This window comes from Struthio camelus, chromosome 3, assembly GCF_040807025.1.
Source record: "Struthio camelus isolate bStrCam1 chromosome 3, bStrCam1.hap1, whole genome shotgun sequence".
In the NCBI taxonomy this organism is placed as follows: domain Eukaryota; kingdom Metazoa; phylum Chordata; class Aves; order Struthioniformes; family Struthionidae; genus Struthio; species Struthio camelus.
Window position 1 is genome coordinate 25,739,127 of NC_090944.1, and position 72,089 is coordinate 25,811,215.

General features: G+C 39.9%; 1 long non-coding RNA gene across 1 annotated transcript; it reads left to right on the plus strand.

Annotated features, from left to right (window-relative positions):
- The first annotated feature begins 23,907 nt into the window (after positions 1-23,907).
- LOC138066690 (uncharacterized) lies at positions 23,908-42,726 on the plus strand. The gene is made up of 5 exons (XR_011140063.1): positions 23,908-24,367; positions 37,550-37,634; positions 39,651-39,726; positions 41,903-42,110; positions 42,561-42,726. It is a non-coding gene; the product is annotated as an uncharacterized lncRNA (long non-coding RNA).
- Positions 42,727-72,089: the final 29,363 nt, after the last annotated feature.

The following is a 72,089-nucleotide window of genomic DNA, read 5'->3' on the forward strand; positions in this document are numbered from 1 at the left end:
CTGAAATTAAGCTGAATAACTTAATTTCTAGCTTCTGACGGATCGTCCTTGTATATCGCAAAAAGGGCAAAGCAGAAGGGAGGGAGGAAAGATTAAAAAGAGTAATGCCAGTTACTTGGAGATGTCATTGTTTGTCTGTATTTCGGAAGAAAAGGACACCATTTGGCGGCATGGGGTGCCACCGGGTTGGTTCCAGCTAAGGATCATTGTGTGAATTGAGCTGTAAGGAGAGCTGCCCATTGACCAACATTGATTGCTGTCACCGACAGGTGCTAATGTTCAGAGGGCAGATCACAGCTGTTTGCACAGGGTTCCCATTATCCTTTGTTGGGTATTGATTCTCCCTGTGGGATGTTTTCTTCCTAGCTGTGTTAATTTTCAGAGTACATATTTGTATTGGCCTGTGCTGAGAAGGATAGTCAGAGGTGCCTTGGCTACATTTAATGGCCTTGTCCCCTCTGCCTTCGCCTCCGAGTCCCTGGAGTCTGCAGAGACCACGCCTTCTGGGATGCAAGTTTCCTCTAATTATGGTCCACATTAAAGGACAGGGTATATGAAGAATATCACTACCACTCTTGCAATTGCTGCAAGTGCACTCAAAAATTAATCAGAAAGTACACAATAAGGTTTTTGTTTTGGTGTGGATTTCATTTTGGACCTTTTCTTAGCCTGAAGACTTAGTTGCCTATTTGTAGAGCTCACACAAGTGTAGCATGGGATGGATGGGAAAGTAATTCATGAGGTTGCCAGAGCTGTTGTTTTCCTTCTATGCTATTTTGGTGCTGCATAGAATTGATTAACTGATGGACCTCGGGTGCCATCAAGCCAGAACGGTAGTATTATACATACATTTTGCATTGGTATAAATATCTTTCAGGGCTCAGTGAATATCTGGATTTGTCCATTGGTATGTGTCTGCACAGTGCCTAGAGCTGTGCTGGGATCTTGCAGGGTCTTCTGGTACTACATAAAGCTAATTATAAAAGTGATGTCTTAGCGTTCTATTTTAATAGGTCAAAGAAGCCTAAAAACAGAGTTTTTGCAGAGAAATGAGGTAGAGTTAGTGGTTAACCGCAAAAATATTCAGTCACTGAAGCTTTTACATAGTTTTGGTAAGTATAATTACCTTAGTGCAAATGCTACCTCTGCATATGAAGAAATGTTATTAATTTTGTCTCTGTTACATGGAAATGGAACGCCTAATTTACATTCACCGAACAAAGTATAACTTTGCACAGAAAAATGGATCCCAATTTTATAATCTTTCTTTAAGGCATCTTCATTTCTATGGTCTGAGTAGAAAGAAAAGGGTACCTCTGACGCTGGTTAGCCCTAGGGCTGAAATGGTTAGGTTGTGGTGTTTCTGTAATCAATGACACCCAAAAGATGGATGTAATTAGGTTCAGCTCCCTAGTTTACTTGACCAGGTAGTCATTTATAGTTCAATAGCCTTCAGCATGGGACCAACACTTCAATTAAATCCTCTGGAACCACACCCCAACATTTGTGATTTCCTTGCGGAGACAGGTATCATGACATCATTATAAAACGTAGCTCTTCTTCAAGTCCCAAAGTATCAAAGTGGCTACGTCACCCTGGAAGTATGGAGTCCCAAAAGTCATATTGCAATACAGGACATTTTCTTGTTTTCCTAGGGCATATTTCCTTTTACTATATGTTCATAGCTATGGGATGATGAAGTCTAAAGACACAAATGTCAGAGTGCCTTTTTTAACCCTGGCATGCTCACAGTGCACCTTCCAAAAATGAAGTCGGCGTGGGTGGACTAAAAAAGGGTGAGAAAATACAAAGAATAATATATATATCTAAATACATATGTTTGGCGAGAGAAACTAGGGGATTTCAGCAACATCTAAACAGATAACCAAAGACTGTGTTCTTCATTTCAGTTACTTTAGCTTTAATGCATAAGGGTTTCTGCTCATCTTGACCCTGAGGACTGCAATCGCCTCTGTGGCTGCTGGAGTGAGCAGCTTGTGCTGCAGCGCATGCAGTATGGAAAGAGCGGTTCTAATCCTCGCTTGTAGCACATCAGCTCATTTAGGCAGTCGTAGTGATGCAAGTGTGGACAAGGCTACAAGTCATCTCATTAACTGATAACTGCTGTATGGCGTTGGAGAGTGCACACTTAAGCTACTCCTGAAATGAAAAAAGTCGGCGGTTTAAGATCAGCTGGGACATCTAATTTAAAAAGTAAAAGAAAAAAAAGAAAATCCTAGCCCAAGACGGTGAATAGAGAGCGAGCCTGAGTCTGCTCTTGCTTAAGCCTGGATAACTCAAGAGAAACCATACAGAAATTAGCACAGTGAAGCAAGAGTAAAAGCAGTACAAACAAGGTCAGAATTTGTGCCCGAGAGAGATAGCATGTGTGAATTTTGTAGGAAGAAGGGGGCTGGGAAGGAAAATGTTGGTAGGGAATGGATAAAGACCAGGAATATTTAGTAACTAGCTATTGCAATGCTCTTGTACCTTCTTGGAATCAGGAACGTGAAAAATGTTCCTATTATTTGTAGACAGTAATGATATGTTGAACAGCCATTTTCTGTTGGAACATTCCCATTTTCTTCACTCGGTTTGTTTGTGGGCCTGATTCTTCTTCACACTGCAAGGGTACGTATCTGGTCCCACTCATTTGGCATTGCACTGAGGTAGGGAAAGCGAAAGGGAGAAATTCAGGCCCTATGTTTGGAAAGGAACCTCATGAGTTAAAAAAGAATTATGGGGGGGATTAGAAATGAAAAAATGAATTAAAGAGAAAAGACTTAAAAGAGGCAGGTAAAGCTGAGAGACAGAGCTTTATTGAAGGGGGTGGTGAGATAGTGTGCTGTGTAAGACAGGAGTTAGCTGAAAGAGAAGAAAATAATTAAAGTCAAATAGAAAGCTAATTAAAAAAATAAGAAGGAGAAAAGAATATATTAAAAATGAAAAAAGGAAATAGAGGGGAATATGAAATAAGAAAATGTAAGTACTGAGAGGTAGGAGATGAAGAAAAACATCGTTATCTAAAGCAATTGTACAAAATAAAAAAGCAGCACCATTTTTATAAAAGTCTTTACCTTTAGATTGACAGGCACCCTAAAAGATCTCCAAGAAAAGCAATTCAATTCAAATTTGACTCTAGTTAATTAAGACACCAAAGTAGATTACTGATTTGGGCACCAATTCAATGCAGTTGTAGTGGAGCTGTCAATCAGTACAACTGCAATCCAAATTAGATTTCAAGAAAAAAAAGAGAAGAAAAATAAAAAGCTTGATCTTGCTTCTATTAAAGTTATTAACAAAACTCTTATTGACTTCTGTGGGATAGGAAGAAGCTTTAGTAAAGAAGCAGCTGTTATCAAGACAGAGAGCAAAGGTTAAGGGGTTAAAATCAAAGAGATGATTTGCGCTACAAGTCACGTTATGAGGATGGGGAGTGACAACTTCTTTCGTCCCAGGTCCTGTTGGTTTCCGGTCTGTTTTGCCACACTGCCTCTATGTCTAAGTGGTCAGGTTAGGATGGAGCTGTATTTTGTCTCTCTTCTCTTTGAGTCAACCAGCATGGACAGGGTAGGAAGGAACAAATTAATTCTTTCCAGAGCTTGGCACACCCAGGAAAAGGGGTTAACAGTATTTCAGAGAAGTGATGCTGAACTACAGTATTCCCAGGGCTACTCTCAGGGCTACTCTGAAGATGGTGCAGCTTGCTCATCACTTGTTCCTTCGGTCTTTTCCCAAAGATGCCTTAATCCTTAATGAATAAAGGGACTGGGCCTTGCAAATCCCTAAGCGCACAAGCTATTATCCGTAAATTGAAACAGAAATATTCACCTACAAAACATGTCAGATATTGATGTCCATACTGGCTGCAGGAGTAACGAGTCTGGAAAGCAGCCTTTAGACAGGAGGATGGATGCTGCTCAGGGCTCAGGTTGTTGCAGGGGTTTGCTATGTGCAGGTCATGCCCTTCTGCACGTGCAGCAGTTCCACCCTGGGAATTAAGTTGCTCTTTTTCTACTGCCCAAAGGTGTTGTGAGAATAAACCTGTGACATTGTGGAATAAGGAGATAAAAGGTAATACAGGCCTGGCCAGAGCGATAAACAAGGCCATTCCAAGTCGTGGCACAGCCACACCATGAAGACTTGTAAGTGCCTTTGGAGCAAATCTTGTTCTTGGGCAAATGGCTGTGCCTCAAAACTTCCTACGTGTTACTCTCTAGCTGCAGCTGCAGTGCTTTGGTCTTTAGCCCCTGCTAGCCGGGGGAAGTGGGGACATGCTGGGTGCGTGGTACAGGTACAGAGGTGTGGGAGGCAGCATGCTGCTCTGCGGGGGAGGCACGAGTGTAATTCAGGGTGGTATACAGATTGATGAGTTTAACAGCCTTGGTTAATGACATCATTACCATACTACACAAACTCCCATGGAAATTAATGGTATTTCACGTAATAAAAATACTGTGCGTATAGTCAGCTATGTAGAACATTAATGTGCCTTCAAAAAGTCATAAAAACAGAAAATCAATTTCTTCTCTGTAGTTATATTTGAAGTGAGGTTTCATAATAGAAGCACCAGCACACCTAAAAATGGAAGTCCTCATCTTCTGTGGTTTTTAAGTTGTTTGTTCCCCTTGTTTTATAATCCCCTGTTAGAGATTTTAAAATAAGAATTCGTTCCTTTCTGTTTTACTTTTTTTAACCTGCCAAAATCGGTTTCCCCTTGGATTTCTCTAATACAACAGAAGACAATATAAGTCTATGGTATTTGTTTTCTTCCCTGTACACGTGTCTCTCAAGTGATGCTAGCAATAAAGTATTTTTGTTGTAGATTGAATTGGTAAAAAAAAAAAACAAATCACACACAACATGAAACATTTGTGCTCATCCAAAACAGCATTTGTTTTTGTTATCTCTGCTAAACAAAACACCAACTCTTTAGGCTTCCCAAAGTTAAACATTTTTTCCTAGAAATCACTGCTGGCCGTGAAAGCACCAGTGTGAGCCCTTTGGTTTACATGGTAAGTATACAGGAAGGCACGGATATCTTTATTAATGCCTTTTCAGAGGATCTGCTCAAGTTTTCTGAACTCTTTTGCTCCTTATTTACTGACGCAAGACAAAAATAATAAACCCTATACTAATTTCTTACTCTTTAACCGTAATCTTCTGGTATGTCATTGAAGCTGAAATAGGTTCTCTGAAATGACTTTAGTTCTTTCTCCAGCTCATTTTGTTTTTGTTTTTTTTTTTCTCCCGAATGAGGCAGTGTTTCCACATCTTGAGCTGATCCATTAGTTAAATCAGCTCCTCTTCATTATATGAACATGCTTGTTTCTTGATCCTGTCAGTTTTTGTGAGTCTTCTCCCTCAGTGCTTTTATCTGTGTCTCTAAAGCCATTTCTTCCTTTCTTGGGATTTGTCTGTTTCTCATTCCTCCTGGCAGATAAGTAGTTAAGCCTGGTTCATCAGTGGATCTCTTGCGCTGCTGCAGATGAACCACATGAGCCAAAGTCGATCAAATCATTGTTATTATATGTTCCTCAGTGTTCCTCATCTAGGGGGGAACAGCTGAGATGAATTCACAGAAACTTTTCAGAGCACAGTAATTTTCCTTGTAACTTCATCAGTGACCAGAATTAGTCAGTTGTATGGAGACAGATTCACCAACTTGACACAGGAGACACCACTGAAACATCATTTGTCACCTCCTCTGCAGACATTTTGCTAACAGAAAACTGAGAACTTTAAGGCTGAAAATGAAAGAAGCTGATGTCAGAAGAAATGGGGACTTGCAGAAGTATGAAATGATAGGTACAAGTAACTACATGAAGATTGCATGCTGGGAAGCTGCCACCATGTCATTCCTGTGACAGAGCGCACATCTGGGATGGAATCAGTGGTCCCAAATAGCGTGAGTGTGCCCTGTAGCCTTACAAGGTGATTCACTCCTGACAGACATAAATGAAGGAGAAAAAGGTTATGCTTCTTTAGGATCCAAGGGAAGGAATATAGGAATGGCAAAACTTGCAGTTTAACGTCCAGAAGTGCTCCCAGCAGAGTAGCTAGTGATCCACTGCACTTTGAGCCAAATACTCTAAAGAAGGACCATTCAATTACTTGATTTTCAGTTCTATAATCTTCACCCCAGATAAGCCACATTTGCATAAATTCAGAGGCAGAGGTAGGAAGGGTATTTCAACAGAGAGAGAAAACAGGCCATGGAGGATTGAGGGGAAGGGGGTTATTGCAGGAATTGAAACAGTCAACAGAGACTGAGAAACTGCAGAGGGAGGAAGGATCCAAGTTAAACTTCCCTTTGCGTTACTTACATATATGTGTGTGTGTGTGTGTGTGTGTATAATATGCACTGTCACTATGTTACAGGATTATTTTATTTTATAAATGATCTGCAGCATATATTCATGAAAATAGAATAATTTTTTACCAAAGCTGAGCTCTGCTGAGTAGGAGGCAGTGCTCTGCAGCTGCTCCCTAAGCAACAAGCAGACCAGGCTTATAGGATGTCCCCAAGGAATTTGGGAAATGCTATGCACCCGGGACCTCACTAAGGTTGGGTGAAACGCACTTGCATTCTAGTTCTGAGAGCAAGCCTATGATTATGGAGCATCCCCCAAAGTGTATGCATCAAGTCTCTTCTGTGGCTGTGTCCAAACCTCAAATTGTAATTATGCAACCAAAGAAACAAATTTCTGTTCTCCAGGAGATATTTGGCAGGTACCTTCTGATGGTGGTAAGAACTGGACTATGGTTAGTTTCAAATAAAATTGAGTTCTTGCAAATAGGGACATGAAACTTTCTGTATCCATCCAGGAGGAACAAACTCTCTTGCTCTACCTGAGTGTATTGATGCTCAGTTTTTGTTAACATCTATGACACATTAGGTATGCACGTCTGTAAGGAAAGTTATAAATCCATCTGTAGGGAATGCACTAGGCAACTGAGTATTGCACTTGTTATCAAGATGAAGGTCACTTTGATTAACACCTTTGATTTCCTGATATTTTAAATTAAATTGTACATTCTTTATTCCTGTAATCTGTTTGCACATAAAGCTCACCATAGGTTAATTTTGGGTGTCTCAGTTTTTTTCTTCTGTGCTTTTTGTTCTGGGATTCACTCATCACTGTTTTTTTTCATTAGCAAGGTATTGCTAATTTCGCTACTCAGGCTTAGATCAGTCACACAATCTCCTATTGTTTTACTTCCTTTTTATCCCCTCAGGTCCCAAACAGGTCTTATGAGTGAAGTACTTACTCTTTAAGTAATTTCATAGCCTGCTCTTCCTAAATTCACTGAAAGCTTTAAAAATGATTAAGTGCATCAGAACTTATGCTTGATAGAGGTATAATAATCTCCTTTTCAGTGGCACCTGTTGCTTTCAGAAACCAAAGCATTGTGTGAGAGTCACTCGTTTTCATGTTTCTGAGTGATTTTCAGCTCTACAGGAATTCTTAGCTTTGCCATTCTTCTTTCAGATTATTTTGATTTCTTATCTCTCCTACTGCCTTGCAGTAGTCGGTAAGAGCTTTGGACCCAAGGTGCTTTAAACAACTTTTTTATTCAGACACTGGATAGCAAGTGCTTCTGGTTAACAGAAGATGTGCCCCAAAGATATCCTTTTGCCTGAGTTTTCCTGTGCCTGGATGCAAAAGTACAAAGTCCTGAGTATGTTGGAGATCTTAAAAATGAGAAAATTTCCCTGCCCGTAAGGCTGGTAAAGGTTGGAAAGTCAAGGAGACTCAGTAAAGGAAAGGAAATTGCAGTAATCTGACTAAGCTGTGGCCCTGTACCGTTAGCTATGAGTTCAAGCTTGGTCTGTTCCCAGCTTCCACCTAACCCACGTATTTCTTCAGGAGGTACGAGGAGTGGCAACGGTGTTGTTTTTTACAAGGAAAGAAGTGCAGGCAGGACTTACTCTCAAGGCTGAAAAATGTGCAAGCAGTTTTTAGAATCCTTTAAACCAAGCTGTAACCACGATAACACCGTTCATCATAGTGCCCTCCCCCCCAGCCAAACAACCCCTTTAAACACAACTCTTCCTGCTACGTAAAGTAATGCAATGAAAGATTTTATTACTGCTGTCTGTACTATTTTTCCAGGGCGCTACCATAATAGAAATCAACACAGAGCAATCGGTAATAATCACACATGTTTCATATTGGTTCCCATGTGGAAAACATTTCAAAGGTGTCAGTGCCTGGAAAACCTGATGGTTTCATTGAATACCAGAATGAAACTCCAAGGCAAACCCTGAGGAGAGATTAACACTTGGAAGTATAAAATTCAGGTAGTAATGAGAAGCCAGGTGTTCACTGTCAAGGATTCCAAGTTTCCCTAATTACAGGCGAGTATCTGACTTTAACTGCCTCTCTCAGGTGAGCCAGTAATCCTTTGTTGACAAAGATTTATACAGAGAAAAAAATAACAATAGGAAAAGAAAAAGAAATATGCCTCTGTTTGCTGCTGGAGAAGATATTACACAGGCAGTCCTATTTCTAACTAAATTAAGATGAGAGAGGGAGTTGGAAGTCATGTTGCACCCGCAGTGATCATTCTGCAAATTGCAATATGGATCTAGAATTTCATGTTAATTACATTTTATTTGAAAAGTGCTGCACTACACAGTATTTTCCACAGCAGTGGAGGATTGATTCTGCTCTCAATTATGTAGGTGTAAAGTGGAGTATTTCCCGTGAAGCTAATGAAGTTAGAATATTTTAACACTGAAATGAGGAAGGCCCTAGAGCCTGCAATATTGCTACTACAGTTAATGATCGTTACTGCAGAATGCTGTAGTCTGGTAATTATTTTGTTCATACAGGTAGAGAGATGCACAAAACTCTTAATGTATCTGTAAGTAAAATAGTCAAAAACTCTCCAACTTGACCCTGTCTTTCCAAATTGTACCATGTATTCCTTTTTCTGTATATTATGGTTTTGTGTACAAAGGAGCGTATTCACATTTTGAGGACAGTGATTTAAAAGACTGGATGAGAAGCTGAGTGTCAAAGCAATGAAACCGTGCCTTCTGTTTCATTAGTCCTTCAGGCTGCTCTGATTCTTATTGCCATTATGTGGACACTCCATTACTTCTGCTGGTTTGCAGGAATGTTTTGATCCAGACCTTAAAGTATGACAACTCAGTCTGTGTACTCTTGGTCAGAACCCCTTTCCAAACCTTGCCCTGCCCATTGCATCTTTACGTGCAAGCCCAGGCTTGGGTGCTGCTTTCCTGAGCAACTTGCAGGAGTGTATTTAGGGCTGTAAAATGGGCTTGAGTTTTATCTCCAGGGAAATCAGATGGAGCAGGCACAGGTAAGACCAAATGTGTGACAGCTCAGGACAACAGCACATATACTGAGCTTGGCTCTCCCTGAGCAGGTGCGGACACAGGAGCTACATCTATGCTAGTAAACTGACCAGGGTTGGGAAAAATCCAAGCCAATGCTCAAATATTGGTACATGGTTGTTCACACTCTTAAATTGCTATCAGGGTCCCTGTAGTGGATTTAATTAGCAAATTATCTCCCATAAAACATCTGGGGATGGATAGGAACATAGCATAAGGTGAGAACTATTCTGAAAAAGCAGCTGCGGTATGGCCATCCTGTTTTGGGGGACATGAGAGTGTATGAATGCAAGCTGGGCCATGACCTTTGGCTTCAGAGCCTAAAAACAATCTCTAATCTGTTCTATGTATTAGCGTAGAAGTAGCCAGAGTACAGACACTGCACAGGAGCAGCTACGAGGCTGGATCAGGGATAAGTTGCCACTAATCCGTGTTTCTGTGTAGTTGAAGGCCTCTAGGGCCAAGTTTGGGAACCAACCTGTGGGTAACTGAGTGGCTAGTGCTCAGGAGCTAAACTGTGAACTTTAGGGCACAGTGATATGCCATATGGATGCTCTGTGTCTGGCAGCACCATCCCACCACCTGAGTGACTGTGAGCTGCCAACACAAATGTCCTTTCTAGGAGGCTCCAACGTCAGGGAGCAAGGGATGCATAGGCAGCCCAAGGGCAATGTCAGTGCGAGCTGGCGGTCTCAGGAGATGGGCTTCACCATGTTCCTGGGACTGGCCAGGTCTGGTAAGGTCTCAGTGTAGCCTTTGAGAAAGTGATATGAAAAAAAGTGGCTGGATTAAGGCATCCAGCATTTTAATTCTACTTAATTCATACTATACTTTATTTTGTTGTACCCTAAAAATATAACCAGTGCCAATCTCCTTGTTAGTGCAGCTACATGTTATATATATATTCCCCATAACAGCATTTATTAAAATGGCTTTTATTAAAATTCACATTTTTTGTGAATGCGAATCTTAAAAACTCGCACGCCAGCCTGTTTATCCAGTCAGGCGACTAAAGATTAAGATTCATGGATGTAACGAATTTGAACATATGATGGCATATCAGTGACAACAAGAAAGCTGAATATTTGAAAAGATGTTGTTAAAAGATCCATCTTTTCTGCTAGATCACCATTTTCAATGCATCGGCTGCATTTGAAGACAGATTTTTTTCAAAGGCAAAAGGGGTATCAAGGTCCCCGAATCAACGCAGTGGGGGACAGAAGGTTGTTTCTATGTATTTTTTTTTAAGTACCTTTGAAAATTTCCCTGCCTTCATACTTTACGCTGGTGATGGCAAGTCCAGAAATTGTTACGTGGCTGTGCATTAATGGGTACACTTCTGCCATTCTGTGTTTGGAGGTGTTGAACTGGTGCTGAATTGTTTGTCACAATATTACTCCTAATGCCTTTTAAAAATTACTATGTTTTGGCTGCTCGGTCTTTTTGTGTCAGCTGCCTCTCTCCCAGCTGATAGAGAATTGGAGGGGATGTGGGAGGTGGCTGACTCAGACAACCTCTGCAATCAGCTTTGGTGGGTGGAGGGAGGGACAGGGACAGAGTCAGTTTTATACCGTAGGGGTTGCTCCTCTTTCTTTGCATTCCTCTGAACAGAAGTGTATTTCTTCATCTATCCCAAAATAGAAATACAAAAAAAAAAAAAACCTCACCAGGGAGAAAGTTCTAATTTTTTCTAGTTAGATACTTGTCTTCAGGCAGGATATCCTAGATCAGCTCAGAAGCAAGAGCTAGAAGAAGTATACTATGCATATTCATGATGTAATCTATTTCCTAGATTATTTCCTATGCACAACTTGAAAAGAGTTTGTATGTCACAGTAATGCATCCTCTTGTTAATCTTCCAGGCAGAGGCTTCATGTATCATGTTGATAAATTGGGCAATCCATGGGACCAGTTCCACTCCTCCTGAGGTGAGTGGGAGTTGCACGGTGCCTGATACCAAAGCTAGAGAACTATTCAGATTGACTAACATAGCTGAGTGCATGCCAGACTTGTTTTGTTTTCCCTATCAGATAGCTTAGGGAGTTACGTAGCCTACAGGTGATGAGATTTCAGGAGCAGACAGAGGGTGGTAGCATCACTTGATTAACAACAACCCTGGTGGTATACATGGTTCAGGACATGCAAAACGGGTGTAGTTGTATATAACTTGGTGACTAGCCCAACTGCAGGTGCATGTGCCACAGAGTTCAGGGAAAACAAAATCCTCGTTGCTCTGCTGGAGCTATTGCTCAAGGTTAATCATGTTTAATGTTTGTCCTTGAAGGTTGCTTAAGGCATTAATGTAGCATAAACAACTATTAATAATGAGTCAATAGCTGTGTTACTTGGTATAAAAGGAAAACAAAACCAAATAAGGCCAATCTTTTGCAATACTCTCGCAATTTCCTATAGGGACTGGTACCTGTCGTCCAGATATAAAATAATTAAATCTCACTACATTCCAGTAGTGAAGAAGCTGTTTCTGACACACACCAAGGCTCGAGTCCTCAGCTGCCTAATATCTTTTGGGATCTGGATCCAGGTGCTAGGATCTCATTTAACCAAAATGACTTTTGATTTTTCCTGTTTCAGTTCTTGAGTACTCAAACAAAATTATTTCAAAGCCTGCTGTGTGTTAGTGCAATGAGCTCCACGCAGACACCTGGGCTTTGCCTCACAGTGCCTTCCTTGCATTTTCCTCTCACATTTGTGGAGCAACACAGTGATCTTTTCCTTCTCTGGGGTCCAAAGCGCAGTGCTGAGCAGTGTGTCAAAGGACCTGCTGACTCGCACATGTATCTTCACGGGGTTTGGCTGCAGCACTGCTCTGAGTCCCTGTTTACCATCTCTTGGGGCTCACATGACGCTACCATCTCACATACTGGTGTGGGGTGCAGCCCACTGCTGGGGTTTCTTCCCCAGCACTTGACCTTTGTACCAGAAGCCTCCTCTAAGGTTGCACAGGCACAAAGTTGGAGAAACTGTGACATATAAAGGGTTTGCTCCTTCACTGATAGATAATTTGCTGTAATAGGTGGAGCTGTTTAAAAATTAACGGACACTGCTAGTAAGCAGGGTTTAGTAAGAGTTTATCATCCCATCTTGGTGTTTGGGAATGGGAGGGAGAGTCAGGACAGAGGGGAAGGCGGGAGGGCTGTGGGGGGAGGGTGGTTCTCTAATGCCCCATTTCTTTTCTGCCCCTCCTTATTGCTTCTCAGGACAGCTTTTACACCCACCAGCGCGCCTTTTGTGCGGCTATATCTCTTTTGCTCTTGCCAGTGTCCTCTTGTCATAGACACGCCTCTAGCTCTGGAAGCTCTCCAAGTGTAGCTGAGTCTAACCAACAAACATGGTCAGGTTTGCTTCTGTTCTATCAGAAAACAAGAAGGAGTTAACCCAGGTGCTGTCATCATCATAAATGCACGGAGACACTCGGAGACAGAATCAGCTAAGTCAGTAATCCATCCTGAATTCTGCCTAGTGATACAAACAGTAAAGAGCACATGGCCAAGAAAAGGAAAAAGCTATATCTATATCAAAATAAACATGGAGAAAATTTGGTTGAAAAAAGATGCTGAACGTAAAAAGAAGAAAGCAAGAAAATAGAACCAAAGATAATAAAAATAAACAGCAAGAGGCAGATTCAGACTCTCTCTGTCTCCCGTTAAGGATGACAATTGACATGAATTGCCCCACTGGGAAGGTATGCAGGCAGGTATGACTCAGGATCTGTCCAAATGTGGCCTGTTGTTCTATCTAACGTGAACATTTGAACACAGAAGTGAGTAACGGTGTTTCTTACCTGAATTAGTAATTACAAGCGATTGATTACAACGTGTCTTAGGGATTTAGCCATGGAAATCCCACTGACCTTCAGTAGTGCTTATACACCTACATTCCTTAGGTGCTTTAGAAAATCTATGTGTGTACTAGGCTCAAGGGAAAAGTCCACTACTATTATTATAATGTGACTATGATTTTAAGATCCTGTAATGTACTCAATTTTATACAAATTTGCATAGTAGTATTTGCCAGGTCAGGGTTGCTGCTATCAGAGCATAGAGTTCAAAAGTGTGTGAATTATTGAGACTTAAACATTGTACTTTAAATTATGTCTTTTTCTATTTACATGAGATTGTCCCTTCCGAGTCACATCTGGTCTTCGTGCTGTTTACAGACTGCTCGAAAAAGCCAAGCTGAGTTAGTTCAGTATGTCAAACAGAGGAATAGAATTTAGCTCTATTCTTAAACCATGATTATTTATGTAGCAGGCGTGTTGGCCAACAAAAAGAATGAAAGCTGACGGGCATGAAAATAACCAGGCTGCTAGTACATCAGTTTTGCTTGTGGTGGTCCCAGCAGGAGCTTGAAGAGGACTGTGTAAATTGTGAAACAAAGTGTATATAGTTAACACACACCAGAGATGACCAGTTAACGCTACAAAATCCCGCCTGGTGATATGGCTGTGAAATGATAGAAGCTACAAGGTGGTGTGTGTGTGTGTGTGTGTGTGTCTGTGGTCTGTGCAAGTGTGACTGTCAACACTGAGTTGCTGCTGCACCTTTTTACCAGTTTAAATTAGAAATGCAGAAGAAGTGTAAGAAGGCATGTAACTGGAATATGCATGTATTTAATGCACACCCAAAAATACATCAAACCAATACAAATAAAGTTACAATATGATCCATTCAGAAGTGTAAACGTGTCAATATCAAGACAGGCACTTAACCGTAATTTGGTGGCTTTCTTATAGACATAGGTACCATGAAAACTGTTACATGATCACATATCTTCTTTTTTCCAAAGTATGCCTATTTCATTCAACTAATAGCATGGACAGAGTGTGCTGAATGAGGTAGATGATCAATATTTATTTTTAGCCTTATTTTCTTAAGAAATGAGTCTTCTCTTGTTGTCTGCTGGCCAGTCCTCTCCCTAACGACTTTAAATCTGTTGGGTAATCTAATCTAAGCACAGGGCACAGGGGTAGGCTCCTCTAAATATGAAGTTCCTAGACTCATTGTGGAAATAGGCAGTGGAGCTGAAGAGAGAGATGCAAACTGGCATCTCTAAGTGAGTTAACTAGTTTATTAGACACCTGAGAATCCACAAGGGCTCACACACAGTAAAAGATGCTCTGTTAATTCTGCTCTTCATGGTCTGTTTGGGTTTGTCACTCATAGCAGTCCTCATACTCTGTTTCCAACAGCAGGCATGCACCAGATAAAGAATTTTCACTGCATCATGGACTTTGGCAACTGCTACTCTATCAACAGAATACCTCACAAACACTAAGTAAGCTTTACAACAGTAAAACGAGAGATGAGTGTTGTTACCTGCATTTTATGGAAAAGGATCTACATGCACAGGGCCACCAATTTTGGATGCCTCAATAGCTATTTGTCTAAAATGGGACACACCTAGATTTTTCCAATGTCTCAAGCGCTGGCAACTCTCAAACGGAGCTGAAACAACTGAGAAACACTGAGAGTACCATCCGTCCTTGGACTCTGTGAAGCATGTCTTGTAGTACTGCTTTGTGCTCCTCTGTGTCGTGTGAGTGTGTTTATTATAGAAGACATGCTATTTTGTGCGACTTACCTCACTCCTTGTAAACCTACTTGACTTAAGATGATGCAGTGGACCCAGGTGAAGCTGGAAACTGAAGAAATGGGAATATATTACTACATTTTCAACAGAGAGTGGAAACTGTGGAAAGGTGAGAATCTTGGCACTTTTCTTACACTGGGAGAATGAAGAACAGCTTACTCCACTTAACAGCAAGCAACAATGAGAAACAGTTTGTCAGTTGTCCATATCTCACGGTGTCTCTTGCTCTCTCTCCCATTCCACTTTCTCATATACGCGTTCCTGAAGGCTCTCAAACTCCTTGTCTACCAAGATCCATCTCGCAATGCCAAGGCAGGTTGATGGAGTAGAATAGACCTTTGCTTTTTGGCACTTGTGTTTCTGTTATCTTCCTTTTTTCTTTTTTTTTTTTTTCTTTTCCCCATGGCAAAGAATCTTTGGGCTAAACTTTTTTTAGGCCTCTCTAATGGACCTATCTAAAGAGGAAAGGAATAGGAATAAAATAGACAAATCATGAAAATGTTTGCAAAGATGTAACCAGGAGGGTATTTATTAAAGTAGAAATGCAGTTGAATAAAAGGATCAGTCTGGAACACCTTGCTGATATGATCATACCCTTGATGTCAAAGGTTACTCAATTTTGGAAGAATTTATAGGATCAGGACACAGAATACATCTCATATTTTGACTGCTTCTACTACTTCTCGTCAGCTCAAAATTATTTGAGGTTTATAAAGAAATTTCTAATTACTTAATTCATTTACATGTAACAGGGGATCATTTATAATATCTGTTAAGAGATATATAATATATATAAAATCTTGATCTAAATAGGCAGCTGAAAGCTGCAGTATGAAGTCTGTTTGTCCTATTCCTTACAGCTATATAGCGTACTACCATGTAAGGACTAGAATCAACAACTGTGTGTAAAAAACCTGTGTGTTACTCTCTATAAAGTCAGTAAAAGGCGAAAGAAGACTGCAAATATTTTGCTGATATGATGAGCAAACCAGAACTCTCCTTATAAAGCTGATGTTGGACTACTTCAGTTTTTAGATCTGTGTAACAATATGCTGTTAAAATGAAGGTGCTTCATCCCATAGTGCACTGTTCTTCATATAACAAAATTTATGTGAAATACTTTATACAATTTCATAAAATTAATCCAAAGGCAAAACTGCATGATCTTGTATGGCAACATAACTTTGTATTCATGGCTGATTTTTTTTTTAAAGCAGAAAAATAATGTGGGTTGATGCAGTGTCCTAACACAATAGGGGCTAATGAATAGAGCTTGCTGCACTCAAGAGACTGCAGTTCAATTACTAGTGGTGCCAGTCAAGTCAGAAATATTAACCATGGTAACAGCAGATTTGAGTTGCATGGAATGAGGCAGTGGCTTCTTGGGGAAGATCACCTGTTAGGAGGGAAGAGGGAATTCCTACAGCAAGAGTTGCAGAAGGTCGGACAACAATGCTTTGTGGACAAGGAGGGCAACATTCAGCCCATGCTGCAGGGAACCCTGTGCTCTTTGGATATGTCACAAGTGCATCTGAGAGGTCATAACTAATTAAGTGTGACTAACTACGGAGCCTATGCTGCTTGCATATCCTATGGAACCGTATTTGTTACAGATATGTGTGTGAATTACACAGGGAATGTACTATACACTAATATAGTACAATACACTAGTTAATTAGTCATGCAAAAGGTAAATTGCAGTGCAGGTTAGGTCCTAAGCAGAAGTAAAGTGTTGCTGAAGATGAGTTTTTTAATGAGTATTTACTTAGTATAGTGCGTCTATTCTGCTGGCTGCTGATCAGAGTGAGGATCCCTTGATTTGCTGCAATGGCAGTGTTATGCATGAGTGGCATGAACAGGAAGCAGCTGGTGTCCTGCTCAGAAAACAATCTCAGTTTTTATTGCCGGGAACAATATTGAAAAATAGTGTGTGTGTAAGTATGAGAAGCCTGATCCTTAAAAATGCAGTAGTACTGTCCCTTTTTCATTGACTAACCACTACAGGGATATCAGTGCAGGTTTATCCCTCTTTACAGAATGCTTTTATGGTGACTGTCCTTTGAAATACAGAGAAAATCAGCTATAACTCTGAAATGGCTATTTTGCACCTGTCTCCTGCCTCTCCTCCTCTTCCAGCAGTTGAGTATGTCTAGCTGTGTACTGCTTTTCCCTTTCTCTTAATAATGAAGAGATGGCATGTCGTCTTGGTCAGCATCACTGAGATGTTTCCTATTCTTTGCACTGTATGTGCTTAAAAAAGCCAGCTGTCACCAATGGTTACTATGTAGTGTTATCTTAGCTCCAGCATTTCCTCAAACTTTGATAAAAATAATAGTTTAGGACAGGCTCGTTAAACTGGAGGAATAGGAAATGGTGAGCGAATTCGAATGTGGCTGCAAAGCTAATAAAAATAATGCATGCTTAATGGCTTTTTCTGAGGATTATGAAATGTGCAGCAACCATCATAATATATTTCATGATATTTCTGTAAGGCAAACAGTTTTAGAGCCTGGATAGGAAAGCTGAATCATAAAGGTTCATCTTGTCTAGTTCAGGCATTTGAAACGTAGTCATACCAGCCTAATCATCTCATCACCTTAGTTCTCTCTTATAGTCAAAGGTCAGGCAATTTCACAGGGTGATTCATCTTGACTATCTTAGAACCTATTCTAGGATGAAAGAAACGGCGGTCTCTGCTGCCCAGGAAAAGCCCACAGACAGGCTTTAACAACTGATGTTTGGACCCAAAATCAGGTGAGATGGAGTGACTTGACCAACATAGCCTGGTAGATTAGAAAAAACAACAGCACAGGAAGTGAGGACAGGCAAGGCCATCTGAGGCTATCCTGGTTGCATGGAGGTTGAATTTTGATTCTGCTTTTATCACTACTGTGTATCTGACTTGAGACAGGGTCATTTTCAATCACATTTCCATCCATTTTTACCTCTACTTTGTGCCTTCTCCTCCCACACTTTGTCTGTCTTGAGCGCTGAACATCACTTCAGAGTGTGGGAGACAGTCACTCATTCTACCTAATGAAGATTGAATCTCTGTGTCTCACTCCTAGTTGAAAACATGAGCCACCTGGTTAACATATCCTGGTAAAAAGTGCTCTTAAATCATTTCTGTTCCAATTGCTTAAGTGACTGAGCAATCAGTGGAGGAGGGATGAGGAGCCACTTGTTATGAGTCTTAGACTAATGTCCTCACTGCTAGGCTAAACTGTGATTTGCTCACTGGATTAATGAATAACCAATTATTGTGAAACAACACCAGAAGCAGGTTGAGAAGTTAGTGCTTAGATTGATTGGCAGTCTGTTGTTAAGACATTTGAGAAATACAAGAACTACATTCAGATCATGTTATGACTGGTTTAGAATAGTGCCTGAAACCAAGGTAGTTTACAGTGTTAGGAACCACTAGGCTACTTGTCAACTTTGGGAATACTGAAATAACACTAAAGAGTGTCTGAATACTCTGAATGCCTCAGTGTAGTTCAGTCTCTAGAGCGCTCTCTCTGGAGAGAAGTGGTTTGGGTTCAACCTGCGTCTAGTGAAAGACAGAACTGAACCAGTCTTGTGTTTGGGAAGAGCTATAATTACTGGGAGAGAGTACAAAGCCAGAGTGACAGCAGCAGCATCAGGATCTAGCTCTCGAATCCTTATTCTGCTCATTCAGTGCAAATTCAGGAGTAGTTCAGGGATTATTGAAATTATACCTTTTGGCAAATATTCTATATTATTTCACCTATTCTTGTTTTGTTGTGTAATCTGCCCGCAGCACCTGTCCAGTTTCTAGCGATGGCTGCTTTAGTAGGCAATGTGTGAAAAGAAAGGGAAGAAAAAAAACGGAAAATATGCACCCTAAATTGCATCTTCAGCTCTATTGACTTCAGTGGAGTATGCTGGATTATCCAATGGTTCTGTTCTTTCAGTGTCTATGTTTTCTCCTTCTCTGATGAATTTTTGTCAATTAATCTCAGCCTTTTTGGCAGAACCATAACGGTGCCACTTCTCTATGGTAAAAGTTTCTAATAACCTGCAAATTAAGAGTCACTGTCTCCAAATTTTTCTTTTTTCCTTCCAATAAACACACTTAAGGTTACTTAAGGTAGTTTTTTGGAACCCTTCTCCTCACCTGATTAGAAGTGTAGTAAGGGAAATCTGTTTAATCTTCATTTTCATGCTTTCCTGATTCACCTGGCTGCTCTTGGGAGTTTAAAGGAAAACAGTTCAATAAGGCAGAAGAAAATTACTGCCTAAGTTCTGCACAAGGTTTTAGGGTAAATGAGATTCCACGGTTATTATCGCTTGCCATTGCCTCTCTTCAGCTCCTATCCACCATATGAAGAAATGTACTGCCTTACTAGCAAAGCATTTATGGTGGAATATGGATTTAATAAAAGGGTAAGTTTTATTTCTGAGTGTCATTCAACTAACTAACATTAGCTGAATGACATTCAGGCCAGATGTACTAACAACAGTGTAGATTTTGTTTTTAACAATATTGCAATCTCTATAAAAAGAGAAAATATCTCCATAACAAACAAAACATCCCAACAGCCCAACCAAACAAATAAAAATTGAGGATCTCTAGTCCGGTATAAGCCTCAAAAATTGTTCTTCATGCTTTTCTTTTTTAGAAAGGTTGGCACAATAGTTGTCCTTCAGAAAACATTTGCCACCTAAGAGCATGAGCTACTCACTTATTTCCTTGTTTAAATCCACAATACGTGATGTCCAATACTGTTTTGCTGGGCCTTTTCAATGACTGCAAGTTGCACGCAATCAATAATGCACATCCTTGCAAAAAAACAGACCCTCTGTAGCTTCTTTCCTTATATATCAACATGAGGTTTCTCACTGCCTTGTGTCTGAATTGTCACTTACATTAGAATCGTATTAGAATGGCAGTAATACTTGATGGAAATAGTCAAGATTCCCTGCCTTATGGGCTCAGTTGCTCTTTTGACTTCATCATGAAGTTTTCATTGGGTGAAAGTGAATTCTGTGATATGAACAAAAAGCAACATGAACTTCAATGAGATTTTAAACTGTAAGCACCAAGCCTGGAGGAGCCTGAGCCCTCAGATGGCACAAGGAAGAAAGAATTACTGTCTGGAGATCAGTATAAATAACCGAGAGGAATTATGAGGCACAGGCAGATGAGGAATGTGGAAACAGGAAGTATAAGTATCTTACTGCAGTGATGATAATTTACCTGCACTGCAGGTACTCTAGGGGAAGTAGGATGGTAGGGGCCCTTGGAAAGCTGTGCATCTCTGAGAGAGCACAGCAGGCTGTCCGCCTGAGGAAGGGGTGGGACAAACTGTGGGCTGCCTTTTTCTTACCCCTCGATTTTCAGCTGAAGCAGCTTCCATGCCAGAAACACCTTATGATGGACTTCATTTTAGCAGGTTTAGTGTTTTCTGGGGTCTATGTCTTACCAGGCCTTGGGCTGACACAGAATTTTATGTCCAGCCTGCTGCAGAAGTGCTGATAACAGAAGATATGACATTGTAGCCAAAAAGAGAAAAACTATACTTCAAAGCATACTTGAAATTTGAAGAGCAAGATACTGACTGCTCCCATTACCATGGTAATCATATACATTTACATAATGTAAATTTCAGTACCATGGTGGTTCCTATTTTATAGCTAAGAATGGCATATCACAGAATCACAGAATGGTTGAGGTTGGAAGGGACCTCCGCAGATCATCTAGTCCAACCCCTCCAGCGCATGCAGGGTCACCTACAACACGTCGCCCAGGACTCTTTCCAGATAGCTGTTGAACGTTTCCAAGGATGGAGACTCCGCAGACTCTCTGGGCAACCTGCTCCAGGGCTCAGGTACCCTCACAGTGAAGAAATTTTTCCTCCTGTTCAGACGGAACTGCCTGTGGTTCAGTTTATGCTCGTTACCTCTTGTGCTGTCGCTGGGCACCACGAAGAAGAGGCTGGCCCCATCCTCTCGACACCCACCCTTCACATACTTGTAGACATTGATCAGATCGCCTCTCAGTCTTCTCTTCTCCAGGCTCAACAGGCCCACCTCTTGCAGCCTTTCTTCAGAGGAGAGATGCTCCAGTCCCCTCATCATCTTGGTAGCCCTCCGCTTCACTCTCTCCAGGAGTGCCATGTCTCTCCGGCACTGGGGAGCCCGGAATTGGACCCAGCACTCCAGACGAGGCCTCCCCAGGGCTGAGGAGAGGGGCAGGACCACCTCCCTTGACCTGCTGGCAACACTCTGCCTCATGCACCCCAGGAGACCATTGGCCTTCTTGGCCACACGGGCACGCTGCTGCCTCATGCTTAACTTGCTGTCTACCAGCACTCCCAGGTCCTTCTCGGCAGAGCTGCTTTCCAGCAGGTCAACCCCCAGCCTGTCCTGGTGCCTGGGGTTCTTCCTCCCGAGGTGCAGGACCCTGCACTTGCCTTTGTGGAACTTCAGGAGGTTCCTCTCCGCCCAGCTCTCCAGCCTGTCCAGGTCCCTCTGAATGGCAGCCCAGCCTTCTGGTGTGTCAGCCACTCCCCCCAGTTTAGTCTCATCAGCAAACTTGCTGAGGGGGCACTCTGTCCCTTCCTCCAGGTCACTGATGGATATGTTGAACAGGATTGGCCCTTATTGACCCCTGGGGGACACCACGAGCTACAGGCCTCCAGTTAAACATATATATATAAGACATAAGGGTGGTGGACTGGGTAATGGAGAGCAGATCTTAGTGCAAACAATGAATGCAATCAGACCTGTGTGTACATAAATCTTCCTCAAAGAAATGTAATCTTGATAGCACGGAGAAGATTACTGAATGCCATTGTCCTATTAAATGCATGGGGTCATTCAGGCTCTTATTTTGTTATGTTTTTTGACCAAGTGTTGATCTTTACAAAACAATGAAACCATGACTTTGACCTCAGAACCACTCCAGAAGAGTGGACTGAAGACTTCTGCAGCTGCATAAATAGGAAACTGCCATAAACAGGAGGACAACGAGAGTGGGTAATTTAAATTTTAGAAAAGAAATGTGGATTCCATTATTACTGTTTGTATAGCAGTCCTGCATTTTCTTCACAATTTGTACCGATGTGTTAAATTTCAGCCTTTTGCCCTGTCAATTTTTCTGATACATGGTATATCATTTTCTCTAAGATGCATAAGTGGTGGTGATTAGTGGTGCGTGATGAATGGAAAGGGAAGATTTACTTTCAAAGGAAGACATATACTTGAGTTCTATATGTGAAAATGAAATGTAGACACTCCATTGTAAATTATGCGTTGCTATAGTTGCCGCTTCATGTTATGCTGAAGCGCCACAGCCCAAACAACATTCAACATGTGCAATGGCTATACGTTATTAAAGTAGAAGCAGACACTCGTATATCAGAGTGTCAGCATCGCTAACACCCAGTCAATTAATCTCTAGCAGTCTCTGGTACTAGTTAGATTACTCTACAAGTGTGTCTGCAGTCCCTCTCTTTGAGCAGGAAGTCGTACATATGAGCTTTCTGGTGTAAAGACAAAAAGTAGGGACTGTACTTTAAAGGTATTAACAATGATACCAGAATGCCTTGTCTCATTTGGCCTGCTGAGTTTAAAGTGATCACTTTTGAAGCACTTTTTATCTGTGCTGTTAAGAACTTCTAGTGATTCTCTGCATACACTGTGATATGGTTTTCAAGTCCTTAGAGAAGAACAAAAGGCAAAGAAGGTATAAATTCCCTATGACTATTGCTCCCCTTCAAGATGCAAGGATCTGGCTTTGAAGAGCAAGCGGTCACCAGTCTACTCAGACTGGAATGTCAAAGCTGAGAGGTACATTGGTCTTAGCTTAGGTCAACACAGTGGAACTGGTCTAGGTGTGCAAATGTCTATTAAATTGTGTTTAGCAATTCTTCACCTCCTTTTTGAAAGATCTGCTATAGTAACAGATACTATGAGAATAACTATAGCTTAGCTATTTTAAAACTCTGGATGGCTGATTTGATGTAGCTCCAAACTCTTGATCTGCTTCTTGCAGACAGTGGGACGAACCATCACAGTCTAGCTTTTGAAAGACAGATACGGAACCAAAAAATAGGTCAGGGTCTATAGCAGAGAACTATTTTGAATTTATTTTCTGCAAATTGTTTCTTTACATATCAAGAAATTTTTGATTTCTTCAGTGACAGTAGAAGCAGAATAGCTCAGTACTGTTGTGAGACGACACATGTGTACACTTAACTCTTTCATATGGTTTTTATTTTTTTCCTTTGTTTAAAGTTTTTCTCTATTTTCAGGCATATCATCGAAAGAACTTGCTTTGCAAAAACTAAGACTTTTTCTCGGATGTAGGCAAGACCAAGCTGAAACAGCAAGTCAACTAAATAATAGTAGCTTTAGTGAATGAAATGCAAGTCTAAACAAGAGCATTTCCCACTGGCTGGCCTGAAAATAGAAAAGGTCACTGAACAACTTGAAAAAGCTCATTAAGCCTTTCAGAGGTTAAAATATAGTATCAAAATAAGATAATGGAGTAATGCTTTATATTATGATGGATAAAAAGTATGTGAATTAAATAACCTATACTTGTATCCCCATTGTATTGTTGAGTTACTTCACTATAGCATAGTGTTATTTATTTATCTGTTCCAACAGCAATTTAGATATTTGAGAAGGGGGAGTGACACAGTTGCAAGTTAACACGTTGAAGCATTTCTGCATTGTGCCTAGAAAAGGGGGAGTGCTTCAGTGGTTCCAAAGGAAGAAGAAAGACTTAGGAAATGAAACAGCAAGAGTGATAGGGACAAACAAATAAAGAGAGAAGCCAAGCTTTGGTGGGCTAAATCCAGTACTGAAAGGTAGATAAGTCTTAGCAAGATTTTTGAAGACTCATACAGGAAACGTATTTCTCACCTTGCCTTATCCTGCCTTACTTTCTCTTTTGCTTCTCTTGCCTTGCCTTGTGTCGCCTCACCTTGCCTTCACTTTTCTTCCCACCAGGCAAACACAATATTTAGATTATTTGAGCACAAGGTGAGTCTGTATGTGCAATGCTGGACTTTTTTTTTTATTGCATTAAAAAAGACAGACTCAGAATGTGACAAGGAGCAAGCCTCCTACTCAAACTTCTCCCAGGAGGTTTGAGTATTTTGAAATAAACAGGGAGAAGCATCCCAGGGCATAGAAGCAGTCTGCTTGGTGCTCCCTAAGCACAGGAAGAATCTAAAGCTGCTTCTCAGCTGAAATTGGTGGGAAATTGAGGTGATACGACCTATTTTTCTGTAGGTAACTGCTTTCTCTGACAAAAGCGTTTCCAGTTATGATGAGAAACAGATGATACTAGTTATATGTACAGCAAGCGTGCGGTTTTCTGTGGGCCATTGATCAGTGGTCATCAACGAAGTCAAGGTAAGTGGTCTTCACTTGAAATCTAGAACTGTATTAAGAATTACTTTTAATATAGCCTTCAAGTAGAAGTTTGATTATAAGAATGTACAGTCATTCTGATCAATCTGAGTGATGGCAGTAGCCATCTTAAGGGTAGTATGCCCCAAAAAGGTGCTGTGGTCCACATGCAGAAAATGACTGGTACAAATGGTGGTATAATTAAAAGTTTATGCTGGTTTAGGTTAAGAAGCTCACAAACACCAAGAGATGAGAGGAAGGGGAAGGTTCTGTGTCAGGATTTTTGGATGTGGAAGTAAAGTAAAACAGAGAGAAGATAGTTAGAACTACAGTAAAGAAGGATCAAGACCCAGTATCCAAAGGACTGAATACTACTACTACTAATATGTCATCTTGGAAAAATTCTGTCATCTTTGGAATACAGGCAATTAATCAGCTTTTCTGGCAATGTAATATTATTGCACTACTTTTCAGGAACGAGCTAGACTTATGGTGCTAGCATTCATTTTCTAGAACAACTAGCTGAATACTCCTTTCACCTCCTTTTTTCCTTTTCTTTCTCAGAAACACCATTTCCCAGATGGAGTTGAATATGTATCATCAATATGTTCTGCCTTCTTGTATCTTATTTTCTGCCCTTGAGTCAAAATCTACAGTAAGGCTCTGTATATTAGATGTATTTATGTAGCTAGATGTGGACACTGGAAAATGCTCACAATTAGTATTACCTGGGCTTCACACTTGAAAACACAGAGCTCCATCAGTAAGGAAGAGAAAACACTGAAGAAAAAAAGAAACTTTTGCTGTCCCCTTTTTTAAAGGGTAAATGATAGAAATCATGTTGGTGAGCAGATACTCCAGCAAACAGCTTTATTAATAAGGCTTTTGAGAAGGTTCTGGTAGCCATGAAGAAAGAATGAACAGCCTAACTCTCCAGGAAGGAAGATTTTCACTATGTCAGTGAATGGGAATTCTGTGCCCTTTTCCTTCAGCCTTTAAAATTATCTGCTAACAAAAGGAAAAAATAAATCTAATAGATTCAGTGTTTGTGATAAGCCAAGTTTAGGTTTAAAATGAGTCATTCCTTGCAATTAGAGACAGTAAAAAGGTATGTAGAATGGTAAAACTACCATGCACTCCACTTTAATATGGCTTCATGAAAAAAACATTGGCCTAGCTAAACACTTAACTAGATTGACAGTGAAGCTGGGATGTTTTGCAATCAGGCATTATTTGATCAGGCAATTCTTGTTGTACTGTACATAGCTAGAGAGTTGCTTTAAATACAATAAATAAAAGTAAAATCTTACACAAGGCAGCACAGCTTAGTAATTGCTGTTTTGGAGCTCACGTCGCTGCAGTTATTTAGCTCAGCATTTCATCTCCAGCTGCAGCACAATTTTTGCCAAATATAGATAAATGAAGTTAAAGTTATTGGCAACCACTAGTTCTGTATCCTTGTTTCGAGTTCATAGATTTCATAGGAATGGCCTTCCTTTATTTTTGTAGCAAGCAATTGTTTTGAACTCCGAACTTCTTCACACTGCAATACAGCATAGTGTTTTCAGTTCTACTTTATCAGACAGATACTGGTAAACAGAGAGAATGAACAGGTTCCCTGTTTGAAAAATATACCACATGAAATGTGAGGGAGGAACAAGCTAAGAAACTGAACCTCACCCAGCATGTTTTAAGAGTTTAATGTAATCTTGATACTGAATCTGCAGACAGTGTCTTTCAGCGCTGGATGTCTCACTCCACAGAGCACTAATTTCATCACTTTGTGTCTTGCATGAGATGGCCTGGTAGCAGGTAGCAGGGTCTGCTGCAGACCGACCCTCTCATTTTGACGTACGGACAGATGACTTACTTATTTCTTTAGATCTTCTGAAGAGAACCCTTCCACCTCACAGAATTTAATAAATGAGACATCAATGTACGATACATACATAATATTGTACCTGTTCTAAGTCACGATAGAAATATTTATTATTAAATTAACTCAAAAACCGCGAAATTTAGAAAGATATCCCTGTTTCTTCAGATTTGTTCCATTCAGTTGCTTTCTCATTCTCACTCACACTTCAAATTTTCAGTTTTACAGCTGATTTTTGTTTATCCATAAACAAGTAAGAGACATCAGGAAGTGCTGATGCTTCCCACTGCCCTACCTGGCTGCTCTTCCTTTGATCTACGGACACTTCTGTTAAAAGGCAATCAGGAAAGATATTTGCTCTGCAGAAAGTAAACTCATAGAGCTTTTATTTTGAATAGATATGCATGGTGAAATGCATACCAAGAACTGCTGTGAAATGGTCTAGATATGGAAAGGAGAAAACATTTGCTTTTTATGACCAGCCTGTAGTTTCTTTCCACAGACCTTCCATATTAATAAGGATGTGCAAATCTTTTGTCATCTGCTACTTTTACTGTGATTGATAACTTCACTTTGGACAACAGCATTTTTTTGGTAAGCTCTAAAATTACATTGGGAGAATGCATGAAGTTTGCCAGGGAGATTTCAAAGGAAACCATTTTTTCAGAATTAGAGCAGGCAACTGTTTAGCCTGTGAAATTTTCCTGATTCATAAAAAGTGATTGGTTTCAGCCAAAACAAAATCTTCTTTTTGTGATTTCTTGTCAACATTACTGACACAGTGAATTTCATTTCGCTTTTTCCAAAATTAAACTTGGGAGGTTTAATGAGGTAATAGCCTTCTACATAGAAAAAAAAACCCAAACCCAAAATACATTGATAGCACAATAGCAGCTGAAGAGCAGATACATTTATTTGCCTACCTGCGTATTATGAAATGGAACATGTATAGTTCTCTAGGTGACACAGAAAGATTTTTCAATAGATGTTATGAAACAATTCAGTTTTCAAATTGCAGCTAGTTTGATATTACTTTGGAGAAGTTCAGCTAAGAACATCTCTTGAGACCAGTTCATTGGCTTTTTTGAAATTCATTGGGTCTCACAGCTTAGGGTATATAACTTCCTCCCACGCTATAAATATAATATTTGCTTTTACAGAATCACAGAATCACAGAATCGTTTAGGTTGGAAGGGACCTCCGGAGATCATCTAGTCCAACCTCCCTGCTCAGGCAGGGTCACCTAGAGCATATTGCCCAGGATCACATCCAGACGAGTTTTCAATATCTCCAGCGAAGGAGACTCCACCACCTCTCTGGGCAACCTGTGCCAGTGCTCTGTCACCCTCACAGTGAAGAAGTTTTTTCTCAGGTTCAGATGGAACTTCCTGTGGTTCAGTTTGTGCCCGTTGCCTCTTGTCCTGTCACTGGGCACCATGGACAAGAGGCTGGCCTCATCCTCTTGACACCCCCCCTTCAGATACTTGTAGACATTGATCAGATCGCCTCTCAGTCTTCCCTTCTCCAGGCTCAACAGGCCCAGCTCTCGCAGGCTTTCACTGAAATCCCTTTTAGAATGAGATTTCTCATTGAAAGGGCTGAAGTATCTTACAAGTAGACTGAACTAGCAATGATGGTTTTTTTCATATAAGAAATGTCAGTGAAAACAATTTTTTTAACTTTTGAAAACTGTTTTATTACTCTCTCTCTCTATATATATATATTTTTTTTATTTAGGAAAAACTTTTGAAGCTCCTTGAAGGTTGTCTTATGGGAAAATGGGTACCATTTCTTGTAGAGAAAAAGAAAAATATTTCTGCTTCACTGAAAGGCAGAGCAATACATTTTCAACACAAAATTTGAGATTAGCTTAATTAGGACTATTGTTTAAGCCTCACATTCCCTCAGTAATGTGTGCTGCTTTATGTATATTTTACAAATGAGTAGCTGGAGCTGTTACTACTTGTCTAGTTCCTAAGGTGAATCGGTGCATTCAGCACAAAAAATAGATTTTAAATCTCCATCTCCTGCTCACAGTACTAAAACAGTTGAAAGAGTACTCTGCTGTACGAATAAGGGAATGAAATGGGAGTCTTTTCCAGTGTGAGTCTCTTTTCTCATGACATCAATAAGTAATAGCGAATAATAGTTTTGATGGTCCAGGTAGTTGCTACAGGATTATTAACCCTGTTACAAGTACCGGTGAAGCTTTTCAGCAGTGAACTCAGAGAGTATTTTTCTGAATGTTTTATTCTAGCATAACTCCAACAAATACAGTTTGTTCTGGTTAATACCAATAAACGAGGTACGAATCACCCCACTGCTGCGTATCGAAAAGGGGATACTTCTTAGGGCTAGATGACTTGTCTCTGGTTCCTACTGTCTCTCACTGGCTGAAGTTTACTGCATCAGACAACTGTACTTTTTCAGACTACTTGTCTGAAACATACGTAGGTACCTGGCCTAGCATATGTTTTGGACCGTCTGAATCTGGTCAGTTTTTGTTAACGGTTGCGTTAGGTAATGCTCCCCAGGTCTCTGCAGAAACCTGCACATGACCAGGCACATTGTGAGGCCCTACGATTTGAGGGTGAAGTTACGCATGTCTCGTGAAGTTCGAAGTTACTAGTTCTCATTCTGGTTATTTTCCTCATAATTAATTAACCTGACGAGAAGGCTGATCTGGTCTCATCAGCCCCATAGTTTGAAAGCAGAGAGTTAAAATAGAGCCTTTCTGATATGGTGGTTGCATTCTTTCTCTGTGTCCCTCCCAGCGAGTGGTTCACCACAGTCTCCTGTTTGTACACACAGTGCTGCCCTCTCCCTTGAAACGACATAAAAACAACATGATGCGAAAATAAAGCAAAAAACTCCCAGGAATGCTCTTCTCCAAAGCACATGTGCACATACAAATACACATGAGTGAGCTCATATACAGGCTCAGGCGAACGCGAGTGTGTGCACATACATGCACAAGCTCACACACTGTCACATTTGGCTCCATAGCCAGCTTGGTTAAATAATGTCAATAGCAGAAAATCTTATGGTGCTGACACTTCCTTTGGCTGTAAAATATTTACTGTTCCTTTAAAACTGTGAATAAAAAAAAGCCAGTCTGTATACCGAACAAGGAGTAAAAAAAAAAAAAAATCCTTTTTTTTATTAGAAAACACTTGAAACTTATCATGTGCAGCAGATGGGAGTAGAAAATGCAGCTTGAAGACAGTTATATAAATATATCCTTGATGTCTGTTTTGCTTTTCAATTTGCAGTGAAAAGTACAAAGGTAGAGTAGAGCGCCAGTCAGGGCTGCACTGTGTCTCTTGATATCCATTCCAGATGTTGGCTAGACTTTGTGGAGCCAGGCTTATGGCACTGAGGCTGGAGCTAGTTGTCTTTTCCTCCAGGTGTGATGCTTCATGCTGATCCCCCCACATGCTAGCCTGTCTTATCCAAACACACTAAGCTCTGTGACAGGCATCTACCACCTTTTTGACCAAAATTCACCTCCCGCCCTCCCCCCCCCCACCCCTTTCCACCCACCCCAACTTCTTTCAGCTTGATGGGCTCTGCAGACAAGCCCACTTGTCCCTGCCTATCATTCTGTCACTTCAAAAGCAAGTCCCCCTAAAAAAATGAGCTCTGACGTGGTTCTCAAATAATGCTAGTCAGTTAGTAGCTGCTTTGAATATTCCTCTTTGTGTTTTGAGAGTGTCTGGAGGTACTATTTGACACCGAGTACGTCTGCCAAGGCTCTAATGGTAGTTCTCTGTTTGTGCATGCTTGTAAAGGATTTTACACTGTAATATTTTAACTCCCTGATTAAACATTGCTAAGCACAGAAGTATATCATAAATCTTGCAGGCGCCAACTCCATTTATCTGAATGTTAGTTACTGTCTACGGTGGGTAAACAAATTACAGCACAGTTTATTACAATATATGGGGCCACGATGTTGCTCTATTAATATCTTGTACCCCCTGGAAATATATTGCTGGCTCACAGTCTGAATTTTCTCTCCTAAACAATTAAAAACAAATTCTGAATGGAGGGTGGGAGGGCGCATGTGAGAGGAGGGGGAAACATCAGGCAATTTCAAGGGGAAACTTGCTGGGAGTAACAATAATGAGCTGCAGTATCAAATTACTGCTATCCTGGGTTTGAGGTCAGTACATATTGAGCTAGTTGTAAGATATTAAAGTAGAAACTTTTCTACTTTGGAATTTATTAATGCTGCTAAAGCTGCCAGCAAAACAGCTAGAAAGCATTTGATTTGGAGAGGGTAGAAACAAAGGAGAATGTTAACAAGCAAGAGCATCAGAGTTTCTTGCTTTCCCAGCTACACAAAGCACGTTTGCAAAGATCATTCTCATTAACACCAGCAGATTTGAGGCACCCAGGTCCTCCACTTGTTGATAGGAGGTGAGCACTAGAGAAGCTGGAATATTTCTAGTCATCTGCAAAAATAAATAGTCACTTTTATTTTTTTATCAATTTGCTTGGCCTACACAAATAATCCCAGTTATGTGGATTTATTGCAATCAATGGAAGCTTTATTTTCACAGAAATTTCTGAAAGCGCAGAATAAATGACTGATTAAAGTAGGAAATTGAGCCTGTAGTAATTCTACTGGAAGGCTTGTAGGAGGACTAGCTCAGTCCCATTTCAGACAGTTTGTGGTATGTTTCAACATAGAGTTAGGAGCCAAGAAAGAAGAGCTGAAAGTTTCAAGAAAATTCATAGTAACTATTAAAAATAATTAAACTTATAAAAGACTGGAACAGGGTCAAGATCAAAATAGCATGTGTAAATCCCCTTACTTTTGATGTTAGAAAAGCGTCACGGCTGCTTGCCCTGGTGCATGGAGTTGTGGCTAATAGGCCAGCTATTACTGGAGCTGTATACGTTCGCGTTTATGCACAGTGGTACAATCCAGCCTTTAACCTTGATGGTAAAATAAAATTAAAAAAACAAGAAATTATAACTCCCCTGTTCCTCACTGATGCCTGCAGGGGGGCTGGCACTGAAGCCTCCGATACAAACTGACAATTCTGACATCATGTTCAGGGGGAGCAGGCACCGCGAGTGTGCTATCTCCCTTGCAGGAAGCCACAAAACGCCAACGTTTTACAGACTGGGAAAGAGTTCATTACTTTCAGGGGCAGGGCAGGATAATGTTCTGATGTTCTTAGCTGGGCTCCAGTGGCCAATAACACAAACACCATCCTTCATAAAAAGCAATCAGGGCTTGGTAAAAATAGAAACTCAAATATTTTGAAAGTTTTTGCATATCGTCAATACTGTAAATCATCATACGAGATTGTTTAGCAACTAGTGAAAATATGTCCTTAACTAGTAAAATTAGACCCATGGAATTTTAGCTAAGCTGTTCGTTTTTATATCAAAAAAGAAGTAAAGCAAAATTCATTGCTGGTCTTTTCCTACTGGAGTCAACTAATTTAGGCCGGGACCAAATTCAGTTATGAAGACTTAAAGAAATGCAAGTGGTATGTTTGTGTTAGTTTGTCAAGATCTTGTTTATATGCATATTCGTTTCTTAATTCAACAATGTGCTCAGCGTTCTGGCCTGATCCAGCAAAGAATTTAATCACATGTGTAGGCATGTAGGTGATTTCTTTCACATCAGCTAAACTATTTATGTGCTTAACTCTAAGCACCTCGAAGAGCCAAGCCTGCAACGGAATTATTTCTTTAAAAATGCCATGCAGAAAAAGCAATGCAGTTCACAAAGGTACTGTCAGGGCATGTACCACCTCATGACTGCAAAGAGAGCCCGAAGGTGCCGAGCCCAACTTGCTCATGCTTTAATTGACTTCATGCACGTAAAAGGCTCCAAGGATCTCTAACAAGGTGTTTAGGATACACCTCTCGATCACCAAGGTGGAAACTTCAAATAATACATCTTGATTTCTAAAAGAATAGGAACATTTAGGAATAATACTTGATTGTGCACCCTGAAATATTTTGGGTAATCAAACCAATACTTCAGAACGTGTTGCAATCCTGGAAGGACTCACCCTATGCTATCCTGTAAAGTCGGGGAGTGTTTGTCAGGGGGATGCCAAATAAACCAAAGTGTAATTTCCTGTAGTTGAACATTTGCACCTCAACTGGAACTGATTAGGAAAGTTTAAATCTAATATCTGGAAAAAGAAGGGCAGGAAGGGTCACAAGCTTGCAGAAGTTTCTTGGAGAAGTCAGTTAACTGTGATCTCGTGAGAGGACCCTATGGAGACATCAGAAGATCTTTTGGCAAAAGCTGAGAGCTGGGAGAGCAGCGTAGGAAAGGAGGAGGAGGAATGAACCTTTTAGAGCTGGAAGTACAGAGACCAGCAAAACAGGTCACTAGTTAAGTGCAGGAAAAGGCTCAGGGTAGGACAGTAAGGGAGAGTTTGCCTGCCAACTTCTCACTGGAAGAGTGAAAAAGCAGAAGGGAGTAGAATAGCTGGTGTGTTGGCCTCCCCAAGAAGCTCTCCGTAGCAGGCTATGAAGAACCACTGAAGGGCTTGCCTCTTGACTAGTCCTGGAGGGAGGATGAAAAACTTCATGGTAGAGAGCCTGAGATGAGCAAGGAAAGACAATCAGGGGAAGGCCTGCAACAGCTTTTAAAATAAGAGAACTGAAAAAGAACTACAGGTAACAGCAAAAAGTGCTGCCGCTTGGGGTATTGTACTGAAGTACGCTACGGATTTATGGGTGCAAAGGACATAGAGAAAATGGCTTTATGTTGAGACTTCAATAGCTATCATACACTGCTAAAGAAAATGAAAAGGCTCTGAGTTAGGATGGCTTAATCCCATGATATCTGACAAAGATATTCTGGAAGCAATAAAAAAGGGAAAAGGTAAATGGTAGTCCTGCCAGACTGATCTGTTATGACATGGATTATTTATTCTTTTCACCCCTTTTTCAGAGATGGGAAAAAGAGCCTTTTAAGAATCTGATCCGTCTAGCAGATTTCAAGTTTGGGTGTCGTTCATGCTGTAGGCAACTGACTTCATGATTCCATTTTTGCATACTCAGTGACAAGGGGCAAGTTTACCAAAGATCCCAAGAGATTTGAATGCCTATCTCAACCTTGGATGATTCCACTACTCTTTATGCAGTATTCAGTGGCATAATCATGGACTAGTGAGCACAATTAGGGTTGTTAGAAGGGACTGTAATGTTTATTGGTACTGTAATATTAAACTCTGGTCTGACTGTGTGCTGGATTTTTGAAACTATTCCACAAATATGTTTACTGGCAAAAATATTTCCATGGTCATTCTGTAGTAATCATTTCAAATGTAATTGTCAAATTCACAACTGTTAGTATTTGCAATGAAAACCATATTACTTGAATCCAGTCAGGACACAAAACCCATTAACACAGGATCTAATGTTCAACCCCAATTTATATGGCTTGGGCGTTTTCAAGCACCTTGAGAATTTTAGGTATCTCTTAAAACAAAATCACACGGGCAGTAGTGTGAATCTGACCCAAAATCAGTGTTGGTTTTTGCTTAGACACGAATGGAGTTTTGGATCAGGTGTTAGAGCAAACATACAATTTGAAAGATACGTTCATTAATCTTTTCACACTATTTTCTCAAGCTGTCTGGAGTGATGGTGAGTTTTGAGATAGGGAGAATCAGATGAAGTAATAGGTAAAAGCTACTTCAAGTGTAGTGGCCTGCATGGTAGAAAGCATGGAAATGTTCATGAGAGAAGGAAATGAGCCCATGGTCTGAACCACAGATGTAGTGACCAGTTAAATTGATGAACAGAAAATCAGTCAAGCAGTACTGAGCACGAAGTTACAACATCTGGCAATGAAGTAACTTATCTACACATCACTAGAAGGTGGAATGATATAGCATGCAAAATATCATATTGTTTTCATAGTACTCCTACTTTCTTTAAGCTTCTATTTTTGCCTGCTATTTGAAGATGCAGTGCTAGATGGACCTTTGATTTGACCTTTGTGCTGCTGTTGTCAAGGTCAGTCACAGGAATTCTCAGTTATGCAGATTTTCATAGATTTCCTGAGTTATTAGGACAGTCTCCACAATTCATGGAATTCAAGACTAGCTTTGAAAAATTTAAAGATTAGCTTGCATAGATTAATTGCTTGCTGGGAGTACTTTCCTCAGCTATACATTTTACTATGAATTCATTCTTTGTCTTTGTGGTGAATTTTGTATAGACTAATTTATTTTATGAGTTTTACTGCTGAGACTCCTCTTGTATCTTCCAGGATCTGTAAGTATAGGCTTCCTCACTAGATAGAATTACATCTGCATTCATTTTTTTTTTCTAATTTCAAGAATGTAAATGAACTTTCTATGTTGTGAACTATGTCACCTAAGTTCTGCTCCTGCTGAATGCTGAAAAAAACCCATGTTGATTGCATGTTTCAGCTCTCCAGGGTTTTAATGCCCTCCACAGAAGATCACCTTTCTCCACGAAGATGCAGGGAACCCCAGGGATATTTGGCTTCTGACTTAGATAACTTCATCAAATGGTTATAGTCAGCACAGAGGAATCGAGGATCATGTGATTCCCTTTCATCTCTGTACTTTTAGGTTGAAAGCAGCTGGGAGGGGGTTAAGGGTGGACTGATTCCCATCTGTTGTGATAGTGGGGAAGGGTTATAGAGCAGCAGTGGGCACATCTGCCTGTTCAGGGAAGTTGCAGGCAAAATGCCTCAGGCAGCACTGATGGAGAAGGCTATTAAAACTCTGTTACACTGATGCTAAGTAATATAGTGTAAGGTGTCCCCAGTAACAGAAACCAGATTGAGGGAGGGGCAGTGTCTGCACTCACAATCTCTCTGGTTTCTCTGTGGCCATGAAACGCCATAAGACGCCCCAACAAGTCTCCCTGCTACACTCAGGAAGTCTGAGTGGATCCCAGCTGGATAATTTAGTGTAGGTCAAAAGGCTCCTGCACATATTGTACCCTGGCAGTATGCTTGTAAGCAACCAAAATTTAGGCCTGTGTAAAGACTGCTGGTGCTAAAACAGATACTGCAGGGCAGGATTACTCTCATGACTAGAACAAGGGGAACTGGTGTGCTAAGAAAAGGATTCATAGCTGCAGGCTGGGAGGGAGATGAACTGATTTACCAGAAGTGTGAGTATATTTGTCACAGGCTTGATAAAACTCAGTCTTCTTTGTACACTCCAAGTTGCTATATTTGGGTAATATTACAAGATATCTAAATGTTTTAAACTTTCTTATGCCTCATTAAGATTTAAGCTCTCTTTACGGTAGAGTTTCTTGATATGGTTTTTATCTACTATTGTTCCATGGAAGCAAGACTCCTACAGCCCATCACTTCCTCCCCTACTTCTCCAGGCACATCTTTCCTCAGAACTCTACACTGTGGTTGGCACAGACTTACAGTTTCCCAGCTCAAAGATATGTAATAGTTGAGATGAACAGAAGCACGGACTTTGCAAGGGTTGCAAAACAGTCATGTCTTACTTCAGTTGGCCTAAGAAGTAAAGATCTGTGAACAAAACATTTCCTTCCATATTCAGCCTCCTGCTTCAGCTTCCTCCTTGCCTTGGAACAATTTTTTGTCCTTAGGTCAAAATTTTCTGGGCTGTCCATGACACTTTCCCAGTTTCAAGCCTGAATCACAGAGTTTTTTTCACTTCTGCTGCTAGCTGTCTGCCCCCTCTTTCTTCCCTCTAAAGTTATCTCCAAAGAAGTAACTTTTATAAGCCCCTTTCCTATACTTCAGGTGATCTGTAGATCAGTCTTATCAGATCATCTACTTCTTGCTAACTAACCAGTAGATAAATTGTGACCATTCCTGGAATCACACTTGAAATAATTGTTTGCTCTGGATAGATGCCATCTTCTATCCAAGTGTGCTCCATTTAAGTGGAGGATTAGCAAAGTTTAATGGCTCACTATTTTTAGCCACCAGCCAGGTGCAAGGAACTTTTCTGTCACCTACTATGGGTTTTATTTCACATGGAAGCAAAGGATCGGTGAGAAGGGACTGAATGTCACATTCCTGCTGGAATTTACATCTTGACAGATTTCCACATGAAAGATCCCCATGTCAAGGAGAAATCATCAGGAGACAAAATCCCGAAATTGTTTCAATCTGAAATGCTGTTTAACCATAAGTCTCAAAATTATCACTGGTAGGATGCATTTGTTTCAGATTTGAACTAATAGAATTTATTCACTTTAAAAGGATGGTCTTACAGAAATGTAAATTTTCTGCCTAAACTTGGAATGCAACTGTCTCTGCTAGTGATCTGAAGTCAGTCTCTTGCTCTCTCTCTGATGCAAGCACAGCCTCAGAAAATGTTGTCTAGGATGGAACACAGTGATATCCTGTGACTCCACTGTATCCTCATCACTGGCGGTGTCTTCAGGATGCTATCTCGCTCAATGTCCATTAGCCCAGAACAGGGCTGGTTCTCTTCCAACCATCAGTATCAGAGATCAAGTCTAGTACTAGTATCTTTTGCCTCACAGGACCATTACTGTTATTTATTTGTCAGCGGTAAGAATCTCAACATATCAAGCTAAAAATTTTTTTAGGTAAGATAGGAATAGTTTCTGAATTACCTGATCATTACATGCCTTGTACTTGAATGCATGCAAAGCATAGACCCAAGCTGAATGGGCAGTCCACGGACCCGACTGGATTGGAGTTAGCATCTTCTCATACAAGATTGGAAAAGAATGAACTTTAGAAATTCTACTTCAGCGGGTCCACATCCTGAAAAATATTTCATCTAGGATTATAGTGGAAACACATTGAGTGAAGAGATCAGCTAATTGTTATCACTGTCATTCTTATGTAAAAAATGCCTTCAGCTGCCTATGTGAATGGAATTAGAACATAAATTCTTGACAACTTTAACACATGCTACCTGAATTCCCATCTGCTTAGCTTAAGAACAAAAAGGAGGGGTTCATTAATGCAGTATTGAATAAATTAGTCGCTCTGCTATATGTGCTAAAAGGCATTACAATATTTAGTGCTTTTTTCTTTTTTTTTTTTTGACTGTATCTTAAGAAGCCTGCTGTATTTTTCATATGAAAACCAAATAGCAAATTGGATCTGCATCTAACAAAAGAAATTCATGTTTTGAAGTTGCAGAGTGGTGGCTGACCACTCATACACATGGGCTGACTAGAAATGTTGCTTAGAAACACCACGTTATCAAAGAGAACCCAACATCAGGTTGGAGTGTTTCCCAGACAGCCGGTTAGTGGTGATAATTTGCAATGGAAAATTCTAATATCTGTTCCAATGTTTCTTTATTTTCTAGATCTTCTTACTTTTCCCTCTTCAGATTATTTGTCATTTCACCTTGCAGTTTTGTTCAACCCTTTGATTTGGAAGATAGTATAGAGGTATGTGAACTCTTTTCTTTACAAATCGGTAAATGAAGAGCTTCAGCAAGTGTTAAGAAAATGTTGTTCAGCATTGTAAAATATATGGAAAATCCATGATGAAGGAACTGCAGTGTAAATTAATAGTGTTGCATGAAACTGACTTAGCTAGCTTTAAATGTATTATTTTCTCTTTATTCCTAAACAGTAACCACTTATCTTGGACTTTTGGTTCTAAAGATCATAAAAGAATTTACCGATTCTATGCAAAAAGAGGAATTAGCTTACCTACCCAAACATTGCAATAACCTCCTGAGTAGAACATGAGAATGATTTTACATTTCCAAATCAGAAGCAAAGAATTTGTCCAAGCAGAGAAAAAAAAGAATTGTATTTGTCTTGTGCTGTGAAAGTGGGAAGATTCAACAGGCTTCAAGCACATTGGAATCCAAAGCAATTTCCCATTGGGTTGGACTGCTGTCAGCTCCTCTGGACTGTGCTGGGACCCACAGCATCTAGCATGGCATCCACCATGGCTGGAAATAGAAGGAAATGGGTCTCACTGAGATGTATGGAGAGAGGAAGTCTCTGAGCCAGCTGGTTCCTAGCCTGTTAAGTCTTATAGATACTGAGTTATGCTTTATAGACAATACCTTGTCCCATTTGACTCAGCAGAGTGGCTTCTAACCCAAAGCTGAGCCCTTTGTACTGACTCAGGGGGAGGAGTGCCATCTACTGAGTCTCCCACATACTACTGAGTCTCTGCCAGGGTTTGTCTGAAGGTCTTCAGGGGAAGTGCCCAGCTAGAGTACAGCAACTTCTCTTTTTCTTAAGAATCGTTTTTATCAAGTATACATGGTAAGCTATTGGACTTCCCTAGTGGCCCTTCTCACCGCTAGGCCTAGGTCTTTCCTCATTCATGCTTTTTTTTTTTTTTTGATTCAAATTGAAATATGCTGCAATAGAATCAAAGCTGGCTCCCTGGTTAAAAGAGGTGGTAAGACTCGGAGACTTTTATACTTCTCTCCTATCTTAAAATAAGGCACTTTCCTTCCTTGAAGGCGCTACAGAATCATAGGCAGACAGACCTCAGCCCTTTTCTAGCCCTTCCTTTACATTTCAAGTCTATTTTGAGGAACAAAATAGTAGTTTAAGTTTAACTGACTGGAAACCTTGAGAATGGCAAAAGTGTCGGGGGAGGTGAGTTTAAGGGGTTGCAGACCCTGTGTACAATACATTGTATTTTCAAGATCACACAAGGGCATGCATTTCCCCATTACTATAAGACTACTGCCAGTTGCAGCATAGTAAGCACAAACTGAAATGTTTAGGTTACTTACAATATAAGTGTCCGCTGCCAGAGATATTCTTCATGTGGGAAGGTGAAAATGGTTTGTGAAAACAGCGAGTAGAAAACAAAGATGGCAACAGAAAGTGAGAAAGAGGCTGCAGAAAGTAGAAAAATGCAGATCCACATTTAGGATTTCCGTATATTCTAAATTACCAAAATAAGGCACGTATAGTCTGTATCATAGATATATTAATTATAATAATTATTAATTATATTAAGGTATATTAATTTTCCTAAAGCAAGTTAGAGGAGGTGAGTTACTTAAATGAGAACAAGTGAAAGGCAGTATGTCAACATGTAGCAAAAGCCAACACGTCTCAGAGCTTTCCTTGGAGCTCTCACGCTGATTCTGGTGTCCACGTGCTGAGTCCCACAGCCACAGGGTAGCATTAAACCCTTTTACAGATCTCTTACTGCTGTTGTTGCTCATGTGGCTCTTAGAACCTTTTGCAGGTATGGCAACGTGACCGGTCACTGCACCGGGACGCCCTCCTGTCCTTGGTGGGAGCGCTCAGGTCTAGGAGTAAGGAGCAATGCTGACCTCGTTCAGTTCAGCTGACCTCCAGTTCTGGCCTGCAGCCAGGCCTATGTTACTCCTGTGAGCTAAAGCATGCCTGCAGATGTCACAGAATGAAACAATCTTTCATTGTGCAGTAATACACACTTTCACGTCTTCATCCATGCAGAGCTGACCTGGATCCAGGCTGGCTTCACGACTGCACGAAGCACAGCAGAATCAGTGCTGTGTCGATTTTGGAGTAGGTATGCCATGTAGTGTGGTAAGAATTTTGTATTTTCTCTTTCAGACCAAGCCTGGATGGCTTTACAATGCTATACTGCAGCTACCGCTATCAACTTAGAGTATTAGTATTAGTATTAGTATTAGTATTAGTATTAGTATTAGTATTAGTATTAGTTCAGGCGACACTGTCCTGAACTTGATGGCATGATCTAACCATGCCTTATGTCATACTAAAGAAAGGTTATCCAGGCAGGGAAGAGAAACCATCATACACACTTTAGAGGGCCATTTATGCAGCTGAGGTTCTCACTCTTGCCACTTAGCACAGGGAATTTCCAACGAATATTTGGATTCAAAACTTCAAATAAAAAAAAAATCCTTCCACCCCCCCCCACCAAACCCAGACTCTTAAACTAATGCACAAGTGCAAGGGAAATAATTGATATCTATGTTGACATCAGCTGATATCATCAGGAAGATGCCAATCAGAGATGAAGAGGTGAAGAGTCAATCTGATGATAACCATCTTCACAATAAATAGTTTGCGTGACTCATTCCTGGGCATGGCAATGAAGTGACTGGGGCTGCACCAGCTACAGCCTTGCACTTACCATGACTCTGGCCCCATCCGCTGGCCTTAAGCAGCTGCCTGCCACTGTTACAGATTGATTTATCTGTGACGACGGTTAGAACTGCTCTCAAGGAGAAACAGCGTAAAGACTTTCATTTGTTCTTTAAGTATCTTAATTATTTCGTGTTTCTTAACACGTTATGACATATTCATAACTTTGGGGAAACAAAGAAACCCATCGCACAGTTGTCAGTGCATTGTTTTGAGAGCGCCTGAATTCCTCTAGGATCTCACCTTAGGCTACACTTGTATACGTATATACATGGAAATAAATATATACATACACATATAGGTGCATGTATACACATACCCATATGTACCTGAATTTTTTAGACTTAATACAGTCAATGATGGTTTTCTATTGACTTCAGCAGGTGAGGATATGGCTAGTCTTTGTCTTCTATCTAGTCTTTGTGCTCATTAATGCTAATCTTTTTTTTGAGACTTAAACTGTGTTCCATATATGCTCAAGTTTTTGTGCATCTAAAGTATTTTTGTTTGTAAAGACACACACAAATTTAGTCCTGTACTGAGCAGAAGCTGCTTGCTAAAAGAATACTTGAGAAGAGCCCTTGCCCCTCTAAATCAAGAAATAGCTAAGATATTTAGATACTTGGAGTTGTGACATATTCCAGAAATGACCTTTTTTTTTCTGAAAAAAAATCAGTGCTAACCTAGGAGCTTTGTTTTATGTCCAGTCTTACTAGCTGTTTACATTCATGGAATATGGGTCATTGCAAATATACCTTTGATCTGAAACAAACCAGATTTCTCTTAAACCATTTATATTTTTCAAGGAAATCATAGTCTTTTTTTCTCCAGAGTTGTAATTTAAATAATTTTTTTTTTTCTGAGTTTCATTTCATTTCATTTCAAGTTTCATTTTCAAGTGGATGATTGAAAAAAATGTTACTTTCCATTAAAAAGGTTAAGCATTTGTGAATTTCCTAGCAATGCAAAAAAATCCTTGTTTCCAATACTTTCAATTTTGTTGTAAAAATTTCTACATCTCCTGTGAACTTGCTCATGAACCATAGAAATAACTTTATTCTAAGAATAATTCTTTTTGAAACAATTTACAAGTAATTTGGGATGCAAATAGGTTTGAATATAAACTGTCATTGCTGTTTAAGTAAGTGCTTTTGTGTCATATAATTTTAATTTTAAAATACCGGTGCCTGAATAGGACTTTGTTCTTGCAGGGAATCACTAGGTGGTGCTATTATACATAGTCTACCAAGTCATTTTTCTGTGTTTGAGCAAATGTTCAGTCTTGAGAAGACATACATAGAGGATGCTACTTTACTAGAGAGACTTGTAGGAGTGACAATGGCATTTGCTTTACTCTGCTTTTACATCCCAAAGTTTTCGACAAGGTTGCTTACTGCCAGCCAGGCTTTGCTATCGGATTTTTAAAAAAGCATTTAAAGCATTTTAAAAGAAGAGACATGCAGTATTTGTATTCAGTTCAGGCCTTGCTCCTTAGTGTTCATGCATATATAGAAGTAAATATGTTACTTAGAACATTCCCAGACTGTTCCTGACTTTTGTTTCTTAATTACTAGGATGCTGACCTATGAAGTCCTAAAGACAGTACCGCTTGGCAAAGGCGAATGTTCATTATCAGAATGAGACACTCACGGCCCTTCTCATTAAGCTGAATTATGTGTTGTACACCTACACACTCCAAATAGATTTGGACTATTGACATCATCAAGGGATGTGTGTCTTTCCTCTCAATGGGTATTGAATTAAGCGCACAGGAGACAGCAGGTGAATGCAGGCACCTTTCCTTTCCCTAGAGGAGTGGCTGGGGGACGAGCTGGAGCCCTGGTGCCAGTTCGCTTGAGCACCAACTTATGCCACTGCTGGCACTAAGGGTGCAAGTAAGAAGACTGTAAGAACTTCCCTGCGTAGGGTGGGTAGAGAGAATGAGAGAGACAAGACATTTTCATCCAGAACTTGCAGCCCAGCTCAGAATTTCTTAAACTAGATGTGCCTTTGCTCTGAAATGCTCTTACACAGTGCGCATAGCATTTATAGAGGACAATTATTTACCGTTATGCTTGGTTACATGCTTGGCTCACGTGAATGAAATCTGTGCAGTGGATGAGCTATTTTACTCTATGATTGTGGTTCTCCATAGAGCTCTTTTGTGCTTAGGCAAACTGTACTTAAACCTATAGTTTTACACTTAGCCACTGTGCTTGCTTTGTTTTTAAGGAAGAAGAAACGCTGACTGCTAACAGCTACAACCAATGCCACTTATTGCTGCGTTTTGGATACATGGTTGCTAAAACATCAGTTATTCTGAGACATCTGGTTCTAGGTGTTTCAAACTAGGATTGTCAATTGGTGAAGTCTTCTAAAACACCTAGCTTTGATGCCTCACTTACTCCTAATCTGTAAAGTAAGTGCTCATTTACTCCTAATCTATAAAGTAAGTATAGTAATAATGATAGCAGTAACAACAATAGCAATAACAATTATAATAGCTAATTTCCTAGAGATGTCAGGCAGATACATTTACTCGTGTTTGGGAGTAATTCAGTTACTGTGGTGACAGGCTGGATGTAATGCCTAGAAGGGAATTAATGATGCTTTCCTCAGTACATGACTGAGTGCCATACACACTGTAGTGTAGATTCAGAATTACATTTTCTTAATGAACACATTAAAAATCTAAATATAAAATATTCCCAAAATACTATTATTTTAATGTTTCAATCTAAAATCTATTTTCATAACAAACAGTGTTTTCTCTTTAAAGAAAAACTTTCAAGTAAAACAGTTGTCCATCTCTGTATGAAAAAAAAAAAAACCCAACAACTTTGGAGTGAGAAGGAAGAAAACCCTGCTTGTTTCTTCGGATAGAGGAGAAAAATCCTCCTCAAGCCCTTTTGAGATTCAGAGATTTCTAATTTATTGAAGGAAAGTAAAGAAACAAGTTTCATGCATGACTCGTCTCCCCACACACCTTATTCATTTGTTTCCAGATGCTTGTAATGGAGAGGAAAAACGAGGAGAGGGAAGATGTAGTTATCTACCTCAGTGAAACGGGGCTGGCTGGTTCCAGACTTTTTTTCATGTTTGTCCTTTCATTTTGATAACACGTACACATTCATTTGTATTTCACACAGGCCCCAGAGACCTGTAATAATGATTTAACTGCACATGTGTAGCTGATGGATTTTTTTTTTTTTGGTGAGATATCTTGTTTGCTTTGTACCAAGTAAATACTGTTCAAATGAATGCTTGTACTGAAGTTTTCAAGTTACACTATGAATGGTTACAATTTGGACAGAGACAGCAACTGGAATGAATGAATGCTGAAAATTTCTTGCTGTCATTGCTATTGCTATTTGAGACCACACTTCCAGAGGTTGGAGCTTATTAGTCAAAATATTAAGGACTACATTGTGTTGTTAGGAGTAACTCTAATCCACTGAAGGGGTAGGCTTAGGGGGCATTACTTTTTAGAGAGACAGTTCGGAGGTGTTACGTCTGTTCCCTCATTTGTACTAACTTCTAGTAGCACTATCTGATTGCTGGCCTTTATATACATGAATAACTGTACACATATGGCTAGCTATTCTGGCATGTCAGTGAAAAATGGATCCACTACTTGTCTGTATGCTCCACAAAGGGAATGTGGAGTTTAGTCATATTACAAAATACTCTGCATCTGAAGTTAAGGCAATAGTTGCTCATGAAGGGGTGGAAGTCACACAATGGGCTACTTTTTGGTAATTACTCTTGAGTTATTTTGGCCCCAAGTGCATATAAAATGAGTTAAAAGAAATAAATTTGAGTTGAAGGCATTATATCCCCCTCCTCTTAATTTCAGGGGAAACCTTTAAAAAAACCCAGCACCCTGCTGTTTTGGAGAAACAAACCTAACACCACTGAGCTAATATACATGAACCAGAAAGTGAGATTGGCTAGTTTCAGTTCAGCCACAGGCTGAAAGCTCTACAAAAAGCTAGATGAAAATGGAGCAGAAAGAATTTAACCGAGAAACATGAAAGATTTTAAAATGCTTTCCAATTGTGGCTTTAATAACAATAAGATAGGTAGATATTAGCTGTATATTCTTTTTTGTTTTGGAAATCTTGACTTTCATCTTTCTCTAAAAAAATGCCAGACTTGATGGGCTGTGCGCTACATTTTTTTGCCTACTGTCTTACTTCTTTTTATATCTCATAATCTATCTTAAGTTTGCATTTTTTTATTTAGGTTATAAACCTTCTGTGGCAACCACTTTGATTCTTACTCATCAGTGAAATGTTCAGTGCTATGTAGATAATACATATTTAGAAAAAAATTTTGTAAACAATATTCACTTGCTGAAGTAAGTGTTACACTGGCATAATAATATCCTTCTGGATGACTGATTATAAAATTGCAGATATAATTTCATCCTATGCTTCATTGTATGTCTGAAGCATACATATTTGACACCAGAACTGCAAAGGCAATGCATTGAAGTGCTGCCTGACTGGTAAAAGTGAACTGGCATAATTCCAGAAGTGTGACTTTGATGTGTATGGAGCTGAATGTGCAAGTCTACTCTACAGAGAAACTCTGTGAAAATCACTCTAGGCTCTTATTGTGCCTCAGTAAGTCCAGATCAGATTCTCTGGGGCTTGAAAATCAAATTAGTTTTTTTAGGTCATAATTTACTATCAGTAGTGAAAACGCAGAGCCACATATACCAGCAAGTATAGCTGAAACACATATCCAAATATGGTGTCGAGGATGGTTCCAGCTTGACAGAAAGCCTTCTCATTCCCCTTAGATTCTTCCTCTTTTAGTCATTCCTTTACTTTTGGAACAAACTTTATCTTCTTGTCCTACATATATTTCTGGTCATGTCTCTGTGCCTTCTTCTATGCAGCCCTTTACAGTCCGAAAGTTGCATTTACTTTTGAGACATTCATTTCCATTCTGAAAGCTATTTTTCCATAAACCTACAATAAATGGACAGGAGCTGATGCAACTTGTAATTTCTGATGAAAGGAAGAATCTCTCTTTGAGTTAATACCTCATTTCACCATTGTCTCCTTTGCCCTTTCACTGCATTTTGCCTCTTGTTTATTCATGGATGATGTTTATCCTGCCCTGTCAAACACAAGATTATATGGATTTTATAGGGAGGAATTTTAGCTTTACTTGACTAGGTAGTGATCAGCGTATTTTTATATGTGTAATATAAAATTGCATGGAAATAAAAATCTATAGCATTTCTTCTCCCTAAGGCCATCATTTGGTGTAAATGAACTTTTAAATTTGGGTGGTAGTACATACGGCAAAGTGAGAACTCAACATGGAGGTCCTGAAGAGTGCAGCTTCTGTCATATACTGCCATTTGCTATCACCTGGTGCCCTGTTGATAAGCTGCTGAGCGAGTGATGCTCTTCTCTCCTGCTTTTTTCAGTTGTTTTGAGGAGAACCATACCTAAAGGTGAATTATTTACTTAAGCTGCAGTTGTGGTTAGCCAGTTTGTGAAGAGGAGCAAGAAAAACCCTTTTGTTTCTTCAGATCCCTGTTGAAGAATTTTCTGCAGAACACTGAAAACAATTGAGTTATTGTGCACTTTTGTGAATGCCACTAATAACCTTTGAGAATTTTGCTGCCTTTTTTCATTCTGTCTATAAGGCCAATATAAAAAATTGCTTGCAGTAGAAGTCCTAACAAAAACTAAGTTCATCTTATCTCAGTTGGGATTTCATTTCCAGCAGAGAAGTCAGTTTGCTTTTGTAACTTCACAGGCTGAGGTGAGACTGAGCTTTAAATGTGAATCAACAGATTCTGAGTCAAATCATGGAAACTGCACTGAATTATATTGGGATTTTGAATCAAAAGAGATAATATATTTTTTTGAGTCAGACAAAAATAGCTCCTGGGAATTAGTCCACTCTTCTCTTTCTCTTCTCGCTCTATATGTGGTAGGTTCTTGAATAGGATTTTGAATAAGAACTAGTTATCCAAATTTAGCCTTCTAAAGCGACTATCCAATGTAAAAGATGACTGATTCTATCAAGTGAGGTGCATCTTGCAGGCTACTTGTAAGCATACAGCCTAAACAAATCAGCCCATCTGCAGCCTGGGCTCACTTCAGACAGGAGCAGTTGGGGATTTTCTGTTCTGGATTCCCTTGGAGCCCTGGAGATCAGGGTTCAGAGACTCCTGCATGGGTCTGGATGGAGATGCATCATTCTGCATAGGCTTATATATTTAGTTTTAGTATTATCTTTTCCACAGCTAATAGCAAATTGGTTAAATAGAAAGCCAATCTGATAGCCTTCTCTGATGGAATGGCTGGCTGGGTAGATGAGGCGAGAGCAGTGGATGTTGTCTCCCTGGACTTCAGCAAGGCTTTGGACACTGTCTCCCATCACATCCTCCTAGGTAAGCTCAGGAAGTGTGGGCTAGATGAGTGGACAGTGAGGTGGATTGAGAGCTGGCTGGATGGCAGAGCTCTGAGGGTTGTGGTGAATGGCACCGAGTCAAGTTGGAGGCCTGGAGCTAGTGGTGTCCCCCAGGGGTCAGTCCTGTGTCTTGTTCAATGTATTCATCCATGACCTGGAGGAAGGGACAGAGTGCCCCCTCAGCAAGTTTGCTGATGAGACTAAACTGGGGGGAGAGGCTAACACACCAGAAGACTGTGCTGCCATTCAGAGGGACCTGGACAGGCTGGAGAGCTGGGCAGAGAGGAACCTCCTGAAGTTCCACAAAAGCAAGTGCAGGGTCCCGCACCTGGGGAGAAATAACCCCAGGCACCAGGACAGGCTGGGGGTTGACCTGCTGGAAAGTAGCCCTGCAGAGAAGGACCTGGGAGTGCTGGTGGACAACAAGTCAAGCATGAGGCAGCAGTGTGCCCTTGTGGCCAAGAAGGCCAATGGTCTCCTGGGGTGCATGAGGCAGAGTGTTGCCAGGAGGTGGAGGGAGGTGATCCTGCCCCTCTCCTCAGCCCAGGGGAGGCCTCGTCTGGAGTACTGGGTCCAATCCTGGGCTCCCCAGTACCAGAGAGACATGGCGCTACTGGAGAGAGTGCAGCGGAGGGCTACCAAGATGATTTAGGGGACTGGAGCATCTCTCCTATGCAGAAACGCTGAGAGAGCCGGGCCTGTTCAGCTTGGAGAAGAGAAGACTGAGAGGTGATCTCATCAACGTGTATGAGTATCTGAAGGGGGAGTGTCAAGAGGATGAGGCCAGCCTCTTCTCTGTGGTGCCCAGCAACAGGACAAGAGGCATCGGGCAGAAACTGAACCACAGGCAGTTCCATCTGAACCTGAGAAAAAACTTCTTCACTGTGGGGGTGACAGAGCACTGGCACAGGTTGCCCAGAGAGGTGGTGGAGTCTCCTTCGCTGGAGATATTCAAAACCCGCCTGGATGTGATCCTGGGCAATATGCTCTAGAGGTCCCTGCTTGAGCAGGGAGGTTGGACTAGATGATCTCCGGAGGTCCCTTCCAACCTAAACCATTCCGTGATTCTGTGATTCTGTGAAAGCTATGACACCCATGGAGCTGGGGTGCCCAGTGAGGCACAGACATGATCAGTTTTCTCAAGTGAAGCTCCAGCACCGGTAAGTTAGGAAACACTCCTTTCTGTGATGTAATGCCAAAGAACCATGAGTCATTGTCCTTTTACAGTGTTCTTCTGTACAGTATTGTGATTTCACAGTATACACTAGAAGGTTAAGGTCAGGAAAATAATAACATTGAAATAACTTTGATTTGGTCAGGACAAATCTAAAGAAAAATCTTATGATTTTGAAAGAAAGGAATTTCAAAGCTTATAGCTAGTGTTTTTATTTGAATTAGAATCCCCTAAGATTTTGTGTAGAGGTGTTTATATACATTAAGTGTGATTGAGGGCTGATGCTCAGCAAATTACAGAAGGAGAATGGACTAGCTTCTATGAGCTCTTGTTAACAGAAATATGGATTCTCTAGCACCTGAAAATGGATGGATTTCTGCAGGGTGGATTTTGTGTTTTTTATTCCCGCTTACCTTGGCAGAGCATTTCCTGGCATTGGTGATGAAACTCTTGCCTTAAAACCTCAATGGCAACTCTCTCACTTTCCTAACAGGCAGAAAAATGGTGAATTCCAGGACTGGATTGTGATTAAGGACATTTTTTTTCCCCACTACAAATTGACCAAAATAACTACAACCTACTATATATGAAACCTCTAAGTCTTTGTTTCCTAGTAAATTAAACATCGGAGCACAAACCCAGGCATCAGAACTCAGTTGTCTGTACTGTCAGATTGTTAGGTTGGTCACGGGCTTGGTAACTGCCTGAGCTAACTGGCACTCTCCCATACAGTTCCCAGACAGCAATGGGGAGCTGACATGGCCCATGAATTTAGTTGGTAAGCAGCTGAGATGCAACCACCTTGCTTTGGAGAATGAGAGGGCTAAACTAGACAGAGGGCATTGCATGCCAGTTGTCTTCAGTGCTAAAGAAAGGTTTTGGACATGTTTAATTTTGCAATGCTATTAGCTGAGCTACAGCACAGAACTTCTCTCCTGGGATGAAACTGTTCTTGGATACCTTAATGAGATTTAATTTGCCTGACAGCTCACCTCTGAAGTGCATCCTGTACTGTGGCTTTGACTTGAAAGAAAATACATGACTAACATCTATTTGTACCACAGCAGATAGCTACACTGCACATAGGTACACTGACTGAGGTAACATCAGCCATAACTGGTAAATCTACATTGCATGGTATGTCAAACTGCAAGGCAATATAGCTGTATTTATACTGGACTGCACACAGGTTAAGTCGTTTTTCAGCTGCACTTCCAGTTCTTTAATTTTTTTCATACGTTGTTGTCTTAGGTATGTCTATGCTCATGACATAGACACCCTTTAGCCATTACTCTAATGTAAATCTATCAAAGCACTGTTTTTGTGAGGGCAGGTACTCGAGGGATCACATGGCACATGGTGGTTTAACATTAAAGCGTTTGCTGATTTTACAGAGAGTGATTAAATCAGTCTCTGATGCCTACTGCATGAAAGATGCCATGTGCAAGAAGTCAGGGATGTATTCTTCCTGATGTGATTCTTTTTGGATCAGCTGTAGACAATAACTGATTACAAGTAAAATCTTAATGAATCTGGCATACTGACTCTGATGTCTTTGAAGGGCAATATTTGGTTCCCGTTCATCTGACGTTAACAGCACACCCTCAAATAAAGCCCTGCATTCCAAAACATGCAGACTTTGGGCATTGGTTTAGACTCAGATCTGAATGTTATCCTTGTTTCATCACATATAATGTCAAATTAAAGCTCAAAGTACAAGCATTTACATACTTTGCAGGATTTTAAAGTGAGTCCTGAACTTTGCAGTTCAGATCTGTCTTCAGTTAAGAATGTAGTTTGTTCAGAGAATATTGTGTATGAAATCACTCTTGGAATATGACAAAAAATCAGAAGAAAATTATATTATTTTAAATACAAACTAGGCAAAAAATAAATTGTTCCTGACCTGTTTCTATTAAGGAGCTCAAACTTGATTAATTCTTGGCCTGGATGTGCTCTTACCTCCAGCAATTACATGCCACTATTACAGTGATTATTTTATAAAAGCTAATAAACACTATCTGGAGTTAATATTTGCTCCCGATGAAAGTTTGCCAAGAGCTTAGAAAAAGTTTACAGAAGATTTTGCCCATTAGGTTTGTGTACAACATTTGAAATGCCAAAATCCTTTTAGCATCATTAATCACAAAAATGCAATGTAAAAACAGTTGTACCTAATAAAGCTGTAATCTGATACAAAAATAGGCAAACCCTCAGGAATTTAACACAATAGGCCAAACATTGTCCATTCCAAATGAGTTCCAGTAACGCCACTATTGACTCGACTTTGAATAGCCTTCTGCTCTTTTAAAACAAATATATATGGATAAAATAGGATTTTATTTTCTACAGTACAGATGCAGCTGTTATTAATCTTTTCTTTCACAAAGGTTACTTGCTAATGCAGCCCAGGAAAGCTATTTTGTCCAGTTTGCCACAACTTCTTCCTTGTCCTCTAAGCTTAAAACTTGCTCTGTCTTGAAGTCAGTGGGGTTCTCGCTGCCCCTCACTAGTGAGTTGTTTATGTTTGGGGGTCACTGGGGACTGAGACTCTCTGGCTGCTGGGAAAAAGGAACTCTTTTTCCAGATTTCTGATCACGGTACAGAGCAAGTGTTCTGTAGGACTGACCATTGTCATGCTGTGGTACTGCCTGAGATGGGAGCTGGTGGGTGGGGGCGGGGGTTGGAGAAAGACGGGCTGCATCTGAGAAGTACTACCTCCCTGCAGTTTGATCCCCACACATCTCAGAAGGGAAGTGGCATTTCAATCAATGAGCCAACTTGGGGAGCGCAGGAGCATTCTTTTCTTCTTAATACAAAGTTGCCTAAGCATTACTCAGGGGAGTGTGAAGTGGCTACTGCCGGAGCACATCAGGGACTGCTCTAGCAGTTGGACAGCAGGGTCAAAGGAGTTTTGGCTCCTTGGCTCATGCTCTGGCATTGCTGACTTTATGGGTAAGGATGACCAAGTGAAGCAGTGAGATAGTACCAGTAGCACCGGCAGTACTGGCAATACTAGTAGGACTGGCACATCCACTGCCTAACCAAATATGTCGTTCGCTGTGGTGAACATGACCATTTTGGAGGGGTAAGGCATCACTCCCCTGCCTCCTCCTGTATGAGCTTCAGCTGTGGCCTTCAGAGCTTAGTGCGATATTGCCTGTCCAGATCACTTATTATTACCTACCATATTTTCCCATTACCAAACAAGCTTAAGAATGAAAGCTGTACAAGTTTATTTTAGCCAGGCAATGGGTTAAGCTCTTAAGCTGATTGGAAAAGCACTCACATAAAGAAAAAAAAAAACCAAAAGAATTCAGTTATGGAATACATACATAGTAAGATTTGTTCCTATTTGTCTAGCCCTCCCCATCTTAAGCTGTGTCTAGCTGTTCACCTTGTGGTCTGAATGCTGACTTTCAAAGCAGACCCTTTTCAGAATCTAGACTTAAAAGCAGTTTAGGGCCTGATGGGCTTCCCTTCTAAGCTCATCCTTCCCTTTCAAGACGACAGTCTTTCTACTCTTTTTTTTTTCTCCCTGTCGCTTCCTTTTTTAATTAAATTTCCTTACAGTTAGTCAACAGCAACATATTTTGATAGCTCACAGTTCTTCTTAGCCAACGACAGCGTAATTTTGACAGCTCAAAAGCCAAATATGGTTTTAAGAGTTATTTGGGCTTGGCTATCTTTCATGCTCAGATTCTGACTCTTCCTGCATCTCACCTTCTCCAAATCTGTTGCTAAAGCCTTAATTAGCTCTTTTTTCTCTGGTAAGCACAGTTGGAAAACTGTCTTCACAGCATTCCATGAGTCATATATGATAAAAATTACTATTTTTGCAACACTACTGTTACTTGCACAGTTTAGATATTGGAGGCCACACATGATGTATTAATAATGCAGATGATAGTATTTTAACAAAGTGAATTCTCTAAGCTACTTCTTTCCATGTTTTTTGTCTGCCATAAGGTTTATTTGTCATCTTAGGAAAGATGGGAAAGACTGGGCTCCCATCATTCTGTTGCTGACCTCAAGAAATCAGGAGCAATGCTTCATTGCCAGGTTCTTCTTACTTGCAGGAAGAATGAAGCGGAAGTCTCTTGCCTGTCTGAGCTGCAGCTGATACAGGCAGCCACAACTCTCATCCATTTTATTTTTTGCAGCCACAGTTGGAGATACAATTCTGAGGAGCTCTATGGCTCTCCTCTCCTGATAAACATGAGAAACTTGATGTATGGGAAAATGGGACCTGATGATAGCTTGACACTTTCACACCTTGAGAATCAAACTTGGATCTGTCAGAGGCACATGCTATGAATATGCTGATGAAATATATCCCAGACAGACCACATCGCAAACAGAATTAGGAGGCTTTATATTCTTTTAGTGTACAAGTTATTCTTTCATCCAGACAGCACTGAAGTGTATCAAACAGTTCTGTGATAAAGTTGTGACCACATCATGAGGACAACATGGGACAAATGATTTGACATGTGAGAATATGACAACACCTAAAACCTCCCGCCATGTAGCTGACCCTGATACAGCCCTAACTTACGACCTTGACACTGACGTCTTCCCACACACTCTACCATCATTTCAATCCTAATAGTCTAAGCAGGTCTTCATTTGTAGCTTTGTGGATATGATGAAATCTTTAGCCTACCCCATGTGCACATATGTGTCTGTATTACTTGTTTAGCTGGAAAGGCTATTCGGTAGTCAGCAGTAACTGATGATCACCAGCAGTTACCTAAATTCAAAGGTCAGCCACAATGAAAAGCAACTGATAGAAGGCTGCTTCCTTACAGTTCTCCCAATTTTAACATTTAATGTTCCTTTGTGGAGCTGCATTTTGGTCTGGAACAGTGCAGTAATGTGAGCTGATAGCAAATGGAGTGAGCCAGAAAGTCAATGCTTAACCCAAAATGAGTATTTCTGGGAGTGAAGACTTCAAGGATCAGATGTTCTACATTTACATTGCTTCCAAGTTCATATGGGGGGTGGGGAAGGTGATGGAAACCATCAATAAGTTCAATATGAATTTCTTATTCAACATTTCTTTTTCCACACCTTATCTGGTTGGGGATATCACACAAAACCTAGGACTGGGTTCTTAGCCTCATAAGCTGCAGATTAAAAAGTTAATGAAATGTAGTCATAATTTTTAGAAATATTAGTTCATTTGGGGTCTGGCTGGCTGGGATAACGGTGCTAGAAAACTACAACTGGAACAAGCCTGGAACAGACAGCAGTGATGATTTTTGTTTTCTCTGTGTGAGACTTGAGATTTCAGGGTTTCCAAACTCTGTGCATTCCTGGATTTTAACTAAGTGTCACACACTCAGCCAGGCTTCAGGGACTGATGGTGCTGGTCACCAGGAGATTGTTGTGTTGCTCCTGCTTAGTCATATCTGAGATATGGTCATCATCATGTTTTTAAGATCACCCATTCCTGAAGGTAATAGAAAGCACTATTTTCTCTGAGGTTTTACTCTACTGACTGTATTGTGGGCAGCATAGGTCGTGCATCTTCACTTAGACTTATTCCTTTTTGCCTCATAATTTAAACCAGAAAGTATTTGATATTGAAAGGGCATACCTACGTCTAGTGTATGGAATAACAGAGAAACAATATTCTTGGTTTGCATAATACATTAATTTATATGGTCCCTTGTGCTGTGTCGTTCTGAGGGTGAATAAATATCACCCTATTTGTTATTTGTATTGTTGTGTCACCTAAGAGTGTCAGTTCTTGACTCCATTATGCTTGACCACACATATAGAATAGGGAGATAACCCCTTTCTCAAAAAGCTTGCAATTGAAATATAAAGCAAGAGGCAATGGGTGGATACAGACGAGGAAGTCCAGAGAAATGAGAATAAAATACCGGTCTGCATGATGGGGAAAATAAGACAATAGTAAGGGAATATCACAACTTACCCACTGCTTAACCACCATCAAGTTTGGCTTTAAGGAATGTAATGAAGGAATTTTGGGATGTTTACTAGGAGATACTTTTGAGTTAAAGAGCAGTTCAGATCAGGAGTTAGAACACTTCTATAAACCCCTCACTGAGCTTCAGATTCTTTGTCTAACATGATTATAAGAACTACTTAACACTTTCTGAAACACATGGTGTGGCAATCAAGAAAACACTTCAGAGGTTATGTGGTAGATCGAAAGAGAGTATTTACAGTGCTCACTTGTGTCTCTGACTCAGGAGGCATTCCTTATAGTCAGGGGACAAAGAAAAGATCTTCCACAGAGGCAAAGCACCCATGCGGAAATAGACAGCGTGAATAACCCTTGTAAGAACTCATTTTAAAAAGTTATTGACAAATGCTGAACTCTCCCAAATATTTATGTTCCAAATTCTTGTAGAAATACCTCACCAGAATACTTATAATCTGTCCAAAGGTATAAAAATAGCATAAAATAACAACAAATTCTAAACCAAACTAAACTACTTAGTTTACCTGAAACATATTAAAAAGATTCCACATGATTTTAGCAAAGATGCTGCTCTACTTACATCACTCCTTCTTCTGTTCAAAGCTTTTTTGCTAGATTGTATATACGGGTCTGCTCTCTGTTGTCTTATTTCAGATACCTATTTTGACTGATTTAAAAGTGAAGAAGGAAAAAAAAAAATCATAGAAATTCCGGTAAACAAAATCTTGTTCCTGAAAAATGAGGTGTCATATATAGTTTAATTTAATCTTTGTGTGATTTTCTTTGGCATGTTGCTCAGACTTGGGTTTCATATGGTATATCAAAGCAGTTTAGTTTACAAACCCACTTTTTGGGATACAACGGCCTATAAAAAATCTAAGAAAACACTGAAAAAGAGCAAGTTTGCAATCTTGAGGGAAGATTTTTTTTAAGAACAGATGAGGATGGATTTGTTAAGCACATACGCTGTGAAAGGCCTTAGATAGTAATTTTAAATTATAATAGATTGTCTTTTTTTCCTTTTGTCAATACTTGTTCATGTGGCTTCTCCATCTTTTAGTGTCTATCTATGAAGATGTTAGGTCACACCTCTTACATAGGGAGAATGTCACATTTTTGAAATTGTCTTTGTATTTACATTGTCAGCTTTTTTTTTTTGCACCCAAAAGCTTGGTAATCTGTTATGCTGGAGAAATGGGGGCTTGATTCTACGGTGGCTTTCAAGCAATAACCCCTGAAATATATGGCCTTTTGTATATGAAAAAGGCAGTTTACACTGTGGTGTAGCAAAGATCGTATTTTCTTACATTTAAGAACAAAGACATGTCAGGCTTTATTGAGCACGTTGCTAACTACATAACTAGCATTAAACACTCTATTTGCAACTGTTGCTGTGTATTTTGTGTGTGATTATCACCCCTAGATCTGTATCCTATAAAAAGATATTTCTGTTTGCTTAATTATAAAGCTCTTTACGAACAGGCTCATCTGTAAATAGCTTGGTGCAGCTGAAATAGAAATATAATTATAATGAAGGCAGATGTTTCTGAGATACTTCTTATGAAGCTTGTTCTGAATATACAAAGGAGGAAGGTTTTTCTAAATGGTGGGGTTTAGGCTCTCGGTCAAATGTGATAGGGCTAGGGGGACACCAGGGGAACAAAATAATAATAATATCATTATTATTAGTTATCATCATCATCTTCTTCTTAAAACCATATACAGCTGCCATCTTCCAGTATAAGTATCTTTCTTCCTGAACCTTGGAGGGGCAAAGAAGTAACTTTTGTATCTTACCTCTATGGACCATCTGCCAGAAGATGGTGTATTTTTTCTTCCCCAATGCTTCACTTTGCAGATATCTGAAACTCACGAAGTTTAGGTTGAGTTATGAAGATTTTGATGTTTTTGAAGCTCAAATCAAATTTTTGCTTCAGACTTTGGTAGAGAGAAGTTTACAATGGAGCCATGAAATTTTGGGTCATTTGGATATAAGTATCACTCTTCCAGTCTGCCCTCTTGTCTCATCATATACTCTTAAATTATTTAAATCCTCTCAGTGAAAAAACGAGAGGATACTGGTTATAGTATTTTTTATTTTGGTGCACAAGAGCTTATAAAACCACTGAACCATGTTTCCAATGGAAAGATATTTTTTAGAAAAAATCAGCTTTTAGTCAAAACATGGGATTCTTTCAGCCTCCATCCCTTTTGACACTAGTAGTAAATGCTAGTCCTACAGCAGCCTGTTGATAACTGCTGATCTAAGTCTGCAGTCCTCTTTTCAGTAAACTCACCATCCTGATCATCCCTTGACTATGCAGCTTCAGTAACTCACCAGCTGAGTCAGTCACTGTCCCATAACGTGACCCAGCTAAATATAGCCTCCTGGTGGGCTCGTGAAAAAGAAATAGCCAGTTTAATCCAGGATGAACTGCAAACTAACTTACACTGTGGAACTCCCCGCTTCCAGCCCAAGTACAGCATCACTTTACCCGCAGCCTGTGGATTGAAGAGTTAGCGTGTAGTACCGCCAGTCTGCCCTTCGTCTTCTTTCTCGTTCTTGTATGTTGTACTGTTCTTGTCAGTACCACTGAACAAGGGAATATTAAATTTGGCTGCCTTAAAATGTGGAAAGGAAGAGAGTGCAAATCAAAACAAATTGTTAAAGATGATTTGAATTGAGTCAGTAACACTCAGGATAACCTTGTTGTAAATATTTTTCAAACACAAATTTATGCTTCTTATTGTAGCTTGCAGAAACGGAATTCAGGTGTTAGTACTATGCAGTATCAGGGACTTGATTTAAAAGTAATCCACTGATTTTAAGGGATTGCAGATCAGGTTTTGAATGTGACTTTGGAGAACCTGGTAATTTGTTTTACTCCCCTCCTTTGGTGGCAAACTAGCTGTCTAATGGTGGCCTCATCTAGATGTATAAAATGGATATGTATATGTACTGGTAGATATATAGAATGGATAAGTACAGAATGGAATATGTATGCCTCCCTTGAAGGCATTGTATCCCTTAGCATAAGAAAGTCAAATCCAGTTCACTGTGATTCCTCCTGAGATGTAAACAACTGTACTTCCTTCTGCGCTCTTGTGCTGAGCGACTTCATTGTGTCAACAAAAACTTCACCTACAATGCCACGACTCGCCTCCTGTGGTTATCTTTGTATAGTCCACCGTCACTGCTCAGGGTTTTGGAAAACATATTCATTGCTACTGCATGTCCAACATATGCCAATGGCGAGAGAAACTCAGTTTAAGAACAAACCATAATTCTCATTTTAAATGTTAAATAATAGGTTTTTCCTGTGAAAAACACAAACTGGACAGAGATTTCCTAGTCTATCTGACTAATTTAGCTTTGTGTTTATAGTATCCTTTAATGGAGGAACAATAACAACAAAGTCTGCTCTTTCAATATATATGTGTCACTTCCATTAACAATAGCAAAGATTATGTATGCACTAAGGATGAGAATGAAGCTCTCAGACTGTACACACTTGTGCCTGAGGCCAAGCCTTGGGGCCTAACAAATCAACCTGGCTTTCTCATCTCTTCTGACGCCAAGGGATTCCAAGTACTTGACTACACACAGGGGAAGGAAAAACCATAAATGAAAGGCATTGCATGTAGCCAGAAGAGAAGCAGTCACCAGTCACTGAAATATAGGACCTGAGATTAAAACTAGTGGAGCACCTGATGACACAGAGATACAGTCTATTAATGAAATTAATAACGCTTTTCAGTTTTATGTAGACTGAATACACTATAAGTAAGGCCATAACAAAAATCTATGCATCAGGAATCACACACTCGTGGAAAATAAAGATGAATTACCTTATTGTTATTCTTTTGTGAATGGGAAACCGAGGCACAGATATATGATGATTTTCTTGAGGACTCTCTCTGTTGTTCTCTCAAATAAACACACACACAGGCACGCACGCACGCACGCACCACCTCAAAGGAAGACTGAAAGATTTCCTAACCTTTTGCTACTTTTCCTACCCATAAGTCCATTTTTCTACCTATGCTCCAAATTTATGAACTAAACTTCCCCTCAGGTTTCCATATCGATAGAAGTGCCAACCACTGTCTTTCCTACCTGGCTGGTCATGAGAAGTATTTACTATGAAGCTTCCTTTCTAACCGTAATGTGTATGATGACCAAGCTTGTCATTATTAAAAGGAAATAACTTCAACAATAGTATAGATTGCCACACCGAATCACCATCTTTAATCTTGAGGACTGCTGCCAAGTTTGCAGTAAACATTTAACCTACCAGTTGTAAGGAGTATCTATCTGCAGCATTTCTTTGCATCCCCACCCTCACCTCTTTGCCAGCTTTTCATTATTCTTGTCAGCCCTTTTGCTCCTGGAAGGACACCTACTGAAAATTATATCCTTATAGAAAAAAGGAGTTAAAGGCTCTCCCCTTCTCCACCTCCAAATTAAAGAATATTTAATATTAAAAAACCATTTAAAGAATAACCCATTTCCCTAGTAGGGAAAAAGTATAATAATACGGTATTTGAATTTGGACATTCATGAAAAATATCTGGATTTGCCTTTCACTGAAAGAGAAATATTAGGTATTCTTCACATTTTCTCCCACCTTTGCCTGGCAGCCAGACATTCCCGCATTCATTCATTCTTTCAGTCTGCTAAATCACAAATATAATTTGTTTTAGTCTATTGTGTTGGTAAACAAACAAACAAACAAAGACCCACCTTGATCTAGTTGTTTTGCAGCTTGCTATAAACTCAGAAGTATAAGACAATAACCTAATGTGTCAATTTTGAAGAAAATCTAAGTGTACTTGACTTCTTAAAATGTTTGACTGCCATCTTTGTTCCCAGTTTCATATATTCCTACCTTGGTGGTTCTGATGGCTGAACTGAAATGGAAGCCCTGAAGTACTTCAGAAATGTCTTTCATGTGTTTATCAGCCCAGTTTTGAGAAATGTGAATTTATGAGAGTTTTTTGAAATTCATATAAGATCCAGATGCGGACTATAGACACACTGGTAAGACTGCGATTTGATCCGCTGTTCCTTTCTCTAAACAAGTTTTCCTGATAGGCATAGCTGCTATTGTGGGTCACACGTTGCTTTATAACGTAGAGCAAGCTGCCCAGGAGGGTAAGATATTTGACCTCCTCATAGTCAGAAGGCAGCACCCACTCATAGTCGGAAGGCAGCACCCAGCTGGTTAGTCATGTGGCCAGCCAGCAACACCAGCTGATTGGCCAGCACAGCAACACCAGTATCAGTACTTCTTTGTGCCAGTTTTACAATATAAAGTACATAAAAGTTGCAAAGGATTTAGGTTATGCTGTTAGAATTAGATAAAGAAGCCTGAGGGTAACCTACAAAGTAGATCTGTGTTTTGGAGTCAACTTTTACCTAAAATGTAAAAAAAGAAAATGAGGAGCAGTTCTCTGTGAAGAGTGCTCTTTCTGTTGCCATATATAAAGAAAACCCTGCAGATATTAATTGGATAATAGCATAATAATTATTTATTATAATATATATTATGCTATATGTATTACATTGTATAATAATATAATTATCATACTGTAATTTATGTTTTTTTCCCAGTGCTGATGAATCTTTATGAAGTCAGATTTTTACTACAGTAAAGCAAGTGTGGCAGGAAGGTTCATCTGAAATCTGGCTGAAAAGATATATCCTGTAAAGAAAACTATTTCACCTAGAAATTTTGTGAGCTACAATAGTACATTTTTGCACTTGCAGGACACTTCAAGGAGATAGGATCTGGACCACAGCCTTCAGTGGTAACGGGCAGAGCAGCTGGGAAGGGGGCAAATCAAAGAGCTTTTATAATGTGGGATCAGGAGGATTGGAACAGCTGGGGAGGGTCGGCCAGGTTATGACATTTGGGGGAACTGTTGGGTAGGGAGCTCTTCTGTTAGGAAGGATGAGAGTTATGGCAGCTGGAACTGAGTTGGCGTTGAGACTTATGATCAGGAGGAATTGGGAACACTATAGCATCTGGAAGCTGATCAGGCAAGGGGCGCATATCATCTGGGGGATCGGGAAGTACACAACAGCTGGGAAGGGTCAAGCAAATACCCAACACACATGGAACTGAACAGCAGGACCTGATGCCACATACAGCTTCTCACATTGCTTCTTTATGTATTGCTGCTTTCTACCTTTCTGTAAATTTCCCTTAACTCATGTTTGAAACGTGTCTGTGCAAAAAAACAGAGGTAGAAATAAAAAAGGAATTTCTACTAAGAAAGAAAGTCTGGATAGCCCTTCCTGACCACAAGGTAGCTTGTTAAAGTCCTTGTAATTCTAACTATTGGCTACTGAAAGATTTCCCCCTACAAACCCTATTGCACCCTCTGCCCTTCCAAATGAAGATTTTTACAAAGCTTTCTCTTGGAGCTTAATTAACTAGAGGAGATGCTGTTCAGTGTTATACAGTGCTTTCGCCATCGATATAAGCTCAACATGTGGAAGCCCAACTCTTGGCAGTGTCGCTCAGTGAAGCTGAGTTGACTTCACTGCAGGCACCACTGGCGCTGTTATTCTAGATGCCTCCGGCGGGACTAGCACCATGTATCCATCTTGGCTGACAACAGCTCTGGCTGAACTGGTGTTTTGTCTGTTACTCAGTAACTTATTTGGTGTACTCCCTGCCTCGGATATTTCTCTTTTTTATTGTGCTATTAGTTACCACAGGTATAATTGCATGGTTTTTCCCCAGTATTTCTACTTCTTATTTAAGTTTATTGTTTCTTATCTTCTTGCCCTTCACCTGTACCTTGTCTGTCCTGACTGCTTTGTCCATTAATTTTAAAAGTGAGATCTTTATGAACAAATAACCCTATTTCTTTGCTGTCCAAACTTTATTTTTCCTCTTTCTGTTGTTTCTCTGTGTCCTTTGCTGACATTCCTGGAAGATAAGCCTCTTCCATTACAACCCTTCTATCTGGACCAAAGTATTCTGTTTCATACTATGTTTTAATTGTAAGCTCATTTGGCAGGGATCGTTTTTAATTCTGTTTTAGGGAAGTGCCTACCATAATGCAGACCTTCACAATGGGTCTCTTAGGTACCCAGCAGGAATAATAAATGATAACAATGAGTTCCTTGAAAGTCCTGAGTCTTTATAGAGCTATGCCAATGTGGGAAATAATGTCGTTTCCATCAGTCAGTTGTGACAAATATGAATAGCGTAGGAGGCTAATTGATGTTTTACCTCTAGAAAAATCTGGAGTACTCACTTGTGTTTTCCATAGCTGCTCATATTATTTCTTCTTCTATAGGCTCTTATTGCCTTCCAGACATGCTGTGCCTTGTCTTTGCCAATTGTTGCCATCTGTCCTGATGACATTGTGATGGAGGTTGAGTGTGTTGCTGAGCTTCTTAATAATGTCACAGTGTCATTTTGTGTTATCTCTGTTGCTCTGCTGCTGTTGTCTTCCTTCATTGTTTCTCTTTCACAACTCCTACACTCAAGGCAGTCAAAAAAAAAAAAAAAAGCTCTCTGGATTTAAGTTCTTCTCTTCTTTCCACCATATCTAATATCTCATCTGTTCTCTACAGCTGCTTTCTGTGTTCTGTATTTATTCCAATCATATTCTACACGGTAGAAAGTGCTGCTTGTAGGACAGATTTTTTTAATTTCCTCTTGGCATTCAGTAACACCCTATTAAATGGCTGTGTTTACACTGCAGTTGTCAATGATCTTTTCCGGGTCCTCTGCTCATTAAGCAATAAATTCAACTTTCCTGGCTAGCAGTGTTTTGAATGTTTCATGTGGCAATATGGAGCCAGTCCCATAGGGAATGGTTTCCTCTTACCAGACTGCTCCCTCCACGTGCTAGGCTCCCTGTTGGGTTTATCTAACTATGTCATCTCTACGAAGGATACTTGAAGCAAGCTGTTGCCTCTTTCTTAGTCGCATGCAGGTTGCCAGGGAGCCTGGGGGACCCACCATCTGACATTCATAACGCTCGGCTTCTATCCGAATATGTCTGAGAATCCCACTGAAGCGTGGGATGACAAGTTCCCTCTTTCTTTTTGTAGAATTGCTTCTTGTCCACAGCTAAGGTAATAAAATGCTTCTGCCAACCTGTTATTGTGCTAACATTCAAATCAATATCAATCTTTACAGAATTATTTAAATGGTCTTGAAATACTTTTTCAGGGACACCTTATAAGTGACTTTGTTTTACATTGATATTGGAGACTATGAAATCTGAAAATCCCTGGTGACTTAAGTCAGAAAGAAAGTACAGCAAGAGCAGTAAGTACTCAGGCTTTCCTTCTCTGCCTCTATATTATGCTTCAACTTTGACCTAGGTGGACCACATCCAGGAGTGGGAGAAAATTTGTTGTACAATCTCGTTCAGTTGTTAGCCTGTCTACTAAGATGGAAAATGAAGGTGCCGATTAACGCCAGCTGTAACAGTGGCTGGGAGATGTGGACCATCCGGCAGAAATTGGACAGAACCCCGTTTCACTTCAAAAAGATCATTGATCAAACTTTAGAACAGTAATCATTTTCAATCTCTCCTGAAGTGGGACAGATTCAAACTTAATTTGATGGAACACACACTACTAATGGTAGTGAAGGTGAACCCTCGGCAAAACATGATGTCAGGGAGGTAACATGGAAACAAATACAGGGACAGAGAAACCTTAACAACAACAATAAATTATGCTTATGCAGAAAAGAAAAGCTTGACAAACAAAGCACCTAACAAAGAAGAAGGGTTGGGTTTATAGTCATGGTTGATGCATGGTGGAAGGGCAAAAACCAGGAAGCTATGATTATTCCTGAAATCCCAGAGTAGAACTGAGATCATGCAAATAGCATAGACTCCCGTCATAAAAAGTGCCATGTTTTAGTACCGGAAGGAAAAAAGCCCACATCCCAAATACAGTGTTGAAGGGTGTAATGCATTGATAGGTTTATACTACCAAATCTTATATTTCCTCCCCTCACTGCATTTGACTCTCTTTTCTTTTGTGGCAGGGTTGATTGATGTATTTTGCTCTCTAATTGATTCTTTTCATCTATCCCAGCTTAATTTTGACAGCTTGCTCTTCCTTCCTTCATAGTCTTCTACTCTCTACCCTCACTGACATTAACTTTCACATTGGCATACTTTCATGACCCTTCTAATGCCTTAGCTGCCTATTTATTGCTTCAGCTCCTCATTCAACCCTCAACTTTAGTATAACTCTCCAGCTTGACAAAGAATTCACACGATTCGGTCTTCTAAGGCTGTTTTCTTTATGCCTCTGATCATAGACTACAGACTATTCCAGAATTCCTCTGCTCTGACTATCTTCTTATCTCAGCATGATTCTTCTTCCTTTCCACTCATGTAACATCAGTCTGCTTTTCATGGTTTCTGGTGCCATCAGTATTGCTATCTTCTCTTCTGCTTTCATCAAAACCTAAGCGCAGATCAGTTAGAGTGCTATAGGTAAAGTAAGTTAGGAAGCATGAATTATGAACTGCTCAAGAAATAGCAGCTGTTGAGCTTGTGTGCACAGCAAGGTTTGTCTGCTGCTGATCAATAAAAATCAGAGTCAGTAGCCATGCTACCAGAGAGACCATCTGCGGCTAGTGTGCCAGAAGTTTGCTGACCGGGATAAGCACTGCTGGCTTGAAGGAAGATGAGGACGGTTTATACCAGTATAATCCCAAAATGAGAGATACGAGTGCACGTTTAAATATCCGTGAGTACTAGCTGGCAAACTGCAGGCAAAGGTACCTTACTGCCTGGCCTACGTCTCAGGGAGGAAGGTCTTGGAAGCCTGACAATAGAATATTGGAACCTCTTTTTGCTATGCCGTTAGTGTGATAAAGTAACATGGATAACAAAACGGGTTTATTGCTAAGGAAATTTGGTAGAAGGGGATCAGGTAGGAGGAGAAGAATAGAACTTTTGTCTTCTCTTGTTTAAAAAAATAAAGACAGTGATGGTTCTACTTTCCCTCTGAGAGCAGAGAATTTAAAATGCAGCTGAAAGAGTCTCTTTGGATTTTTCAAAATACCGCTAGGAGAAAGGACACTGGGGTACAATGAAAAGTTGCTCAATATCCATCTTCCCCGAGAAGAAGGAGAACTGAAGCTGGTTAGAGGACTGTCAAACTGATGGTACTGAGCAGAAGGAAGAGAAATTTCCAGAGGGACATGAAACAGCTGCTGGAGAAGTCTGGACAGAAAGGATCAAGGAAAGTTCCCATGAGGTTATGACTTCAGGAGGACATTGGATTAATATGCCAACACACTAATGAAACTGAGGTAGTGGAGCCATGCATCAAATGCTCTCAGCAGACATGGAGATTGCTAAGTTAGGAAAGATTTCATCTTGTTCCAAGACAACACTTAGTCACGTCACAAAGATGCAGGGTTGTATGAAGTCAAACTCGCATGGTGTCTAGGCTTCTCACTGCTGTACCAATCAGAAGAGTTGGAGTGACTTGTATCCTGGCAGTTAGGGGGAAGATTCATGGACTTTGGTGTATTTACTGACTCTTCTTCTCGAATAACAAAAGGAGAAAGTTTAAAAGTTTGGATTCAACAATAATAACCAAGTTACAGTGTTTGCAAACATTGATCTGGTCTTTCATCTGTTTACTGAATGAAACATGACATTTCAAATTACACGAAGCAGCATTAGGTCTTCTGTGTAGCAAGATTGTGCCAGAGCTTTTTTTCTTTTTTTTTTTTGAGGAGGGAGATAGGATCATTTCACTCTTTACCCTTCTTTGCTTTTGGGTTTCTTAAACTCTATACTATCACATTGCCGAAACTCAGTGCTAGCTTGCCTTCAAGAGATAAATCCTTTATGTCCTTCTGGTAAGGGTGCTGAAAAATTATGAGACTGTATTTGCTAAAAATCTGATGAAAATACAGATGTGCTCTCTCCTGTCATCTTCTTAGTTAAACAAATCTACTTGTCCGACTCATTGATTCTCTAGCCTGCAGACCTGACAAACTATAGGCCCTGCTAACTTCACTCTGCAGATCATGTTCTACTGCAGTCTCCAGTTCTTTCTTCACAAAGCATCTCTGAGATTTTTTCCAATGAAAGATTGATAAAGTAAAATGCTACTCCCTCCAACCTTTTAACTTTCCTCCCTTGAAATTCTCAGCTTTTTCTCCTTATTGGGGAAGTAGCAATTTGTTGCCTTTAAAATTCTATTTGCCCCAGTGAAAAGCTCCTTTCCCTATCCTTGCTTCTATCAAGCCTTTTTGACCTCAACTCTTCTTGAGAATCTTGTTTTAATAACCCCTATTTAAAAGAATTCACCCATGATCCCATGTCTAGTGATTACCTTACTTTCAATTTTACCCTTGCCTATGCATTTCTCCTCCCAAAACCCAGCATAGATCACTTCATTTTTGTTTCTGTCCCTTTAATTCAGCTGAAATTGCTCTTGCCAGAATCTCAAATGCCCTCTTCTTAGCCAAATCTTATACTCACTACCCTGTTCTCATTATTTCAATTCTGACAGCTGTCTTTGACATAATCAACTCTGCTCTTAAAATCCGGTCGTCCCCTGGCTTCTGAGATGTCAACATCTGTTGATTTTTCCTTTGATATTTCTGATAATTCTGAGTTTTTCCTTTCTTAGTTCCTTCTCACTAATCAATCATTCCTTCTCCTTAATAAGGCAGTCCTTTTTTTCCCTATTCTCCTTTCCTGTTATATTTTACTTGTGAGTAATATATGCAAAACAAATTCAACTTCCATTTCTTTGCAGATGACTAAAAGATAGCGCTCTGCTTCAGAGTTCTCTCCTTTTGTACTGACATAAATCTATAATTCTCAGTTATTAGAACTTGTCTTTATGGATGTCTACAAGTCATTTTAAAGGTCAGCCCGAATAGAATCAAATTCTAACTCTTTAACTATCCATGTTGTTTTTTTCTCAGTCACTGTGGACATCAACCTATCACTGATATAATTCAGAATTGTCTCTCACTTAGAGACATTCCTCCATCCAGGCTATGGCTAGGTCTTGCAGATACCCTCCAGGAACATCTTTAAGATATATTCTTTCCTGTTGTTCCCCACTGCTAAAATTATCATCCAGACTCTTTTCTTTACACCTCAATGCTCAATTAGTTGCCACGTCTTTTTCTCTTCACTTTGCAGATGCAGTTCTGGCCCTCTGATATCTATCCTCCCTTTACTACTGTAAAAAACATTTTCATAGATCGTTAGTTTGAGTATGTCAAGCTAACTGTGTATCTATTCAGTCATTTCCCTTTTTTCTGCTGAATCTGTCAATGTCTGGATCTTCAAAACTCTCCTCAGCTTTTCCCCACTCTACCGTTTGCTGGTGAGATGTAGATTCCCGACCTCAGTTAGCACTTGGTCTCAGTATCTGCTATGCTCATGTTTGATTTTTTTTTCGTATTTTCTCCTAAGGTCTTCTTCGTACATGGAAGAAATATCCATAATCATCCACAGTGCTGTTTCTTTGCCTCCTCCAAAATTTCTTTGTAAAACTTTCCTCTGCTAAGAAACCTACGGGAAACATAGGAATAACACGGCAGCTCGAGTGGGATACATCTCACCAAACGTTAGTGTTTCTTATATAGAAGCTACATCTGGGCTAGCTGTCCTGACTCCCTTTAGAGTTAAAACTGCTAAATGGAGTCATGGATTTAGCTCATCCTGAAGCTGACACGCATGTCCCTATATTGACAGTAAAGAGAAGCTAGTTCCTTTACTGACACGGCAGGCATATAAAACCCAGTGAATATACACAGGATTAGCTTCCCATGCTAATTGATTTTACATCATTATTTTTCTGTGGCTTGTCAACTCTTGAGTAGGAACCTTTAATTTTTTCATCTTTGTTTAACACATAATACACCATGACTTACTCTCATAGGTTCCACAGTAATATACACAATAAATGATGATCAAATTAATGATCCTGTTGAGTTTAGCACAGAGAGCTCATACAGGCAACTTGATATATTCATCCTACTTACGAAGCACTTGCAGAATTACTCAGTACTTTCAGTTGCTCATAAATGTGCTGGACAAATGTTTTCATGGAGTAAATATTAATGAAGCAAACTGTTACTTTGAGGCATTTCTTTTGCATGGGGTAATTATGAGAGTAAAATGCCTCTGTTGATTTGATTCTAACAAATAAGCAAGTTAAATCAAGAAGCAAATTATGTAGGGAAGCCACAGGATTACTCAGACCACAGCCTAGTTAAGCTCATCAGCCTAAGAAACCCTATAGTTAGAAATGAATAATTTACTGTATTTGAATGTGGCCCAGGGTCTACTTAAGTGTATTTCACTAGAATCACAAAGTCCTTAAAATAATAACAATAAAAAACCCAAATAGACAGGGAGAAAGACCAAGGAAGGAAATAAAAATAGTAAATAGTAAAAGAAAGGAAAACAACTAATCTAACACGTAAGAAGAGAAATATTAAGAAGAGAAATATTATTTCCACTGAACTAGCCTGACAATTTGTTCAATTTGATACAGCAGTTACTGTACTAATTTAAATGCATTAACCAAATAACCCCACGTGGCTGATGCAATGTTGTAGTTAATTCAGCATAGTGTGAGGTCTTCTCAATTGCACCAACATATTACATTTGCACAAGGTATATTTTGTGTCATTCTATATTGGACCACAGGGGTGATTTTTATCAAACTGGAAATGGAAATGTGAGCAAAATACATCTATTTTACTAGCTAGCAGAGTATATGTTTCCAGAAGCATAGCATCCATCTGTCTTTCTTGTACTCTCACTGTGTCTGATATCAATTTTGGGTAGATAAATAGTTATCTTGAAGTGTTTTTTCATAGTCCTAGATGTGTGAATTTTTAATTAGCTCTAATAATTGCCTTTTCTTGATTGTTTCTATGAACCATGATGTATAGCATCTCGTCTTTATAAATCACATCTAAAGTGAAAATTTCAAAATCCACTAATTATGGGTTGCATTTATTACAAGCTGAACTGCAGTTTTCTTGCTACAGGCAGAAGTGCACCTTGGATAAGAAGCTAGTCACACAGTGACTGTCAAATCTACTGTCAAAGGGTAAGAAATATTAGGGCTGGAGACCTTGCATAGTGATTTGTCTCAGTACGAGCTGCAGCAGCTTGGTTAACATCGCAAAACATAGTAATATGGGTATGATTCCTTCAAGAAAAGAATAAGTGTGTTCCCAAGAAAAATACTTCTATCCTTCTACTTTGATCTTTAGCCTTCTCTCTTCCAGCAGTGTTCAATCAAATACTCATCCCCCCTCCTCTGCTCCAAGCATACGGACTGCTGAAAGGCCACTGAAGAATGACACCTTCACAGCACAGAGAGGCCAAAAGATGCGTAGCAGGGCACCATGGGTCCAGAGAACTGCTTTTACGGTGAAGATGCTGAAGAAGAGAAGGTTAGTAAGTATACAGGGTTATGATGAACCGTGTTTTAGTTGCTTCCAAATGCTTCATGGCTTTCCTTGGAGCAACGCACGTTCATCGAAAGGGACAGGAATCTTTAGGCCTGTTACGTCCTGTAAACACTTACATAGATGAACGCAGAGAACTAAAGTTTTGTTCGTTCCCGTGAACTCTGATAAAATGCCATGAAAGTTGATGGGGAAAATCCAGGGGTGAATGGAATGGGATAAGGAGGAAACCGTGCTCAGAAGAGCTTTGTGTTGGACCCAGTGCACCTAATCTGTGTACTTAAAATGTGGTAAGTGCCTGTGTACCCTGCTTGGTCAACAAAGGGAGAAATAGATCTTGTCCTTCTATGTGCCCATTGTTTAGTGGCTTTCAAGGGAGATTGCGTCTCTTCATTGCATACAAGGGGAACTGAAGCTCTCACTTCACAACATAACCAAAATAGTGGTACAAGTTAGGTGCCTTGTACTGTTCTTCCAGCTACCAGCTTGGAAGACTCTTTACAGTAGTCAGTGTTAAAACGTAAATCTGCCCATGTCAGTGACAAAAATATGTTTGTGGTGATATTTCAGTGTCTCTTTATACCATAATAATTACATGCATCGTAAAAAGGGACATACCAGATATAACTTTTATAGCTCAGGCAGAGTGTCAGTTGATGTCTTACTGATCTTTTTGGAGTCAAATCTAAGGGCAATCATACTAACTTTTTGTCTTTCAGATGCCTTTGATATCTTGCCTCTCTTTAATCCCTGGAACTTCAAAATTTATAGCTGCATCTAGTCTCATTCTATTACTTGTCACCTTATAACAGGGAAAGAATGGGGGGTTATACTGGTGCCATATGTGCAACTTAAGTTTCTCATGATGCCAATGAAGGAATTTAGTTTGATGAACTGTGGTTACAGGGCTATGACAACTCTGCTTACAGGAGGAATAAGTAATGTATGTGGATATTACCCTCTGCTAGTAGTCAGCACAGGAAAATTGGAGGTTTTGTATAGGCTTATGTGAATTAGTTTGCTCCCATTCTAAAAAAAAAATGTCCCAAGCCTCAGTTAAATTAAATAAAAGCAGTGTAGTTTTGAAGAAAGCTCTGAGCCAGTCCTTAAGGATTTAGAGATTGCTTATGTGTTCTGAAAGCTCAGATTGTTAGCAGATACTATTACGTAATTATCGATGGTTCCATTCTCTACACGAGAATGGAAAAGGATGGGCTGCCAAAAAAAAGAGAAAAAAAATGAACAGCAAGAAGTCAGTTTCTGAGATTTTGTGATAAATATGTTTATTAAAATAAGAGCCACTGATTTCAGCAGGTCTCAGGAAATGATTTCGATTTTCTTCTTTATTTGATGGACATTAGACAATTATGTTAACAAAATAGTGTGCCTAATTGTGTACCACACCCTATTGGACTCAGCGTTTCTTGAATATAACAGGAAATGTTCGGTCTGTAAAGCTTTGCAGGAATAGAACTTTTGCCTATGTGCTTCTGGAAATGATAGTTTTTGCAATTGCAACTTTCAATCCAAAAGCTCTTCTGGATATTTAACATAGATCAGGAAACTGATATTGTGTTTTCGCTAATGACACATACGCACACAACTTGACCAAAATGCAGGTTACAAAAACAGATGTTTAAGTCTGTTAGCGGGTTGTATGCAACGGCATACTGGGTGTGACCTGGGTTTACATCTGTTTTTAATATATGAGTCTGTATAAACTGATTCCAATGAATGCACATCATGTGGAAGATAATGCTTTAGTGCTTTAGTTAAAGAAATGTGATTTTTTTTTTTTTTAGTTAAAAAGAATAAAGTCATCAGACTGTAGTTTGTTATATGACATCGATTTCAGTTTGTTTAATGAGAAAAGAGAGACAGGTCAATTGTCCTTCATATACTGAAAATTCTTTTGCAGATTCTATTTGTTATTAGTTTGAAACAGAAGTTACTTCTACCACAACATTTTTTATTATGTGACTGAACAAATCTATCTTTATGAAATGAACATAACCTTTTAAGGCTTTTAATGATAATTGACTATAAATTAACCTATTCTTTCTGAAACAACCTTGAACACGTGAATGTGGTGAATTTTCTTTTTGCCAAAAAGGAAAATTCCATTTCTGCTTGGTGTGCTTCTGAATGTTAAGTAATTCAGATCAGTTATTCACTGCTAACTGTGAGCTTGTGGGACAGGAAACAATTTGTGTTTTTTACAGTGCCTATGTATGTGAACGAATCCTCTAGGCATAACTACGATACCATTAATAATATAAGCAAGTAATAATACTGTGAGCCATCCCCACATAATCAAAACCGGTTTAAAGTATATTGAAGTTGCATTCAGAAGGCAGGTTCTGCACTGGATGTAGCACTGCTGTAGAAAAAAGCAGTGGGGAGACCTAGCTTGACAGATGATCCCGCTTTGGAATAGATCTTTTTGCTGCCCTGATTTTTTTTGTCTCTTTTCTCTGTCTGTCTAACTCTTCAGGTGTGGTTATTTGCAGGGGATCTAGTACAACGGTGTCCAATTTTTGCCAAAGTTTCTTGATCACAATAAAGTAATGATTACCAAAGGGAGGAGAAGCATTGTATGTGACATATAATATTCACAAGTTACAGTCAGACTGCTGCTGGGTTTCTGGCCTGTTCTGGCTGTCCAGATATTACATAGCTGGGCTTGTAATTTCCACATCATGTTCTCCACTAATCTTTAAGTAAAATACTGTGATCTTTGTTGTGCAAAATGGACTATGTTTTCCTTCTTAGAAATATGACTACTCATATGGACTTGCAGTTGCCATGTAATGAAGCTGTGCCTGAAGATACGTGACGTGAACACATTTCAGTAGTACAAAAGAAAAGTTAATAGGGAAATGCAAGAAAGAAAGATATTACCTGGAAGGATTTCAACTGTTCTATGCAAAGGTCCAGTGAACAAATGCTCACTTAAATGAGACAAATCTATCAGTATGACTTAAAATAGAATTACTAAAGAGTATAGCTGTTATGGTCTGTAGGACTTCAGAAATGGAGACTGGAAAGATTTCTTATTTTACCCTGCCTTTATAGGAAATTTCAGTTAATCAAAAACTTATATATATGATAAATGATAAGCTTATTTTTTGTCTTAATTTGCAAGGAAAGTAGAAAAGGTTGTTTGGGAAAAATAATATGTATATACTATGATGCCTATAGTCAGCCATGAATCCTTTTGGCTGTCACAATGAAAAAAGTTTGGAGGCTGTTGCAAACTCTCAGGGACCTGAAATATACTGTGATTAAAATACAGAAACAGCTAAAGAGTTTGTCTTGAACGATGCGCATTATTTGTATTATGGCTGCCAACATCTCCGAATTAGGATCATGCCCCAGTTGTGCTAGATGCTGTACAAAAACTCAGGAAAACAAGGCCCTTGCAAAAAGTAGCTTAATGACAAGAGTTTCATAACCCTTCCATGCCATTCTCCACTGTCTTATCAACTGTAACTTCCAGGAGGAGACACCTGATGTAAGCTGTGCTTTATGTAAGTGTCTAATACTGTGGGACAAGGTTGGATGTTGCCACTTTTGCTGTGTCTGTACTAGGAAACGAAGCAGGGCCAGGGCTGGTGTTCATGCTGCTAAACTGCAGCCTTGGTCAGATTGCCTACTGATGATGATCCCTGGCCCAGGCTGTGCCCCAAACCATATCTGAAAATTGCCTAATGGAGGGGTACTAGTTA